At 60.3% G+C, this 67,257-nt stretch overlaps 1 protein-coding gene and 1 pseudogene across 1 annotated transcript; both read left to right on the forward strand.

Moving 5' to 3' along the window:
• The first annotated feature begins 5,582 nt into the window (after nucleotides 1–5,582).
• Nucleotides 5,583–38,731, forward strand: SLC7A5 (solute carrier family 7 member 5). The gene is made up of 10 exons (XM_045772775.2): nucleotides 5,583–6,201; nucleotides 19,936–20,061; nucleotides 29,886–29,991; nucleotides 30,896–30,940; nucleotides 31,360–31,483; nucleotides 32,306–32,409; nucleotides 32,841–32,937; nucleotides 33,363–33,512; nucleotides 35,161–35,338; nucleotides 36,453–38,731. The coding sequence occupies exons 1-10, from the start codon at nucleotides 5,649–5,651 to the stop codon at nucleotides 36,506–36,508; spliced, it is 1,539 nt and encodes a 512-aa protein (XP_045628731.1). The 5' UTR covers nucleotides 5,583–5,648; the 3' UTR covers nucleotides 36,509–38,731.
• Nucleotides 38,732–41,238: 2,507 nt separating this feature from the next.
• On the forward strand, nucleotides 41,239–47,000 carry LOC148108201 (uncharacterized; annotated as a pseudogene).
• Nucleotides 47,001–67,257: the final 20,257 nt, after the last annotated feature.

The following is a 67,257-nucleotide window of genomic DNA, read 5'->3' on the forward strand; positions in this document are numbered from 1 at the left end:
ACCTTCTGTCTCTATACGTCTGCATTCCCGGAAAGTCCGCGTGCGGGGAGCTGTGCAGCCCTGCACGCCTGGCTTCCTCCACGGAGCCTGACGCTCTCACAGTTCGCGTGTTGGCGGCCCGCTAAGTGCGCGGTAATGCCCCGCTTTTCTTCGCCATCTCTCCGAGGCTGCTGGGACGGAGCGGTCCCTCCCCATTCTGTGCGTTGCCTCCTGCTGATCCTCTACGGCGGGCCCTCCTTCTGAGCACAGCCACGGCCACGCTGGGGAACAAAGCTGAGCGGTGAGGCCCGAGCGCAGCGGCCGGCGGTCAGACCAGGGCCTGAAACACAGGCCCACCTTCTGTTTCTCACTTGGCTGAGCCCTCATGAACACCCCGCCCTACGATCTCTCTAACTTCTCTGCTGTTACTCAGAAATTCCCGGGGGCTTTGGATCCCACCTGAAGGACAAAGACTATGACCATCTCCACGCCTTTGAACTTGAGGAAGTTGGGCGACCTTGCTGAGAATGTGAATGAAGCCGAAAGGATTCTGTGAAGGGAAGTCAGGAGTGCTTTCCTCCCTGACAGTGGGCGATGGACCTGCAGGGAGCCTCCAGGAGGAGCGAGAATAACGCTCTCCACAGACTAGAAGGATCCGCGTACTGGTCCGCCTGGCGCTGGAGGGCGGGTGGCTTGGCTGCCCGTGTTAAGAGGCACAGTCAGTGTGGCCCACCCCACGGCTGAGGCTGGGCTCGGCCACCTCCTGAACACGCTGGGCCTTATTTCTCCAGCCACGAACAGGGCCTCACGAAGTTGCTGCAGGACGTAAATAACATGCAGCATCTCCAAGTCCTGGCCGGGCTAACCACGCGACGTGCCACTGCTGTGTGCACACGTCTGCTCAGAAACAGAGCCTCGTTTCAGGCATGACGGAGGGCGGTCCCACCTTTACAAGCATGCAGACAGGAAAAACTAACAGCTGAGCCCAACAAAAGCATGGCTTTTAAAAACAAGTTTCCAGAGAAGAAAGGACACTTCCTTTGTGAAAAGGACACAAATATTTCTCGTACTACTGAGAAGAGGCAGACGGGCAGCCGCACGACGGGGGCAAGCTTCCACATCAGTGAGGGATTTTCGGGTCTGCCGTTCCCGGGAAAAAGGAGGATTTCACATGAGAGCAAGGATCTGATGGAACTGTCAAGGCCCAGGCCCTCGCCGGCTGTGGGACTGAAAGCACAGCCCTGGACCAACGTCCTCCTTCCTCCTTCCCTCCCCTTCCAGCACTCTGCTTCCAGGCAGAACCGTGATGCAGGTTACCCCATGCGGGCGGGAGGCTGCCGCTGCGCTCTGGAGCTCTGTGACCTGTTGCGTGTGCCTTATCTCAGTTCTACCCCAAACAAACCTACTATTGCCCTCTTAACAGATGTGGAAGCTGAGGCCCAGGGTGACGCCCACACGGCGGTCACTTCCTTTCAAAGCCAGGCCACGGGCCGGGCTGCGTGCATTGAAGCAGGTGTCGTCTGGGGCAGCTCAAAGCAGGGGCACCCATGGGTACCCTGCAGTGTGGGAAGTAAGCCTTTTAAACCCTGGACACAAAGGGAGCCCCTTGTCTGTCGGAGCCAAGGGTCTGTCAGCGAGGCAGAAAATCACCCTACGTGTAAGGTCGGCAAGTTTTCTTCACCTTCAGGGACAGGAGGCTTGCTTTAAGTAAAGCACGCGGTCGGAAGACCATGCTTGGAATATCTGTGAAAGACATAGAGCCCACTTCTGGTGATCGAAGGTCTGTGAGGCCATTCGGCTCTCCCTGGGCGAGGGGCCACCCTCTTCTTCCCCAAGGCCAAAAACATCAGAGTGTGTCCGCAAACGGCCAGGGAGCGGGAGGGAGACTTCCTGTAGACTCCTAGCTACCCCAGGGAGGAGTCGCAAGCCAGGCTCAGAGCAGCTCGCCATGGGAAGGGAGCCAGAACTCAAAGGTTGCTCATGTGTATGCCCGGAGTTTTCTTTCAACCCTGGGCGCTGTGACGTCAGACCTTTAGAGAGATTGAGAACGTGGAAGAAGTATATGCTCTCCGTGGAAAGTTCAGAAACAGGGAGATAGAAAAGAAGAAAACGTCCTATGTAGTAAGAGCTCGCTCGCTCACTCGCTCGCACGCCAGGAGATGGCTGCTGTCACCATGTCGGGGGTTAATTCAGCAAATCTGCCATTTTGTAGACACCATCACCACTACTGCTGATCGCTGCTTACGGAGTTCTTCCCCGTGACGGCACTGTTCTCGGTGCTCATTGGTAGTGGGAGTGATGACCCCCACTTAGAGCCCGGGAAACCCAGGCCCAGAGAGGGGCCGGTGTGCCCAGTTCCTCGAGCTGGTGGCCCGTGGACACGGGGCCCAGGAGCGAGCTCAGGAGCCTGAGTCGAAACCCGAGGATTCCACTGCTGCCACGAAATCCTGCCGTGTCCGCCCCCAGGTTCATGGAGATAGGACTGATGGGTACACTGTACAAGTTTCAGGTGGGCCATGTAATGACTCGACGTTTGTGTAAGCTGCAGAGCGACCCCACGGCCAGTCTGCCTGCACCCATCACCCCACATAGTCACCCAACTTGCCAACCACACCATCGCCAACACTGACAACTCCCAGTTTGTGTCTTCTGACTCCCTTGGCCCCTACCCCTGCCCCTCCCCACTTCCCATTTGCTGCCCCCCCACCCCCGCATCTTGTTGCCAGGAACCTGACCCCCAGGGCCGCTCTGGAGATTACAGGACAGCGTTCAGGAAGACTGTGCAGAGAGGCTGCAACACTGGCCCAACGTCCAGCCCATCTTCCAGCAGCTGGGGGGCTTTCGATGGGTTCTCTTCTCCCGAGACTGACCCCAGCACCTCCTCCAAACAGGAGACAGAGGCCGCCTAAAAGGGGTCCCAGTTTGCAAGCCCCACCACGGAGGCAGCCCTGCCTTCCTGAAACACGGTGTACCTTTCCTCCAGGGCGGGCGGTTCCGCTTCTTCAAGGCCAGTCCTCCCTGTTCCGAGAGGCCCTGGGAAACGTTCCTCCCCGGAAGAGGCACTGGCCTTGAGGCCCGGTTACACCCTACACCTGAGAAACAGGAACTGCTCTTCCTCCAAAATGGCAGATCTCCCAGATCTCGGAAGAATAGAAGTGGGGACCCAGTTCTGCCAGAGCATGTCCGGAGTCCGCCAAATGGGGCTTTGGAGCGTTACATCCCATCCTCCTCTTCAATAAACCAAGGCTAGATGGTGTCTGGAGAAGATTCTTTCACATCCTGATTTTTAATGGTTCCACTGTATTCCACCGTGTGGACACAGCAACATTTACCAAAGCAAGTCTGTTGGCTGCGTGGTTTATTTCCCAGTATTGGCCATTATGTTTTCAAACTATAATAAACAACCATGTAGCCAAAATACAACTCACTCCTTACTTCCTTAGAGAAATTCCAGAAGTGGGATTACTAGGTAGAGGGTATGAGCTTTAAGGCTTTTGGCAGAAACTCCTGAGAGCTTTCCTCTGTAGAAATGCTCGAGATATTCTCCCCACCAGCCCTCGTGAGAAACAAGGACACAGCTTTTAATAAATTAGAAACTAGCGCTGGTTGGCGCTGAAAAGACCGCGGTTGGTGGAGCAGTGGCCTTGGATCTGTAGGACAAACGGCGCCGTCATGACGCTACCAGTAGATGGCACTCTTTGCTAAGATTTTAGAGTCGGATTTAGCGGTAAGAGCCACAGAGAACTCAGGTACAAATATGTCCAGAACAGATTTGCAGGAGGAAATTGAGGACATTATCATTTGAAAAGCAATCGAGTGTTGCCTAACGGTGGGACCCTGGGATCCCGGGGCATCTTGAAAGCCTTCCGGGGGTGTTGTAACACAGCTTATAAAGGTCTCCCGCATCTTCTGGGGAGCCCAGCACCCAGGTCACCTGCGCACGTGCGGGGCCCTCCTCCTCCCTCATTAATTCTGATCCTGGGGCAGCTGAACTAGACCGGTCTAGTTCCTCCCGACCGGCATTCCAGGTCCTGGCAGCACCCTTTGGCTTATCACTGCTGTCATTTCACGGTTCCATGTGTGATTATTGATCGGCTCTCTTTTGCTGTTGGAGGACGCCCTCCCAGTCAGGTGCCTGGAGTCCAGGGCAGCGCCCGGCCCGGGACACACACCCTTGCAGGTGAACTCAGGAGAGGTGCTTGGGACCTTGCCTTAGAGCACTGCCACATGATGGCCTTCCTTGAGAAACCGTAATCCACGCAGAGATGGTCAGGTTTTCGCTGCTATGGGTGATAGGAACACAAAGTTAACCACAGTCTCGAAGTCAATAAACCACAGAAAGAAGGGTGGCAGAAGACTAGAGGTCCACACAGGCTCAGGGGTCCTCAGAAGGATAGGTCCCAGCCCACTGACCAGTCAGACAAGTTACATAACCCTGCCCAGCCTGTTTCTCAGCTACAAGATGGCTCTAATCAGAATGTGCATATGGGAGACTCAGCACAGCGCCCGGGGCCTCCTGTGGGCTCGGGAAGTTTGCTGGGCCATCAGCAGTCGGTCCTCCCACACTGGAAGGACAGCGGAAGAGCTAGAGTGGAGAGATTGTTTTTTGTTTCCCCTAAGCAACCACGTTAGACATCTTGCCAGTTAACAGTCTGTGTTGTGTGACCCCTTGGCTGTCGGATTTCATTTGGTTCAAACACTGCCGACGTTCACTTGCCATGTTGGGGGGTAAGCTGGGGGGACCGGTGAGGAAGGTCCAGAGTGATGCTCCTTGGCTGAACTCCCTGTTTGGGACTCTACGTTCTTTCCCTGTGCCCGTGTCAGTGTAATCAGCAAGGATTTTGGATCCTTTCCCGCTTCCAGGCCCTGGGGTGACTGGTGACTGGGGGACCTTGCAGCCATTTTCATCTTCAGAAAACTTCACCCTACAGCCTGCTTTTGAACTCCTGCTGGATTCGGGGGCAGGGTTCTTGGGGGCTCCTTCCAGGAAACCCCCATTAAGTCAATATACATGAGCTTATGCAGATTTCTGGTCTCCCCAAGTCTAGGTCACTGCTTCTAAGAGCTGTGTCCCTGAACTCTGCTCTTTGGCAGGGAGTCCTTTTAGGATAAAATGGTAATTGGCCCAGAAAGGAACTCAGGATGTGGCCTCAGCCTGTGACTCAGTACCCCAGGCGCAACCTGGACCACCAGCTTCCCCCAGGAGGGGCGGTTCTGAACATCCTCACATATCCCAGGTCCACAGGAGGAGCAGACCGGGTCGGGGTTGGGGGGGCTGTCACCTCGGCCCAGCGCGCCCCCGCGGGCCTGAGCGCCCTTGCAGAGGGCAGGCAGGCCGGCCTTGTCTGAGCCGCGGGCACCCCAGCTCCTAGCCTGCGTCCGGGCGCCCGGCCGGCCATGGCCCTAGCAGGTGCGGGCGGGCGCCGCGCGGGAGCCAGGCAGAGCGGGAAGGAGCCAGCGCCCCAACCGGCGGGTAAACTGCCGCGCGGGCGCGGGGCGGGGCCGGGGGCGGGGCCGGCGCCGGGAGGGGGCGGGGCCGGGGCGGCGTATAAAGCGCCGGCGGCGGCGGCGCGGCCTGACGCAGCGGCCAGCAGCCGCGCCGGGAGTGGGTCCTCGCTGGGTGGTGGCGCGCGCGCCTCGTGGTCTGGTCCGGCCGGCGGCGCGGCGGCATGGCAGGCACCGGCCCGAAGCGGCGCGCGTCCGCGGCCCCCGCGGCGGCCGAGGAGGAGGAGCGGCAGGCGCGGGAGCGGATGCTGGCCACGCGGCGCGCGGACGGCGCGGAGGGCGCGGACGGCGGGGAGGGCGCGGAGGGCGTGACCCTGCAGCGGAGCATCACGCTTTTCAACGGCGTGGCGATCATCGTAGGCACGATCATCGGCTCGGGCATCTTCGTGACGCCCACCGGCGTGCTCAAGGAGGCGGGCTCGCCGGGACTGGCGCTGGTGGTGTGGGCCGTGTGCGGGGTCTTCTCCATCGTGGGCGCGCTCTGCTACGCGGAGCTGGGGACCACCATCACCAAGTCGGGGGGCGACTACGCCTACATGCTCGAGGTGTACGGCTCGCTGCCCGCCTTTCTCAAGCTGTGGATCGAGCTGCTCATCATCCGGCCCTCTTCGCAGTACATCGTGGCGCTCGTCTTCGCCACCTATCTGCTCAAGCCGATCTTCCCCACCTGCCCGGTGCCCGAGGAGGCCGCCAAGCTCGTGGCCTGCCTCTGCGTGCGTGAGTACCCGCCCGGGGTTGCGGGGGTGGGCACCCAGCCGCGGGCGGGAGCGGCCCGCGGAGCCCACGTGGGTCTCATTCATTCGTGTCCACCTCATCTTGGGGATTCGGCGGTGAGTCAGCGGGGTCCCTGCCCCAGTCTGGGGGGGGCGGTGTTCCACTTCCTCACCTCGTCTTTTCACAAGCAGACGGCTCAACACACATCCCCTGCCTGTTGTGGTCATCCACGCAATGTCTGCGTAGCGCATTTCCTGTTGAGGTTCCCAGGACTGAGTGCTCAGACAGAAACTGTAGTTAAAAAAACATTCATACATTTCTGCTCTTGAAATCGGCTTATCAGGAATCAGCAGAGGCTGGCTCATACAAAACCAATAGGAACAGAATTCTGTGTTGCTCATTTAGTCAGCAGTCTCAAAGTCCTAACGGAGGGGTAGTTGGCTGCAAATTAAATTTGTGTGTGTTGAGGGTGGAGGGTGGGTTGCGGGGGTCCCAAGTGTGCTGAAAAACAGCCCCTGGTCGTATCCCTAATGATGGTCATGGTCTGGGTATGTTGGCGGATACAGCCCTGGTGAACTATGAGTGCTTTGCAGAAACAGTTTTCTTGTGGGATTTCAGAAAAAAATCGTTTGTACCAAAGATAATGTGGTTTTCTTCTCTTTTTTGGCTGTTGGCACTTTTTACACCTACCCCTTGGCCAACATCTGAGGGGCCTTGCAGGATGGAAGTGTCCTGCTTTCAGAGCTGCCACCTGATGTGAGGATTTGCCTGAATGTTGCTAGTGCATAAAGGTCCAGAGCCAGCAGGGCTACGTTTGTGGTTGGGGTCCTGGCCACGAAACTCAAAACTCTTGGGGACTGTGCATTAACGAGGAGTGGCCCCTGATTGGCAGTGCCTGCTGGTGCTGCGGGGACTCCGGAGTATGTGGACCCTATTCCCTGCACGAGCCACACTGTAGTGTGGGGGCAGGCACCCTTCATAAACTGGTGAGTCCAGAAGGCTCTGCTTGGCTGCCTGACATCCCACGCTTTCCGGAGACCCTGAACAGAGCGGCCACGCTGAGTGAAGAGCATTATTTGCCCTTTTTGGGGCGGTCTCAGGATGTGAATCTCAGCTTTAAAAAAAGCCTTTGTCCAGATAGGAGGTCGATCTGCTTGAGGACAGCAAGACCTGTGGTTTCAGGTGGGGCTTTCAGATGAGGGTTTTATGGGACGACACGTTGATCTGAGAAGGGGAAAGCCCCTCTAAAGCAAGATGAGTTTTTATGATATGATTACGATAATTATGTTACAATATGATTTAATGTCTGGGCCCAGTATGTAGTAAAACAGATAATGTCTTTAAAGGCCTGTTCTCTCTCTAGTCCCTTTTTAAACTTTCAGGTTTAAGTAGATGGATTGCAGAGGGACTGTGGTGGGTCCAGCCCCCCCTCCCCCGCCCCACATCACTGTGGCACTGCTGGGCCTGGCCAGGAGTGCTGTTGTGGGCACCCCTGCCAGGGTAAGTTGTGAGTGGGGGTGACGTTTTCCATGTGCTGATCCGCTCTTGTGGCTCTTCTTCCCTGAACCAGCTTGGGGGTGTGTTACGTGGGCCTAGGTGTGGGTGGGTGGCTTTCTCTGATGGAAAGAGGATTTCCACTGAACAGAAAGGGGCTCCCTGTCAGCCAGGATGAGCGCTAATCCAGAGCCTGTCTGTGTGGAAAGGCACAAGGGCTGGTCCGAGGCTCACAGAACTTGGAGCTCCCCGGCACAGGGGGACAAGCACGGAGAAAGGTTATGGGTGTCCAGGGAGGCAGGCTTGCCCTTGTAGGGGCATTTGAGAAGGCAGTGAAAAGCCACAGAGAGTTTCTGAGTGTCCTCTAAGTATCCCACAACGGCTGGGTTCTAGAATTTCTCCCCAAGAAGACGAAGGGCGCTCTGCTCTGCTCTTGTCCGTGAGCCCACCCCAGGCCTTGTGGCGCCCCGTGGGAGGGCCTGGTGGCCCGCTCCTTCCATTGGTGTGTCGTGGGTACTCGAGCAAAGTTCTCAGGTTTGCTGGTTGGTCTTTTCAGTGCCCTGGACACGACCTGCTGCTCTGAAACAGGTCGGCTTTGGTACTTAGTACAGCTCTGCTGCTGATAGATGTGGGAATAAGGTCCGACCAAAACGACCACTATGGGGCCCTTGTCTGGTGTGGCTCTGGTGTTTCTCAGTGCACCGTAAAGGTGAGAGAAACTCGCTCTGTAGGTCTTGATGGCTGTGTGGGATCTGGCCTGGGACTAGGCTTGTGTTATCGCTAAACAAAAACTTGGTAGCGTTTGCTTGAAAGTACGATGACGCTGGTTTTTTACTTTGGGGCAGAAGCCACTCAGACTGGAGTTGAGATTCTCGTCAGCCTTAATTTGCTTCTGGCAGTGTATCCAACATTCCTGGGCCAGCTTTCTCTGTAAAATGGGTCCATCCGTGTCTGGAGAGCCCCGAGCTAGGAGCACACAGTGGGAGCTGGTCCAAGTCCAGAAACCTGCATGGGTCCTTTTGTCAAGGGAGGGGCCCTTAGGAGGGTCTGAAAGGGCCACGTCTCCCTCTGCTGCGTCGTCGTCACTCCTACCCCAGACACAGGTGTCAAGCAAGTGCCTACAGACTGCTGGGTGCCTACCTTCCTCTTCCCCCTCCCTGTTGCCCGGGGGTGGGGAGGGGGTTACTGGGCCCACTGGGACAGCTGCAGCTTGGGCTCACCAGGTGCTTGCAGAACTCGGGGTGGTCTGCTGGTGGCTCTGGGTCCCCTTCAGGGTGAGGTCTAGAAAGCACTTTGGTCTGCCTTCTTATGGGAGACAGGGTTGCCAAGGTTCCCCTAGAGTGGGTTAGTCCCCCTGCTGGAGGGCACCAAATCCTAGTGGGGTGGGGTGGGTGTCATCCGCGGTCCTGTAACCTGAGATGTTTTCCACCTGGTGTCCGGTCAAGCCTGCACTCTGCGTGTGAACAGACCTGGGTTCTGCTTCAAGAAATTTGCTTGAGACTCTAAGCATAGTTTCCACATCTGTGAAGTGGGAATTGGTCACAGCTCTGCCTGGGTAAACGTGCGGGCTCTCGGCCACGGTGTGTTTATCAAGCACGGCGCACAGGGTCCCTGCCACATGGTGGCTGTAATTTATTCTCAACACCCCCCTCCGTCTGCTGTTCACCTTTCACGTTTTGAGCTGCCCTAGAACTTGTTCTTCCCAGTTTAGCAAAGAGCAGGAGGGAGAGAGAATGGAAAGAAGGCAGCAAGAGCCAGAGGTGAATGCCAAAGGTCTCCCTCTCGTGTTGGGGTCTGAGCTGCGACATGCCTGTCCCACAGTAGTCCCTTCCTGCCTCGAGGGCAGGAGATTGACTGCCCATAGGTGAGGGGCACAGATCAGGACGGGTTTGGCTGGCTGTGGGTTGGGGCCAGCCAATGTGAGGGTAAGTCACTTGGGGTAATGACTAGAGGGGGACGGGAGGTCATGCTCTACCCCCCAGTCTTCTAGTTGACTGGCTCTTCTCCATCAGCTCCAGGCGTTGACCCACTCCTGGGGTTATGGGGCACCTACACCATGTGTCCACCACTGTATTGCCTGGTTCAGGGCGTCTGAACGCCTTCCAGCCGCCAGCTCTGGGGCCATCTCTATTCTGGGTGTCTCCAAGTTGCTGACGACCCCAGAGTCACAAGCCGAGAGTTAAGTGCAGACGACAGCCCAGTCATAGCCCTGAAATCTGACTTTCCCAGCCAGACACAAACGTGCTCCGGCCGCCAGAGCAAGTCACGCCGAGAGTCACGGGACTGGAGCTCGGCCCCGTGGGGTAATTCACAGCAGCGTGTGACCTCAAGGAAGCGGGAGACGCTGGGTGGGCATGTCTAACCCTTTTCTCCCTGGGTCACGGACCCCTTTGATAATCCGAAGGAATGTGCAGACTCTGCCCAGAAATGTGTTCCAGGCGTATGGACTCCAAAGTGTGCGTAGTCATGGGGTTCTCACACCCTGTCCCCCAAGGGGGGCAGACATGGATCTGGTGTCTCCTGGCGGCCATGTGCTCGGACTCACACCTCTCCTCACATGCTCCTGCCCCAGCCTTTCAAACTGGTGTTGTCATCCCTCTTGTTTGGCCAGGGAAACTGAGGCAGCAGTGGGCTAAGAGCCCACTGCACATGCCGAACCGCCTTTTGTCATCGCCTGTGTGGGGACACATGGCCGCATCTTTGGCGGGAATGGCAGATGTCAGGCTCCTGGGGTGGTGTCGGTCACCAGGTGCAGGCGTCCAGTCAGCCAGGGTGAGAAGACGTGGGGATCTGAGATTTGTCCCATCCCGGACTCTGTGGGGAGTGCTTGTCCCCTGACTGGGGTGCCTGACCCCCCTTAGCACAGCTGGCTAGGGAGCCTTTCACCTTTCCCTCTTCTTTCCATCCAGACCTTTACCTTGCAGAGGAACTTCGGGGACAGGGTAGGCCCACAGCTGCCCCCCGGCACGCGCCTCTTCCTGTGCTCTCGCAGATCTCCAGTCCCTTTCTGCTTTCTGTGACCCACAGCAGGTGCTGGGAACCAGGGGCTGCGTGATTCTGCACCACTCTGGTGGGTGTGACCTTCCTGGGCCCTCTCTGGATTGCTGGCCTAGAGTGCTGCCCGGAGCGCACTTGACCCCGCCAACCAGACCACCCCACCCTGCACCACTGCCCAGTCCAGCAGCTGCTTGGCTCCTGGCAGAATCCTGAATTCTTGTTTGGAGGATGGCCATCCCAGCAGGCCCTCCAGTACCCATGTGCCCTAGGGAGGCTCAGAGTGTGGGAGGCGTCTTTCCCCCACACGCTTGTCCAGGCAGACCTGCTTCCCTGCAGGGGCATTTTTTGGGGCCACACCCACCCCTCCCGCTATGTGAGGAATTGGCAGCACCTTCCCACTGGGCCCTTGGAGCACAGTGCTCGCAACCTGATCCTGCTCTGAGTTGCCCTGACCTTGGTTGCTGGCTGACATCTGTCGCTGCTGAGCCCCAGCTGATTGTCCGTGATTGTGAGTTACTGAAACTGTAGTCAGAACTGAGGCCACTACAGGGAAACGTCCTGAAGTCCACCGTGACCTTGTGGCCAGCCTCGCGCTTTGTCCATGTCCATGTGAGCTGCCCACGGCTGGCCGGGCCTCAGCCCTCAACACAGACACATTCAGATCCTGCCCAAGTTACTAGGGCTGCTGTGGGAGGCCGGGGGGGGGGCGGGGGGGCGGCTCTGTCCCAGACCCTGTCCCCCAGCTTCTGTGAGTGCTTGGGCTGTGTGACCTGGGGCTGGGTGCTTAGCTTCTCTGGGCCTGTGTCTCAGAGCAGGTCATGCATGCAGAGGGTGTATGAGTCAGATGTCTCCTCACTGCAGGGACAGGTGACAGAGGGACTGTCCGGAAATCGAACACGACAGAGCACTTGTACCTGGTGAAGGGAACAGTGGATGGGTTGGGGGCCAGGAGCTGTGGCCCTCCCAGGGACAGCAGTGGGTAGAGACGGGGCCTGGCTAGAGCCGCCTCTAATCTGGGCACCCTCGTGTTACAGGCCTGGGGTAGGGGGTGTTTCCTGCAATCATCTTGGACCCCGAAGAGCTAAGGGAAAGGATCAGGGACCCTGGACTGGTGTGGGCGAGGGCGGCCAGGTGGGGCCCGGGCGGAGCGGGTGTCCCCCCACCAGGGGGCTGTCTGCTGGCTCGCCCTGAGGGGGGCCAGGGTCGGGTCTGGGGAGGAACGGGGGCCAAAGCACAGCGTGGTTAAGGAGCATTTTGTCCCGGTGGACCGGTGGGGCCGTCACTGCCGAGGCACAAGGGAGTTTGAGGACCTGTGTCTGGCCTCGTCGCCGGCGAGTGTCCTCTGGTCGTCAGGGAAGGGGGTCCCTGGCAATGAGCTGTTTCCAGAACACGAAGGGAGAGGGCTCGTGAGCCCCGGCTGTCCTCCAGGGCGGGAGGCCTCGCCGAGGTTCAGCAGCGTGCAGCCCCCGTGAAGACCTCAGGGCTGGGGGCTGCAGACTGGGTCCTGTCCTGGGGCAGCCTTACCTGGAGAAGGGAGACGTGTGGACACGTTGTGTAGCTCCGGTCAGGCCCTCTTGCCTAACGAGCGGCGCGCCGTGGGGGCATCCATCCAGGATGCTCTTGACTGGCCCTGTCCTGGGCACAGTCCTGCACGAGAAACCCTCCGTCCAGGGAGTGCAGACGAGGGACAGCCTGCTTCAGTCTGAGGCCTAAACCCACACAGGACAGCGTCCCTTTGGAGGATGCTCAGTACACGGGCATCACATGTGTGCACGTGGGGGGTGGGTCCCTGGGGGATTTGCCCCCATTGGTAGGCGTCAGAATCACCTGGTTGGGAGGATTGATGCCCGGGCTCCCCCGAACTAGCAAGGTGGTTGCACAGGGCTGGGGCGGGGAAGCCAGGGTTGAAGGCCCAGCCGAGGCTCCAGAGCACGGAGTGGGACTGGGGAGGCCTGAGCGTCCTCTCCCCGTTCCCTGGGCTGTGTGACTTTCAGCCGGCCAGACAACCTCTCTGAGCTCCATTTACCCAAATATCAGACGAGTCTAGATGCTTCCCTGTCCTCTCGGGCTGCGACCCCAGCAGGTTTTCCCTCCGCTTTCTCCTTCGCTAGAACTGCTGGAGGTGCAGAGGGGTTGGGCTAGGGGTTTTCAGGCTCTGAGGGAGACCCTGAAGCATGGAGTCTCCTGAACAAAGCCTGGTGCGTGCTGAGCAGAGCTTCACAGTTGGCAGTGACCGACTGGTGGGGTGCTAGACAGCGAGTTCTCATGTTTCTTCACCACCACCCCCCAGCAGCTGTGCAGAGATCAGACACACTGAGTAACCAGCCCAGCGTCACACAGCATGTCAGCACTCGGGGGTCACTTCAGAGCCAAGGGAGGGCTTCCCTGTTGGTTGTCCTGGCTGTTCTTGGGGCCGGTGGCCCCTGGGGACCTGCCTGTGCTCCAGGACTTGTGCCTCAGAAAAGCCCCTCAGAGACGCTGCTGTTTGCTGGGGGTCTCCTGCTGGCCCCAGGACTCGAGGTTGACAGCTTTCCAAGCTGGCTAAATCTGCCCCTTGCTGGTGTGTCTGGACATGAATGTGCTGGCCCCATTCCTGACACCTGCTGACACCCCCACCCCCCAGGCCTGGTGAACTCCGTGGTCAGGTTAAAAATGGGAAGAAATGTGAAGACTCGTGTTCCAGGGCGGGTCATGGGGAGTTTGAAAATGGGACACTGGCCTATCAGTAATTTTCTTCCACAGAGAAGCAGTGAATCGACAAGATGGCGGGGGGGGGGTGGCTTGAAAGCCAGTGTCCTCACTTGCGTGGAGAGGTCACGTCGGCCTCTCCCACAGGCCTCTAGCGGCCTCTTGGCTGGGGAAGCCTTGGGCCGCGTGGAAACAACTCCCTGCCACTGGGTGGGTCTGGAGCAGAGCTCTTGACCTAAACCAGCTCGTGTTCTAGCACGTTCCAGAGGTGAGGTCAGCCTTATCAGGTGGTTTGGGGTCATGCCCATTCCTTTTCTTTAGAGCCCAGCAAAGGTGAAGTCGCCCTGAGGCGTCCCAGGGAGTGTGAGATCCTATCTGTCACTGGGAGGGCCAAGAAAGTTAAGGCACAACAGAAGTAGTGCTGGATGGGGGAGGTGCAGGTGATCACAGCCATCAGGCTGCCTGTCGGGAGCGCGACTCGCGGAGAGCCAAGAGGACATCTGCACCTGCAGGGGCCAGGGGCCAGGTGCTGATAAACGAGCCCCCATGAAGCTCTGGGCCCCTGCATGTGCTGGGTGAGCTTGGATAAGTAAGGCGAAGGCAGGACAGGAGACTGCGGAGGTCAAGTGGGGCCAGGCTGGTGGGGGAGCCTTTGAGTCCTGCTCAGATAATCTCCTTTCCAGAGGCAGAGGCCATGGGCCGAGCCCACCTGTGCTCGAGGCTCCTCGCAGTGCCTGGGCAAGCCCACGGTCCCTGGTGCTGCCCTAGGAGCCTGCGCACCTGCAGCCAAGGCTCGGGGCCCAGACCTAGAGTGAGCACGTGATGTTGACCCATGGGGGGCCAGGCTCCAGGCTGGCCGCGCGGGCACCCGGGGACCCGGCTGGCGGGGCTTCCTGGAATTGGCACAGCCCCACGGCCACTTCCTGTCCCTGCCAGCGAAGCTGAGGTCAGACAGTGCTCATTTGCGTGGCGTTGCTGTGTCTGCCCCGTCTGGCCGTCTTCTGCCAGCTGGACCCCGCAGGTGTCAGGCGGCGTTGCTCACAGGCCGCAGACCGACCTTGCCCAGGTGTTGGCCCTTGGTGTCCAGGGCCCAAACACCATCTGCAGAAAGCACCTTCTTCTTCAGAGAGACCCATGAGGAGCCCGCCACTGGCTCCTAAGCAGGGCTCAGGCAGTGAGGTTCTAGGCCTGGGGGCTCTGAGCCTTGGGCCCTTCCATCCTGGGGGGACAGTCCCTGCAGAGCCTTGGGCTGGGGACGAGTGGGCTCCATCCTTGCAGCCCCTGGGGGGACATTGGACTGAGTTCCTGATCAGTAAGTAGGTACCCAGATGGTGTGGTTTTGGATGGTTCTCTTGGGCTTATTCATGACCTTCCCCTGGCGTGTTTGACCTCAAGTCAGCAGGGGCAGGGGGTGGGGGGGCTTGGCCTGCCCCCCAGGGTGCACCGAGGGCACCGAATGATAGAGCCTGAGTACACACCAGGTGCTCCTACGTGGCTCTTGTGATCAAGATCGCGGCTGAGTTTGTACGAGCATCCACGCAGCCCTGGTTACTGGGCCTAGTACGCCCATCAGCATTTTACTCTCAGTTGGAGTGTTTTTTGTGTTTTGTTTTGGTGTGGGTTGTTGTTTTTTTTTTTTTTTTTTTGGTAACTTATTTTTATCTTAAAATTTTTTTGCTGTTGTTTTGGTGTTTTTAAATGAAAACAGGCACCCTTCACATATCAGCCCTCCCCCTGTGGGTGGAACAGCCGAATGAATACGTTTAACAGGAGGCTGCTGTCTAGGAGGGGTCGGGGCTGTGGTGGGTGATTGGGGTCACTGGCGTGGCTCGGGGAGGAGAGGTCAAGTGGGGCCAGGCTGGGGAGGGAGCCTTTGAGTCCTGCTCAGATAACCACCTTCTCAGGCAGAAGCCACGGCCAAGAGGAGGCTGGTGGCCTGTGTGCTAGTGGGGAGTACGTCCCCTCTGCTCAGGGCACCTTCTCTGTGTTCCCCCTGCGTGTGCCTTTGTGACGTCAGCAGCATGGGGGCCACACCTGGGACGGGGAAGCAGTGTGCGGGTGTCCCGGGTCTCATCAAGCACCACCGGTGGCACCACCCCCAGGACACCCCACACTCAGGGTCAGGGAGGGTCACAGGGTGCTTTCTGAGGGGAGCCTGAGAATCACAGGTTGGGGGTGAGCCAGCGCCCGGGGCCCGAGCGGCCCCCTGGGGATGTGCAGCCTTAGGTCTGCTGGCAGGAATCTCAACAGAGGTCACCTGGTCAGGCAGCCTGGAGCCGGGGCTGGAGCTTGCAGCCAGGCTCTCCTTGTGACCAGGTGTCCTGTGTGGCTGTGGGGTCGTCCTTCCCTCACTGCGCAGCGCCGCCCACCATCGAGGTGCAGGGGGAGCCCCTGAGACCCTGGCTCCTTCGCTGAGGTTGAGCTGGGTGCTCCTGCTGGCCAGGGAGGTGGCCCGTGTCGCAGCAGGATGAGGGTGGGATGGACACACCCCTCAAGGACAAGCTCCCAGCGTGGTCTGCGGACCGACCACCAGGCCCAGCCTGCTCCTGGCGGTCCTCGGGCAGCCAAGAGCTGGCTTATCTCCCTGGCCCCAGCTGTCAGCACGCATGAGCACAGCCCCACTTATCTGGGGGTGCCAGTGTGGGGAGCCTTTTTTTTTTTTTTAAAGATTTTATTTATTTATGTGACAGCCAGCGAGAGAGAGAACACAGCAGGGGAGTGGGAGAGGAAGAAGCAGGCTCCCAGCGGAGGAGCCCGATGTGGGACTCGATCCGGGAACGCCGGGATCACGCCCTGAGCGGAAGGCAGACGCTTAACAACTGCGCTACCCAGGCGCCCCATGGGGAGCCTTCCTGATGGCATCTCCGTCCGCAGGCCGGCCAGTGGGCCCGTGCCCTGCAGCTGCGATCCGCGGCCCCCTTGTGTGACACCGGCACTTCTCGTCCCCAGGCCATGGAGTGCCGCGAGTCGAGTCCGTAGGGACAGTGACCACACCACTAACCCTCAGTGCCTTCTCGCCTTAGGCCCAAATCCCAGTGTCGCCATCTCACACACCCAGCAGCAGCCCCCCTGCCAGGCGTCTGGTCAAGGTGCCGGAGCCAAAGGCAGGACGGGGAGGGGCGCTACCAGCTGCTTTGTGAGGGCCAGAGACAGTGGGTCCCTGATGAATGCTTTTGTTTACTTAAGATTTTATTTCATTTTGAAACTTTTTAAGAAAGGAACAGCATGGAGAATACTAAAGCATTTATGTACTCGTCAGCCAAAGTCAGTGAACATGAAAGTTTCATCAAGTATTTCACTTACAAAGCCCCCTTTGTTCTGTGAGCAGGTCCCTTCCCCTCCCGCCTGCAGCCCGCCTTGCCTGTCCATGACCTGGTTATCTTGAATGTGACCTCGAGCTGCCGTGGTGTGAAGAGAGGCTCTCTGCACCTGCTGGGCAGGGCTCAGGACGCGTTAGTGGGAGCAGCGGGTCGGGTCTGGGCACAGGCAGGTGTGCACCTCTCTTTCCTGATGGAGGGGCAGTGGCGTGGAAGAGGAAGGACCCTGGGCCTCTGTCCTGCCCCAGTGACCACTAAGCCCAGCACAGCATGGGTGGGCACTGCAGTAGGAACGACCGTGAGCCGGGGGCTCCGGGCAAGCCTGCTCCCCTTCCTGGAGCCTCGGTTGTCCTCTGTGAAATGGGGAGAGGGCTGGGAAGACCCCAGAGGAGCAGGCGGAGCAGAGGCGGCAATCAGGGCTGGCTGCGTGGTGCTGGCTGGGCTGTTGCAGTGTCCAGAGCCATGCCTGCGTGCCGCTGCCAGGAGAGCAGCCTGCAAGAAGCCGCGCTCGGCAGGGTGTCCAGCAGGCGGGGGAAGAGCCGCCTCCCCGGTGCGGCTGGGCGACACCCCCCCCACCCGCCCTGCCTCCCTGGGGCATGAATGGGGGAGTGATGCAATGGGCCAGCCTCCTGCCGGAAGTGCTTCTGCATACAGAGTGCTGGCCACCTGGGCCTGGTGAGGAGGGGCCAGAGGCATGTGTGCCTCCGTGACTGTCACAGTCACCCCGTAAGGAAATGTGACGCCGTCCCAGAAAACCCCGGCCCCACCCTCTGGCTGTGCAGAGGCCTCCTGGGATCCGGTGGCAGGAAGGCCCTTCCATCCCGGATCCCAGCCATGCGGCCAGTGGGATCAATGAGCACCAGACTGAAATCATTCCCCTGGGAGGCTAAGACAAGGGAACTCTGCTACTTCTCCTCTCCCTGTCGGCCACTGTGATCACCGTGGGGCTGCCAGATACATGCCAGAGTCCTGGGTCTGCCCCTACCATCTTGGGGCAGGGGGCCACTCTGAGCCTGTTTCCTCTTCTGTGCAGAGAATGGTAGTGCTGATATGGCTGATGCGGGACAGCCATCTCCCCATTGGTTCTGTGGGCCTGGACTAAGCATGTCCCCACTCCCCGCGGCCATGTGAAGGTCCCTGGTGCTGTTTGCCCTGTGTACCTTTGAGCCTTTCCCGGCCAGGCTCAGCTCCTCCTTCAGTCCTTTGGTGTGGACACTGTGTCTGGACGGCAGCCTCCCCGCAGCAGCTCATTTTACTACGTGGCCTGGCAGGTGCAGGTGCAGACCACAGCCTACGAACCCAAGGGGCTTGGCCGGGTTCCATGCCAGGCCCAAACGCCACTGCTCTTTGCTGCCCTACCCAGCGCGGGAACTGCTGAGTAATGGCAGCTACAAGTGACGACTTTGAGAGCAGTTTTCAGTCTGAACTTCAGTGCAGAGCACAATCTTGGTCGGCCGTTGCATCAGCCAGAGCTCAGAGCAGTGAGAAACATGGCGGGGCGGCGGGGGGAGGGGGGGTGCTATTAAGGTGTCAGTTAATTTCCTGGAGCGATAAGCTGGTGGCAGGGTGAAGTGAGCTGGGAGAGTTCTTGTTTTTCTTCTACCTGAGCTGTTGCGTCTTACCCAGTTCATTAGTAGGGATTTATTTCTTGGGGCCTTCCTGCTCGAATTGTAAAATTTCATTGATTGACTTTAGCTGGGGAAAAGCCCCCTGGGGTCTGCCAGTCCTGGGTTAGTTCTGTGTCGAAAAGAGAAAAGATGTGCAGACTTTCCAGCGTTTCTTACCTTCAGTGCAGCCCGTGGAGAAGCAGTGGGAGTAGGGGGCTCGTGGAGAGGCCCTTCCCAGGTCCAGGCCCTGCGGGTTAAAGGCAGAAGACTAGCCCCCAGGAAGGCAAGGCCCCGCTCTGTGCCCTTGCGGGTTCCCTGGTGTGAATGCTCCCAGGCAGCCGATGGCAGGCGCCTTCCGGAGGGCGCCGTGCGCGGAGCCAGGCAGCAGCCTAGTGAGCTCACCTTCGGAGCGTCTCCCAGCAGCTGAGAGCGCGCGCGAGTTAGGAGTAGTGAGTTGGAAGGTCTGAGTGTTGAGGGTTTGTTGCCTTTGTTTTAATATAGTTTTGCTTCGCTGTAAGTGGCTGGGATAATAGCCAGCTCGCGAGGTCCACACACACTTCACAGTGTCTCCTGCACGCCTGGTATCTCAACATATGGATGCCTCCACTTTGGGTCAGGGCCAGGGGTCTCCCGGGAAGCCAGGCAGGGCCTGCTTACGCGCATCTGGGCGCGTTTGTGGAGCCTGGCTTAGCGGCCCACCTGTGCCCCCCCAAATCTCACCCCCCTCCCTTCCGGGTCGGGGGACCAGCTGTGATTGGTGTGATTTCCAGTTTTCAGCATATGCTGTTAAAATCCCCCGCTGGGCCCACCTGAGTGTTGCCTCTTGCTGACTGCCCTCCCTGGGCCTGGCCTTGCCTTCAGTCCCCATTTCGTGTGTCAGAATTGCCCCCCATGGTCCCACCCTTGGCTTGTCATATGGATTCATGCTAACAGTGCCTCACTTACCTGTTTCCTCTGTGGGATTCCAGAAGGTTCCCTCTGCAAAAAGAGTTTCCCGCTTTCGGGAAGTTAGGTGGGCTATGTGGGCACCTAAGTTAGGCTCAAATGGTGAGAGGTGCACACGGGTGAGCACAGCCTCCTTCCAGCAGCAGAGGTGCCTTTGTGTTTATAACCTGCGCTCTGAAGATAGTGCCTCAGGTGTGCAGCAGGTGGGGTGGGGGCAGGGTGGGGTGGGCTTTGCTCAGAGTCCGGTAGAAGGTTGAAATTCATTCATTAAAAGTTCTTAATGTCAGGGTATCTGGGTGGCTCACTCCGTGAAGCTTCTGCCTTTGGCTCAGGTCATGGTCCTGGGGTCCTGGGATCGAGTCCCAGGTCAGGCTCCCTGCACAGCGGTGAGCCAGCTTCTCCTTCTCTCCCTCTGCCCCTCCCCCTGCTGGTGTTCTCACTCTCTTGGACGCACGTACTCTCTCGCTCTCTCTCAAATAAATAAAATCTTAAAAAAAAATCTTTACGATAGCCCAGGGTGTGTGGGATTATAGCTGTTTTGAGAGTCAAGAAATGTGGTTCTCAGCCTCTGACCTTGAGCCAGGAGAGCCCAGAGCAAGGCCAGCGGGGCTGGGCTGCCCTCTCTGGGGCCACCCCTGTCCCCTGTGGCCGCCCATCGCGCGGGACTCACCACCGCCCTCTCTCCGCAGTGCTGCTCACGGCCGTGAACTGTTACAGCGTGAAGGCCGCCACCCGCGTCCAGGACGCCTTCGCCGCCGCCAAGCTCCTGGCGTTGGCCTTGATCATCCTGCTCGGCTTCATCCAGATCGGGAGGGGTGAGTGCAAGCTCTGGGCGCCCCCACCACGTGTCCCACAAGGCCCTGCTGTGCTTGGGGGGGGGGCGGGCCCCATCCCCGAATGCCCCAGGCCCCGAAGGTCTGGCTTCCTTTGAGCCGGTCACGCTGTCGGCGAGAGGCACTGATGTCGTTACAAAGACCGAATAAGTTAAATCCCGAGCGATGGGGAGAAACGGACTCACCCTGTCCCTTCCAAACCCCCCTCTCCGACCCACACGTGAGGGCGGGGGTAGGACGGTGACATGGTGGTCTGCAGAGGGGCCTCAGGGCTGTGCCCAGCACACAGAGAGCAGGGTGGGATGGAACTGGTACCGGATCAGATCTCGCACACGGGGCCCCAAATCCCAAGGGCCTGTTGGGTGGAGGGTGGCCACCCCCAGGGAGCGTCTTGCCGTGCTGACCGCTCCCACTGTGGTCAGCCGCTTTGTCTTATCCGTCTGGATCGCTCACGCCGTGGCGCTTGGCGGCAGCGCGTCCTCGCAGTGCTGGGAATGGAAGTACGCGGTTTCTCCTGGTGGGTTGGGCATCTGCTCGGTTCTCACGGACCAGCGATCCCGCAGGAGCTGGTGCAAGTCAGCTTTGGGGGCCCCTTCAGGGAGGGTCACCATGAGGACGCACAGCCTCGTGTGCAGGGGACACGCAGAGCCATGGCGAGTGCCCCACAACCTCTGTGTTTGCCTCCTTCCACGTCCGAGTGTTTTTGGAGCCCTGGGGTGCGGGAAGGCAGCACCTGTGCTCCCGGCTCAGCAGGGGCGCTGATAGGCTGCTTCACCCATCTCAGGGGCAGCAGGAGAGCCAGGATTGGGGCTGGGTCTGTGTCATCCAAGATGGCGTGCCAGCGCAGGGCTGCATACCCCTCGTGCGCAGGCTTCTCCAGCAGGGCACCCCACGTGGTGTCTGTGGGCATCTTCATCCTAGCCTGCCCTCTTCACGTGCTGGCTAGCTATGAAGCAAGTGGGTGGAAAACCCGTAATGGCCCCATATCTGCCGTGTCCTCCGGGCATCTGCCTGTGATACCCAGAAATCCGTTCTTGCAGTTCCGGCCTCTCCTGCACCCTTCCCTGTAATGGCCACTCAGGCCACCACGCTTTATAGGAACCCAGCATCCATAGACCGTGGGCCCGTTCCCCGGGGACGTTCATGATTCAGGAGATTTGGGTGCACACGGCCCTCTCTAGGGCTAGAGAGAAGCCCACATGCTGGTCTACCCTGGCCTAGTAACGTGGAAGCGAGAGTTCAGATAACTCGGGCAGACCGTCTTTATTGAATACATTCACGTGTGTCAAGGTTTCTAGCGTGGCTGTGGCACCTGATGGGAACCCAGCACCCACGAGCCACGATCATCGTCAGCATCGAGGGGAAAATCCCCCCGGATTTCCAGACCACTTTCTGGGGCAGGTGGGTCACTGCTTTGGGAGCTGGACTTCATCCTGGGAGCATGTCTCAGACCACCCAGGAAATCCTTAACATCCTCCAGGCCTCGGGCGTGCCGACCAGGCAGGGCTGGGAGGGGCGGATCGGCCCCGAATGTGGGCCGCCGTAGCGCCGGGGGTACGCTCCGCACTCCGAGAGCCTTCCCGGGACTCCAGGGCCCAGCATCTTCTTGAAGACAGGACTGTATCTTCTTCCTTATTCCTCGCGTCTCGAGGACCCGGGTCGGGGCTGAATAACCGTGCAGCCTCGGGAAGAAGTCGGCCGGGCAGGACCGGCGGGCCAGCCTTTGTGCAGCTAGGAAACATGTCGGTTGATAGAAGATCTCCTCGTGGAGCTATTTGCTTGGCTGGTCTGATTAGCTTCAGACCGATGAAGAATGTGGAGGGGTGACCTGACTTCTGTAAAAACACTTTTCAGTTGGGGTAGCAAAGAGCTTTTGTTCGGCTAGAATACCTAATGTGTTTAGGATTCTGTTGCTGTCGAGAACGCCCCCCCCCGCCCGAAGCAGTTCCTTTCTGAACTCGGGATACAGTGCGGTGTCTGCAGAATTCTGCCTCCTGGTTTTCTTCAAGAGATTTGTGTTGTTCTAAGATGAATGCCTTCCCTTCTGGGGGACACATGGTTGCAAAACTGACCCCCTTCTCCTCCAGCGGAGTCTGTGGTCTGACTCGTCTTCCCTCGGGCAGCCTGCACGTTGCCCGGTCCCTGTGCAGATGGCTGGCGGGAGGCCCTGGATCCTTGGAGCAGGGTCTTGACTCGCTTGTGCTCAGACTGTCCCCTGCTCAGACTGCCCTGCTCACCTGGGCTCTGAGTGGTCGGTCTTCCTCCCCAGCCCACGGAGCACCCGGGGGGCCCAAGGGCTGCAGAGGGGGCTTGAGTCCAGCTGGCTGTTGTTCGGCCATCACGAGACCCGTGAGCAGTCTGCCCTCGTTCTTGCCACCATCCTTCACCGGAACCTTCTGAGGCCCTGAATGTGACTCGGGGCTGAGCCCTGACAAGGACTGGGCCCTGCTGGCCGGAGCTCGGCTGTGATTTGAGGACACCAGACAGCGCGTGAACAGGAGGATTACAGACAGGCAGACGGGGCGCCAGCCCACACCAGGACTCAGGACGGTGGGGGGGCGGCTGGATGAAGGCAGAGTCAGGGGGACAAAGGCACCGCTCTGCTCGGCCCCAGGCTGGGATCTTGGTGTGGGAGCTGCTTAGCTGCCCAGTAGCTGGGGGTGGGAGGGCGCCCGCAGTGTCAGGCATGCAGGCCTGGCGCCATGCGAGCTGTCTGGATTTGCTCCCAGCATTTCCAGAAGGGGAGACCGAGCTCAGGTCAGCATTTCAGATCCAGTGGCGTTGTACGAAGCATGGGAGGCCGCAGGGAAGCAGGCAGGCGGGGTGGGCGGAGGGCACCGTGACGCTCATACATGCGGGCTGCCTCCACCTGCTTTTGTCCTTTTGGTCTGTGGACTCCTTATGTGTGATGCCCCACAGGGGCCACAGCCCTAAGGTCAGGCCGCTCCCAAAGCCAAGTTGGCGTTTCTCAGACCAGAGGTGGGAGTGGGGTGCAGAAGGCGCGTCCCTCTGCCCAGGTCCCCCCAGAGGACACACAATGGGCCCCTGTGGTTTTGCTCTTGCTGCAGTGTCAGCGGGAGAGCAGTTACAGTGTGGACTGCCTTGTTGTACAGATAAAAACGGTCCACAGAGCACTTCCTCCCTCCCACTCTACGTCTGAACAGGATACCCTCTGCTGAGGGAGGTCGTGGGAGGTGAAGTCTCCGTGTGCCAAGCAGTCCTGCGCCCCAGCCCCTGCCCCCTGCGCCCCAGCTCCTGGCCCCCCCTTGCAGCAGCCCACACGAGCTCGCCCCGCTGCTGGGACATTGGCCCCAAGTGCTGGGAGACACGGGTGTGGTTTGCACTGTAAGCAGAGGCTCCTGAACGCGGCTCTGATTGTCTTCTACGTCCGGGCACCTGACGTGACGGGGGCATCTCGGAATGGGGGACGCATGGGAGACAGCCCGTGCAGGAGGGGGCGAGCCCCTGCAGCGAGCAGCCCTGTCAAGTGGGCTGTGGCTCCTCTCTGTCATGCCGGGACTGCAGGGCACTGCACCGGGGGGCCATGCAGGGCTGGGGTTTGGTTCTCCACTCTGGTCCCCCGGGTCCCAGGAGCAGGGAGGGGGGCAGGGCAGGGCCGTGGCCCCGTGGGCCCCTCTGTCCCTCAGAATGTCCGGGGCCACTGTGGGAGGACTTGTCCCTAAGGTACCGTCGAGGCGGGCGTGGGTGTTTTTCCCTGCGGATGTTCTTTGGTAATTTTTTTAGATTCATTTGAGAGAGAGGAATGCGAGCGAGGGAGGGGCAGAGGGAGAATGCCCAGCGCACTCCCCACTGAGTGCCGTGCCCGCCAAGGGGCTCCATCCCACGACCCTGAGATCGTGACCTGAACCAAAACCACGAGTCAGATGCCCAACTGACGGAGCCACCCAGGCGCCCCTGCTCTTTGATAATTCGTAGTTGAGGCCTCCACGCCTCCGCACTGCTCAGCCTCCAGAATCGGAACAGATCTGCAGTCACATGCTCTGCTTGTGCCGCCGTCTGGCATGAAGTCAAAGTCGGGGAAGTCGGGCACTCTCACTGCGGCCCTCAGCTCACCCGTGCCCTGGGCAGGGGCAGCCCCAGAGCCCCGTGCTGGGCACACGTGGTTCTCAGAGTCTCTCGCAGCCTGTGCAGGGGGGAGAGGGCCCTTTGCAACTGGGATTTGAGGTTTGAAGCAGATCTTGAGGCCAAGGAGCCCGTTCCTCCAGGGGGTTTAAAAGACAGAGGGTCCCAGAGACACTGGCCAGGTGTGGAAGCCCCGACCTCCTGTCAGCCTCCTCAAACCCAGATTCCTGCCCCCTCACTGTTCCCAGACATCCGGCAGAGACAGGACGGGCACTGTGCTCCAGGCACGTCCCTCCGCGGTGGGGAAATGGGAAGACAGCCTGATGAGCCTGCCGCAGGAGGCATCCCCTCCCAGCATGCTGGTCTCCGGGTGGAGCAGGAGACCCATCGCGGTGCTTCCTGCCCTAGCCCATGAAGGGCACCAGTCACACAGAGCTCACTGGCCAGGCAGGACTCAGATTGCCAGGACCTGGTGGCCCCACACGTGACAGCCTGTCTTACAGAGCAGGAGCCTGAGGCCAGACACTGTTCACTTGACCCGTGATCCGAAGCAGGACCCAACGCCACAACTTGTCCCGGCCACGTCCGTGAGCGCAGTGGAAGCCAGGGCGTCTGACCCAGATGGAGTGAGGCCCGTTGGTCTGTCTGCAGTGTCCTGTTGTCCAAACGCAGGGCTGCACTCCCTCTGAAATTCGTGGGGGGCTCCCTCCTTGTGTTTCCAGCTTCCGGTGCTCTCTGGGCTTGTGGCTGCAGCACTCGGCCCTCTCGGCCTCGTCCCTGTGTCCCCTTCCTGTGTCTCTGTGTCTTCCGAGGACACTCGTGGACTTCAGGGCCTCCCCTAATCCATGATCTCATCTTGAGATCTGTACCTCGATTCCGTCTTCAAACCGGGTCACATTCAGAGGTTCCAGGTTACCAGGAGTTCTCGGGGGGACCCTGTTCCCATCTCATGACATAGATGACCGTCCCACGGAAGCCCAGAGGGATAAAGCGGGATGAGAAGCAGAAGGTTCCAGCGTGGTGGATGTTCCCCAGTTTGGGGCTGACTTTCTCACAGTGTCCCTATCCCAGGAGGGGTGCCCCAGGGCTGCTCTGCCTGTGGGAAAGCACGGGGGTGGGTGGGGCCCCGCCAGCCCTAAGGTTCTGGGATTCTCTGCTGCTGCCTCCAACTGCCCTCTCTCCAGATCACGGCGTTGACAGGCTCCCCGGGCCCCAGAGAAGCCCTGGTGAGCATCTGAGCAGGCCTTCCCCCCACGCAGAGGCCAGGTCTCTGGGGACGCCGGAACTGTGGAGAGCCCTGGTCCTCCCAGTCCAGGAGCCAGAGGGCTGGCACATTCCCAGTGGGAGGAAGGACCACGCCTGTCAGCGTGTGCGCAGAGCTGCTGGTTCCCGTGGCTGTGTCTGTGTGATGCGGGGATTTGGGCTAGCTTTCCCTGAGAGCTGCTCCCTGGGGCCTTGGAGCTTTCCCACCCCAGTTACCCTGGGTCTGCAGGGGGTCCCAGTGGGCGGGAGGCGGGCCCAGCTTCTGGCTGTGCGTCGGCATTCACATTTCCAGCAGCCTTCCCGGGAGGGTATGGTCAGGGACTGTGTTTTCGGGCTAGGAGGGGCTCCGGGGGCTCAGGGCCAGGACCCACCCTCAGCTGGCATATGCTGCCTTCTTTTGGGGCAAAACTTAGAGGTACCTTTGAGGTGTGCAGAGAAGCCCCAGAGAAGGGGTGGTCCCAGGGTGCGCACGCCCCCACTCTTGGAGCCTGCAGAAGGGCCTGCCTGTATCACTCGTGATCCCTCTCTGGCCTGCTCTTGGGGGCTGGGGCCCTGTGGGGATAGAACCCTGTGTAGCTTGGAACACAGTGGCCACCAGAGGATTGTTGTCATTCATCTGTGTCTGTGGCACCCCGTTCTGGGGCCCAGCACAGTCTGCACGTCTGCCCTAGCAGTGGGAGCGGTACATGAGGGCCCAGCATCGGTCACTACTCTCCCGAGCAGAGTCCTGCCCCGTGGTGTTGCCACCTGGGGGAGCCGCCCTCTGCCTCCCAGCGTGTTGCGCGGGACCGTCTGCCTCCACGCACCAGACAGCCCGCACCCCGGCCCTGACAAGCCTACGTGTTCTCAGAAAGCACCGTGGGTCCCCCGGCTGCAGAGGGCAGGTGGGTGGTTGAGACCACACGTGGAGTCTAGAATCTGGCCTCCTCCCGGGAGGGCTCCCTTCTCTTCTGCGCCCCACCCCTGCTCACCACCGCCATGGCCACTGGGCACAGCCCAACTGCTAACGCGTATCGTGACACGGAGGTGTGGCCACCTCACCCGCTTCTGGCTGGAGCTGGCCTGGAGCCGGCCAGGCGGCCCTCCTGCCGCTCTCCAGACCTCCCTGAAGACCACCTGCTGTTACGGCTCCAGCCCCAGCAGGACCCCAGGACAGCGAGGGCAGGCACAGCCGCTGTCCCTGAGCGGTCTCCCAGGCCCAGTGCCTGCTCCTTGGTGCCCATCGAGAAGGAGGGGCAGCATGCTTGACCGGCATTTGGTCAGGAGCCTAGAGAAGTTACGGGGTTTCCCTTCTAGGCCGACGTCCAGCACAGTTTGAGTCTGAACAAAGCAGGAGCCCTGCCGGGGGCGCATGCACGCCGCCCACTCAGGACAGGTCACTGTGAGACCCCTCCCTCTGTCCCTGGTGTGCAGTGGGGCACTCTGTGTCTAGGGGAGCGGATGGGGTGGGCGATAGCCCAGAGGAACTCAGCAGAGGGTTGACTGGCAGCCAGAAGCAGCAGCCAAATCCTCAGCAGAGCTTTGCCTTCTCCCCCCCCCACCCTCCCCCCCACACACAGACCAGGAGAGAAGCAGGAGGGCTGCCAGCCACACTCGGCGCTGCGGGGTCTGGGGGCGCTGCGGGGTCTGGGGGCGCGGTCCTGTGGAGTCTGGACGTCTGCTCTCCTCCGAGGGACTCTGGGCACTTTGCAGGCAGGGAGTGAGGTCTCAGATGGCCAAGGGAGGTCCCAGCAGATGGCCCAGCCACACTTGTCCTAGGAATAGAAACCTTTGTGGGCTCCGGAGGGGCCTGGCCTGGCCGAGGCCTCAGGGAGATCCTTTCATCTGTGTTTGGTCAGAACAGCAGTGTTTTCCTGGAGTTTCAGACCCTGCAAAACCAGGCTGTAAGTCCCAGAAAATACTGTTGTACGTCAGGAATTCCAACCCCCGCGTGACCGTCTTAGGAGACGACTGCGTGTACGTGTCCCAGCTCGGGACTGGTGGCCACCTTGAGAGGTGCCTAAGGAAGACGGGAGGTTGCGCGGGGCTGAAAGCACCTGTTCTTCCCTGGAAACTGCAGGCTGCGTGTCGCACCCTGACTTTTCTCCCCGTCGCCGCACGTCATCCGTAGTAGCCGGGAGTCCTGAGCACCCACATCTCCCCTTTCCTGCACCAGGTTGGGTGCTGGCCCCTAAAGTGACCTCTGCATGGAATGTCTCCATCACACACGTGCACACAGGGTCACTAATTCAGGGGGGAGCCAGTTTGAACCACTGCACCCAAATCTGTACACAGCCGATGTGAAAAAATTTTAATTTGAATGATCAGCAAGATACATGGAAGTGGCTGTAGTCGGAAGATGGGGCAGACTCACGAGAACGTTACAGTTTCCTGACACGCCTGCATTCCGTGAGAGGAGCCTTTGTGTGGAAAGCCTTCCATGCTCCAGAAGTGGCCATGGGGACCTGCAGTCCTCGGGAGGTCTGGGGGAGTGAGAGCGGCCTCAGCGGGCTCCCCCAGACTCTTAGGAGCAGCTGGGGCTTCTGGGAAGGGTAGGGCGGTGTGGACTCGCGCACATGGTCCCCAGAGGTGAGTCCTCAGTCGTGATCCTGGATCCCACTGCGAGCTGGCAGTTCCCCACCCCCGGACAGGTGGCCCGAGCCTCCATGTCCCCAGCTGCTGGGCAGCAGAAGCACGTGGACAGGGCCGTGGGAGGTGGTGGAGCTCTGCAGACCATTTCTCTGGGGGACCCGCCAGGAGGGAGCGGGGGGGGGGGGCGGGTCTGGCAGCTCTCTGGGGTGCTGTTGGATGAAGGGGGTGCTGTCCTGAGCCCACTCTCTACATGGCCCCTGTCCACCCAGCCTGCTGACCACTCTGTGACCAGGCAGTCCTAGGACCTGGGCCTCCGAGACAGGTCACATGCGGGGGCAGTGGGCTGGGTGAGGTGCCGGCCACCCCGGGGCCTGTTTATCTATCACGAGACCGTGGCCACGTCCACGTCCCGGCTGGGGTTTGAGATCGCAGGCCTCAGCACCCCTGTGGGGTCAGGACAAACAAGCTCGTGAGCGGAGTCCAGAACACGGCACAGACCTGAGCTGCTTTGGAAGTGTAGGCTTCTGGTGGCGAGATGACAAGGTGTGCCGGGAGCTCCCTTCTGCGGTCCCCTTGGCGAACCCCTCACCTGCTGTCATAGTGTCCTGTTTCTGCCATGACTGAGGCCATCACCCCTGTACCTTGGGCTCCCAGGGGCGCCTGCAGACCCACCGGCTGTGGGTCGGGGTCCCATCCCTGCCTTGCCTCGCGGTGCCTGGACCAGTGGCTTCTCAGCTGGGTACCACCCAGGCCTTCCCATGGAGAGCACAAGGACTCCGTTAGAGATGGTCTCCAAACTAACGGGCGGTCCACACCCGACCAAGAGTGCTGCCCGTCCTCCAGCTGTGTGTGCCTGGCAGGCGGCCGCTGCAGGTGGGCTGAGTGCCCAGCCCTGTCCCATGTCCCCCTATAGCCGTCCCCAGAGCTGGGCAGCCCTAAACCTGTGTCCCCTGGGACCTGGACTGTGCCCTTATGTGGAGAGGGTCTTCACGGATGTATTTGAGGCAAGGATTGAGACAAGACCTTCCTGGATCACAGTGGGCCCTAAAACCCATGACACGTGTCCCAAGAGGATGGGGGATAAACACTGGGGTGGTGTGACCACACGCCAGGGCCCCCTGGGCCGCTCCCGGTGGAAACGGTCAGCAGAGAGGTGGACGGAGCTCTGCCTGTCCCTGCTGTTGTCTGTCCAGGCGGAGGACCCAGGCCGAGATGCCCCCAGGGACGGCTTTCTGGGAGGTGCTCGCGCTGCACGGCCCCGTCACTTCATGCCGCCGCGGTCTCTCGGGCGCTACTGGGTTCCAGGGACAGATCTGAGTTGTTTTTGAGAAGTTTCCTGCTGACACTTGCTGACAGGTCATGCTCTGAACTCTGTCCCACGAGCGAGGAGCCTGGGTTTAAGGTCAGCAGCTCGAGATTCTCCCAGCACGTAAGGGGGAGCCAAGACTCAAGCCTGGGTGCCCCGACCTGGGGCTCGTGTCACGGGTGCAGGGGGTGTCCTCTGAGGTGACCGGGCCTGACCAGCCCCTCCTCCTGACCCGAGTGAGCCGCAGGTGGATGCACATGTCCCTCAGCGCGTGCATAGCCGCCTGGCACTTAGAGTGACCGAGGGTCTGCAGAGCTCCTCCCCCTCGCGGGTGGGCTAGGGTGTCTTGGGGACCATGTCCCCCAGGTCAGCTGTGCCTGCTCGCTCCTGGCCCCAGGGTAACTGTGGGAACACGGGCGAGGTGGCTCAGCAGGTGCGTTTAATTTGTTGCAGTGGAAAGCCTTCAGCCCAGCGTTTTTGTTTGTGACTGTTTTGCTCCAGGAACATTCCAGAAGTTGTGGTGTGACCTCTTTGCAGTGCTCTCTAATCCGGCATTCCTTTCTGTCTGTTTGGCCTTTTCCAGGTGACGTGTCCAATCTGGATCCTAAGTTCTCGTTCGAGGGCACCAAGCTGGACGTGGGGAACATTGTGCTGGCGTTGTACAGCGGCCTCTTTGCCTATGGAGGATGGTAGGTTCTAGAATGTCAGGGCCTCTGGGCTTTGGGACACACAGGCTGTGTGGGCCCTCACATGTCGAGCGGTCCGGGTCTCTTGGCCGTCCGTGGGCAGCTCTGGGGCATGCAGGCAAGGCCGTCGAGCTGCTGCTAGCCCCACGCATCCCAGAAAAGCACAGGGGTGCGCCAGTGCAGCCCTGGGCACTGCTCACAGCGAGCCTGCTTCCTGTGGACAGACCTTTGCTGATGGACGTGAAGCATTTAGGCTCAAGGTGCTGGGCTTGGTGGTTCTCTCCCCACCAGGAGCGAGGTACCTGCCTGCGGCCCTGGCCGACACCTTCCGTCCCCTGGGTCCCCAGCAGCGGCCCCTGCTCTCGGGCCAGGCTGTCCCAAGCCCTAGGAGTAGCTGCTGGAGGCGGGCAGGCCGGCAGGCAGGGAAGATGCAGGAGAGGGTCGGGCAGCAGACGGGGTGCCTTGGAACACGCTTAGTGCATCAGCGCCTTCCACGTGCACACGGAAGCCGTGAGGGCTGCCCTTCGGCTCTCTTCCCCACGTGGCCTCTGAGTCTGCCCTCGAGTGCTCGGTGTGGACACGAAGAGCTGCACGTGGAGCGGGTCTGCGTGTGGGGGAGGTGCACAGGGTGCCCCCCTTGGGCCGGGCTGTGCCTCTGCCTCAGAGACCGTGCTGGCTGCCCGGGGGTCAGAATGCATCAGAGGACAGGCCACGTGGGGGTGGGCAGCACTGATTCCCCTCAGGACACGGGGCCCCCAGCTGCTCACCAAGGGGACCCCTGCAGGTGTGGGGGGAGCCCCAGTCTGCAGGCCCAGAACAGCCAGGAGGGGCTCCCGGGGGGTCTGAGTTGTTTTCCCTAATAATTGTGGGAGGAATGTATTATGAAATTCTGCTCTCTCAATTCTAGGAATTACTTGAATTTTGTCACAGAGGAGATGATCAACCCCTACAGGTATGAGTATGAACAGACTTGTGCTATTTTAACGTGAGAGGAGGAGGAAGCCTGGTCCTGTCTCAGAGGCAGCCACGGGCCCGGCCTCGGACGAGAGCAGGGCCTCACCGGAGGGGTGCTGGGGCGGGGTGCTGGCTTCTGGCCCCTCCTCACTATCTGCATGGTGTCCGTGTGGCCTGGAACAAGGCTCCCTGGAGGCCCGGGGCCCGAGGCTGGAGGGCCTGAGTCGCTGGCCCAGGTTCACGCAGCCGCCCACCTGCCAGCTTCCAGCCCCTTGCCCGTGCTGGTGGCCACTTTCCCCGCGCAGTGAGGCTCAGGACCCGGCCCCCCTGTGTTGGAGGGGACACCAGCTCCCCACCGTCCAGTCTGGCCCTGTGCTGGGCTGCCCTTGGGTGACGCCCCCCTCCCACTCCTTCCAGAAACCTGCCCCTGGCCATCATCATCTCCCTCCCCATCGTCACCCTGGTGTATGTGCTGACAAACCTGGCCTACTTCACCACACTGTCCACGGAGCAGATGCTGACGTCCGAGGCTGTGGCCGTGGTAAGACACCGCCTCAGAGCCTGCGAGGCCGGGCACACCAGGCCCCTCCTCCGTGAACCACATCCTCCGTGGAGCGGTGGAGCTGTGCTTCGCCACCCCCCCGAAAGAGTAGGGCCCTGGCTCTTAACCCGGGGTCTCGGGAGCCCCGTCGCCCAACCTCCCCCAGGCCGGTCTGTGTGACTTGTAAAGCCGAGTGTGGGGCTGGGGGTACGGTGAGTCCCAGGCAAGCCGAGCGCAGGGAGGTGGCCTTCCCCCACCCGCAGCCCGGATGCACGCTGCACTTGTGGGCCCTGGGTTCAGCGGAGCAACGCGGCCTCTCCGGACCCCGCAGAGGCGGCCGGCTGAGTGCCTTGTCAACCCCCAGACCAAGCCCCAGAGCCAGGGCCTCAGCTCTTGCGACACCCGCCCACTCCACCTTCTGAGTAAACACCCAGCTCCACGCGGGGGGCGGGGGGGGGCCACTGGGGGCCCAGCCAGAGACAGCCGTGCTCCCCTTCCCTTGAGCGGATGTGCTGATGGAGGGAGGCTGTGCACAGGGCCACCCTGGCGTCCTGCGGGGTACAAGTGCCTGCGGGTGTGGATGGGGAGTGAGGCGCAGGGCCCCGTGCTGAACCGGGTCCTGTCCCTGGGGCTGCCCCCCAAAGTGCAGACCCCACGGGGTCACTCCAACTGCAGACGTCTCACGATGGGCATGCGGGAAGCCGTGCAGGCAGAAGTGTGCTGGGGTCAGGCTGTGAGGACGGCCTGTTGTCCGGGTGGAGAAGTTGGAGTCCCGTGCTGGGTGCCTGGGGGCCGAGAGGCTCACGCTCACTGTCTCTGTAGGACTTCGGAACCTATCACCTGGGCGTCATGTCCTGGATCATCCCCGTCTTCGTGGGCCTGTCCTGCTTTGGCTCCGTCAATGGGTCCCTCTTCACGTCCTCTCGGTGAGCCCCCACCCAAACACCCTTGCGTCTGCTGGGCTCTGGGGAGAGGCAGGAGATGCCGCTGGCGTGGGGGAGGCCGTGGCACACCGCCTTCTAATGTGTGCTTGAGGTTATGTTTTGTCCTGTTTGAGTAAAACGGAAGTAGGGGAACCGTGAACTCTACTCTGTCCCCCGGTCCTCTGCTCGGAGGTGACACAACTGTGTCCTTCTGGACTCTCACGGGTTCATTTCGAAACCCTGCCCAGGGCACTGGAGGCCCAGGGGGACAGGAGGTGAGGAAGGTCGAGTCTTTCCCTTGCCAGCTGAGCCCCTGAGGGATGCCGAGAAGCCCAGGCAGGGAGCCCAGCCCCAGGGGCATGTGCCTTCTGCGCTCCCTGCCCTGCCTGGGGGCGCGTGGGGAGGAGGCTGAATGGCCACTGCTCTCCCCGCAGGCTGTTCTTCGTGGGGGCCAGGGAGGGCCACCTGCCCTCCATCCTCTCCATGATCCACCCACAGCTCCTGACACCCATGCCGTCCCTCGTCTTTACGGTAAGCGGCAGTGCCGTCCAGCGTCCTGCACTCCGTCCCCGGGGCGATGGCACGCGGGCTGAAGGGGGAGACTGGCGTGTCCCTCGGGGCCCGTCTTGGGAGCTTCCCAGCCGGAGGCCAGGGGAGGGAGGCTGCGCGTTCTGTCCGCACGAAGCCTGTCCCGGCTCTGCCTGCTGTCCGCTGGCTGCAGACTCGAGGCGACACTGAGACATGAGTCATTGGCATGAGTGGGTCTTCACGTTGCGCTTCAGAGATATTTTTTTTTAAGTTTTTAATTCCAAAAGCTGCGTGTAGCGGTTGTGAAACAGAAGACCTGGGAAGCGTGGAAGGGTGCGAAGCGAGCGCTGTCCAGGGGCGGCTGGGCGCGGGCCGCTCCGGGAGCTCTGCGGGCGTTTCGTCACGAGATCGCGTTTCTCTGCTCACAGTGCGTCATGACCCTGCTGTACGCCTTCTCTACAGACATCTTCTCCGTCATCAACTTCTTCAGCTTCTTCAACTGGCTCTGCGTGGCCCTGGCCATCGCCGGCATGCTGTGGCTCCGGTACCGGAAGCCCGAGCTGGAGCGGCCCATCAAGGTAAGCGGCCGGCCGGTCGGCCCGGCACAGCCACTCAGTCCTGTGCCCTTTAGCGTGTGGCTGGGCGAGCCGCTGTCCCTCCGTCTTCCCTGCACCGGCCGGCGGTTAGGGCACCTTCTCCAGAACATTCTGGCGAGGCTGGAGCAGGTCTGTGTGGACGTGCTTCCGAGAGACGCAAAGAGGTAGCTGTTTCACAGGATGACTGTTATCGGGAACCTCTTAAGTGCCGACCACGTGACTCCAGGTGCTGGGGTTCATCAGAGGACAAATTAGACCCCTAAGTCCCCTAGAGCCTCTCTTCTAAGGAGGGCAGAAGCAGTAACTACGGAACCCGCGTGCCAGGTGGGGGGTGATGAGCACTGCGGGGCAGGGGCAGGTGCCAGGGCAGGAGGGGAGACCAGCTGGGGTGCAGGTGGAGGTGCCCACAGCGCCCGCCCTAGCCTCGGCCTGCCCAGGAGAAACCAGGGTGCTGGCCCTTGTCAGCTCAGTCCTGGGGTACAGCTTCCCGGAGTGACACCGTCTCTCCAAGAAGGGGTGCAGCAAAGGCCCCGTGAGCACGTCAGCCACGGCCCTGTCCCTTGTCCAGCACCTGCTGGCATGTGGTCCTCACGATGGGCACCTGTCCACCAGCCTCCTCCCTGCTCCCCACCCAGCAGTCTTGCAGAGGCCAGCGGGGTCCAGGAGAGGCTCTGGGGGGACCAAGGCAACCTCAGTGCCCGGGATCATCTCAGCTCTCGCTTGTGGGGGGCGCCGTCCCCACATCAGCCAGGGCTGTGACTGGCACTGTCACAGTGGGGCAGGCGGGGCGTGCCATGTGGACTGAGCTGGTGGGACCCTGACTCGTCCGTTACCCCCCGGGGTCTGCCGGTGTGCAGACAGACGGCCGAGCCCCAGTGTGGATGAGGCTGCCCGGCGGAAGGCACAGAGAAGCAGAAGCGGGACGAGCGTCCCGGGAGCCGCCAGCCGGTCTGTGGGCGTGTCTGCAGCTCTGCCTTGAACTCTGTGGGTGGGCCGCGTGCCGGGGGGCGGGAGGGGGGGGGCTGCAGACCGCAGCCCCGCCTGTCCACAAAGGGCTCTCTGAGAAGGCGGGTGCTGCTGTGTGTTTAGTGGGTGGCCACGGTCTTCCCAGAAGCGCGGGGCCCCTCCTTTGGGTGACTGTGTCGGGTGCTGGGCCCAGGTCTCCACCCTGTGATGGAACCAGGAGGCTGACCTTCCCTGACCTTGGGAAGGGTCAAGGGACCAACCTGCTTGTTTCCATCTGCCCATCAGCACTCTCTGTGCTTGGAGTGGTTACTGCCCGGCCCCCCATGCTGAGGGCGGGTAGAGGTCTCCGTGGTCAGGAGCCTGGCTGCCTCGTGTGAGGCCGACTCAGAAAACCACGCAGGCTGGAGCTGGCAAAGGCTAGAACAGGCCCCGGAGGTCAGAGCCGTCCATAGCTCGGCCGGGACACAGGAGTGGCTTGGAGTGGGGGTGCAGGGGGTGCCCGAGACGGGGGTCCCAAGGGAAAAGATGCCCCCAGCAAGGACACGGGATGGGGTGCATTCAGCAGGGTGGATGGGACTCAGGACAGCAGGTGGTGGGAGGTGTGGGACGGGAGTGATGGAGGACAGGCTGCGGGCCTCAGCTACTTCCCCATCCCCATCCCCAGGTGAACCTGGCCCTCCCCGTGTTCTTCATCCTGGCCTGCCTCTTCCTGATTGCCGTGTCCTTCTGGAAGACCCCCGTGGAGTGTGGCATTGGCTTCACCATCATCCTTAGTGGCCTGCCTGTCTACTTCCTTGGGGTCTGGTGGAAAAACAAGCCCAAGTGGCTCCTTCACAGCATCTGTGAGTACCTTTGTCCTCAGCCCGGGGCCGCGGCCGTCTGCAGTTCTGGTCTAACCCCTCATCCGGGAACAGCTGAGCGCCCCCTGTCCCAGGTCCCAGGGTCAGCCAGGGGCAGTGACAGTGTGCGAGGCCCCGGTGAAGGGGCCGGCAGTGAGGCATTTACAGTGCTGACCAAGGTTCGGGGCGCTGTGGCGTGTTGGGCAGTAACATGTGGACACTTATTTCAGGGATAAGACGCTCAGCTTGGCACCAGCTAATCTCAGAACAAGGGATTCCAGAGAAGCAGGCTGCTTTTGCCAAGTAATGAAATCCCACCGTCTGTCACCAGCTTAAACACAGCCGGCTGACCTAGAAAGGCAGAGAAGGACAAGGCAGGATCCCAGGATTGCCGTCCTGGGCTCCATTCACAAGCCAAGCTTAGGTCCCATGACTGAAATCACGCCGAATGTGGCAGGATTCTAGAAAAGTCAGGGCATCCGTGGGCCTGCACCCCAAGCACCGCGTGCCAGGTGGCCGTCCTGCGTTCTCACTGGCGCCTCTCGGTCATTTGGGGGAAGCTTTCCTTCCAGCCCAGCCCACAGGCTCCCTGTCAGTCATTTTTCAGAAGACGCCGCCCAGGGGCCTGAAGCAGGACCCCCTCTATCCTGAGATTAGCACCCACGATGAGTGCTTGCAGGGTCCATGGGTGCCAGGTGTTGGTTGGGCCCCTGGTGCATGCCCACCTGCTCCAGCGTCTCTGCAGGACTGCAGGCGAGCCGTGGTCATCCTGAGGACGGCGTGCCAGCTGCCGGTCCTGGCGTCTGCCTGGACCCTCCGTCCCATCGGGGCTCTTGAGAACCCCGGGCTCTGACACAGGCCGAGGGCTGGAGCCCATGCCTGCCTACCGCCACGTTCCTCGGCCACACCAGCTGGGTGACATGCGGGTTGGCTCCCAGCAGCAGGGAGGCCCGTGGGCCCCGGGCGCGTGTACACGCATCGGGAGGTTTCCGAAAGAGCCCTGGGTTTGTAGCCGCCCCTGCCGCTCTGGGAGGTGTGGCCACAGGGGACAGGGTGAGCTGCAGCCCACACCGCCCGGCGCTGCCCTCAGCTGACTAAGCTGTCCCCCCGCCCACAGTTTCCACCACGGTCCTCTGCCAGAAGCTCATGCAGGTGGTGCCCCAGGAGACGTAAGCAAGAAGCACCGAGAAGCTGCCGGAAAGAAAATGAACAAAGATGGTGTTGAAACATCTCACCCCTTGAAAAGCGACTCCGGTCCTGTCATCCAGGCAGCTCAGCTGAGCGCCCCGCTCCGTCCCTCCACTGGGTCAGGGGGCTGGGGTCACAGTGAAAACTGGTACGACTTTAGTCCCAGAAAGCGAACGTCTGTCTTAACCTCCACGAGTGTAGCACCGCGAAGAGGCCGGGCCCCTGACCCACCGCAGGCTGGTCGCCGCGTTGGGACTTTCACCTTTCAGCCTTTGTTTATTTGTGGTTTTTTTTTTTATTTAAATTTTGGGTCAAGTTGACGCCACCAAGATGATGATTTTCTAAAGAAATGAGGGGAGTGGGGCGGGTTTTCGCCCTCTGCCCCCCACAGCATGGTGTGCTTCCGAGGGACCAGGTCGTGTTGTGGGGCCCAGCCCGGCACAGGCTCCCAGGAAGGGAGGGATGCCAAGCGCCGAACACTCCAGTCCCACGAGCGAGCTACCAAGACTCGGACCTCGCCGTGTGGACCTCAGAGTTGCACTGACAGACGGACGGCGGCCAGACCACGTGCTTGGCTTTCTTTTGTTGTTGTTACAGATGCAGTGACTTTAGTGAAACTAATCTCGGGACTTAGGTCTCTTTGCCTTAAAGACCCAAGTGTAGTTCCCTCCCCGACCCCCAGAAGAGAGAAGAGAAGGTCTCCAGAACAGCTGCCTGGAGAGAGTGACTGACACTGGCCCCCCCAGCTCGGCGGAAGGCGGGTTCCCGCGGCTGGTGTCCACCGCAGGCAGGGTCCCCGAGCAGAGATCTCGAGCGGCTGACGACCCCAAGCTCCCGACCATGTGCGCCACCCAGGACATCAGCGCAGGGTCCGGGCTTCTGGCTTCACGCACCCTGCCCTGGACACCCGCATGAGCGGAGGCCCGACGGCAGGAGGACTCGGGTGTGGGCTATGGTCGCGTGGCTTCTGAGCTGTTCCATATCCGGTACTGGGACTGACCGAGAGTTTTTCCAGGCAAAGACTCACATTTGAAATCTATAGCGAACCAGGTCAGAATGGCAGACACCATGGTGGGGAGTCCTGAAGGGCTTCCCCCCGGTAGTCCCTCAAGACCACCCTCTCCGGGGCCGGAAGAACTGACCCCAGCAAGCCGCCTAGAGCTGGTTCGGGCTCCTGGGGGGAGCCGCCATCCCCCCAGGGGCATGGCCCTCCCAGGCCCGACTCCACTGCTGGGACGCTGGGGCCGCTGCTCTCACTGCGGCTGTCCGGACTCCTCGGGCTTTCGTCTTGGTGCCCGTGGAGCTTTCCCAGGGGTGGCAGCTGAGGCCAGTGCGGAGGTCCAGCTGAGCCCTCAGGCATCGGGCTGGAGCCCCGCAGGGCCGCGTGAGCTTGGCGTGGCCAGCCTGCTACCATCCGTCCGGGCTCCAGGACCCAGAGCAACCTGGAAGCAGCTCGGGAGGCCGAGAAGTCTGCCCGTTGTCCATCCGTCCTGCTTTGTGTCTGAGCACAGCGCTGGCTCTGGGAGGGATGCGGGGAGCCGAGGGGTCCTGGCAGCCTGCAGGCGGATCTGGGGAATCGAAGCACCGTCACCCCTGCGGGGATGGGGGGCCGGGAGGGCCAGGGTTTCCTTCTCACGCAGGCGGGTCACAGGCTGTTCTCAAGCCTGCTGTGAAGGCGGGTTAGCGGTCCCAGCTGCCGTTCCTGGAGCCGCGCCCCCAACCCGGCTCGGTTGGGGGGCCCTCAGACGGCGGTGCCGAGTCGGCCCTCCTGCCCGCAGACACGGGGTGGCGCTTCACAGTGGCGTTCTGGGCAAGGCAGAGACTCTGCTCTTTGTGACCGCTCTCCTGACGCGTGTCCCGAGCACGCGCGTTTGTCCGGCTTCGTGTTTTTTGTTTTAAAGCAAACCCTGTCGTTACCAGCAAGCCTTTGTGCGTGGGTCTGCTGTTTTACCCAGTCCTGACGTGTCACTAATTTAAAGGATGCTGTTGGCTCCATGTGTATTTATTTGCGGGGTTGACGACCACCCTTGCTGCTGCGCGGTGTTCCGCTGTCCTGGCGTCCCCGTGTGTCCTGGCCACGTCAGCCGGCCGCGACACCTACTGCGGAGTGGCGTGTGTGGCCTAACGTCTCTCTCTCTTCCCGTCAGTGGCTAACCTGTTGCACGTGGCTGGTTCAGGGTGGGGAGTTTGGGGTTTGTGTGTGGGGGGGGTTTTCGTTGGTTTTGAAGAAACACGATCAAAATCTTAAGTACTGCTGGTGGTTGTCCGTGTCTTTTGTTCAGCGCCGGATTCTGGGTGTAGGAATGATCCCGGGCGTTGTCTGCATAAGGGGGGTTGATCGTGTGTGTCTTGGCCCACCTCATTCGTTCGCTGCGTGGCCTCCTTGAGGCCGGCAGCGTGGGAGGCCCGCCACGGTGGCCACAGCCCCCATCTCAGGATGGGTGGTGCCGGCCAGGAAGGAGGCAAGGGGCCTGAGTGGGAGTTGGGATGTGCCTCTCGGAGGGGGCGTTGCAGTTGAGATGGAAGAGAGCGGGGCCGCGGGCCGGGGCGGCTGCCGGGGCCAGCAGCAGGAGGGCAGGGGGAGGCTCATGCCAGCTTGCGGTCAGGAGGGAGGGCCAAGCCCCGTCCCTCATTTCCACAGCATCCTTGAGTATCTCGTCCGAGCCCCAGAGTGGGACAGGGCTGACGGCCACACCACTCCTCCACGGACCCACAGACGACACTCAACGGAACTCCGGCATGCTGTGTCCTGAGCGTTCGTGTGTGAACAGGGCCTAGAGGACGGGTGGGTGGGACAAGGATCTGCCAGGGTGGGAAGGGCTTTGTGGGGCAGCCACGGCCTGAGCCTTGGGACCGCAGGTTTGGGTGCTCGGTGGAGGGGTTTCCATTCCTGAGACGGGCTTGGTGAGGGAGGGCTGCCTGCCATCCGAGCACACCAGGGCACCCCGACTCCGTGTGTGCACCCCTGCATACTGAGCCCCAAAGCCAAGGGGGGAAGGGGCTGCGTGGGCAGGGCTGTCCCAACCTGCTGCCCTCACTGCATGCCCTCGCACCCTGCCCCTGGGGGCCAGGTGCCCACAGCGGTCCACACTCCCACCCAAGCACCGTGCTGCTCCCTGTCTGCTCCAGGGAGCCCCACTAAACGCACACACAGCTCATGATGCGTCCAGGAGCACACACAAATCCCACATCCATTCCCAGGGGAGCAGGTGGGAACCCTGCGGCCCCGGCCCCGGCCCAGGGACGGGCTGTCCTTTCACTGTTGCCAATGAAATTGTCTCGACACCTCAAAGGACCTCAAAGGACGGTTCTCAAACCAGTTTCTTAGACCAACCAGAGCTGGGACCCTGGTCCTGCTCTTCCTGTGAGGGGTGGGGAGAGGGACATGGAGGCAGGGAGAAGGGAGATGGAGGGAGGGAGCGGGGAAAGAGGTCCACAGAGGCGGGGGTGCTAGGCACGTCCACGCCACAACCTGCAAGCACTCAGCCGAGTTCACATTCCGAGGAGCCCCAGGGAGGTGAGGAGCGAGGCTGGCAGCTACAGGAGACTTCTCACCGTCCCCCAATTCCTAGGAAATCCTCCAGGCTCACCAAACTCACCGGGTGCTTGTATGGACTGCTGGTGAGGGGGTTGGGGGTGTTGGGCCAGCAGCAGCAAGACGGGGACCCTTGCCCGTGGAAATAGCTACAACCACTATGAGTGTGGGGTGCAGTGCAGGCTGTGGGGGTGGGGTCAGGCAAGGGGAGGGGAATTCTGAGCCCAGTGGGAGGGGGTGCAGTGATCTCCGGGCCAGGTGAGAGCTCCAGAACCTCGGGGTGTCACGAGGACCCCAGGGAGGGAGCGTGTGCCTGCCTCCAGACCTTTTTTTTTTTTTTCTTAAAGGTTCTATTTATTTATTAGAGAGCAGGGGGAGGGGCAGAGGGAGAGGGAGAAGCAGACTCCCTGCTGAGCAGGGAGCCTGATGCGGGACTCGATTCCAGGATCCTGGGATCATAACCTGAGCCAAAGGCAGACGCTTCACCAACTGAGCCCCCCAGGTGCCCCCAGACAAGACCCTTTCTGAGAATCCCAAATACACGACCTTTCTGTGGCCTCCAGAGTACGTGAATGCTTGGCCCCCCTCCCCCACCGAACAGCCTCCAGAGATGGGGGGCCCCAAGCCCTGAGCCCACTTCCCTCTCCCCCGCACACGCACACAGGCTGCCCACACCAGAGGTAGGGTTGGGGCCCAGGCGCCCTCCACCCCGCAGCCAGAAAGTTTTAAATTCCTGCGCACCAGGCAGGCTGAGTGCTGCCCTCTGCACTTCTTGGGGTCCAGTCCAGGCAAGACCCAGATCCTTCTGTCTCTGCCCGAGGGTGACTTCGTGCTGCCAGGAGGAGCTCCACCGTGGGATTAAAGTCAGAGGCTTACAGCTCACACGCCCGCAACGCCCCGGGCAGCGGATCGCTCACAGGACAAGTCTCTACCAGTTCCCCTGGAGAGCGAATCCTGTCCAGGGCAGAGAGGACGTGGAAAGCTTCAGAAGTTCCCTCTCCCTTAGCAGCCTCCGTGCAGGCTGTCTGGAGAGCGGCATGTGGCCCCGGGGAGCCTCTTCCCCTCCTCCCCTCAAAGGTGGGCTCGGGGCCCAGAGTCAAGGCGTGGGTCTGTCCCTGCCCACCGGTGTCCCCACGCTTCCAAGCCGGTCCCGCCTGTCCCTCCTGGGGGAGGCCGCCTTATGAAGCCCTTAGACAACCCCTGGCTTGAGGTTGGGAAAGCAGTGTGGACGACCTTGACCCTTGACCCCGAGGTCAGCGGGGCCACTCCTCGTCCTGAGAGCGGCTCCGACTGTTACACAGCCAGGCCACTGACTTCTCGTCCTGTCCGTGAGCGCTTGCCCAACCTTCCCGGAGGGCGCAGCTTCACGCTCAAGGAGTCGAGTTGGGGGGTGGGGGCTGCGTCCTGACTTCTTCCATTGAAGCCGCTACTGTTTGATTTCTGGGCTCGGCTCCTCCCTTGCGGACAGCGGCGGATCCCACAGGGAGGGATTTGTCAAATAAAACCCATGTCTGGACTAAGGAGAGACTTTATTTGGAAGGGCTGGCCTGTCGCGGTTGGGACCGTGAGCGCCTGGGGGACAGGCCAGGGTCTCTCTTCTGGAGGGCAACCGGGTGGGGCCCGGGCGGAGCGGGTGTCCCCCCACCAGGGGGCTGTCTGCTGGCTCGCCCTGAGGGGGGCCAGGGTCTGGTCTGGGGAGGAACGGGGGCCAAAGCACAGCGTGGTTAAGGAGCATTTTGTCCCGGTGGACCGGTGGGGCCGTCACTGCCGAGGCACAAGGGAGTTTGAGGACCTGTGTCCGGCCTCGTCGCCGGCGAGTGTCCTCTGGTCGTCAGGGAAGGGGGTCCCTGGCAATGAGCTGTTTCCAGAACACGAAGGGAGAGGGCTCGTGAGCCCCGGCTGTCCTCCAGGGCGGGAGGCCTCGCCGAGGTTCTGCAGTGTCCGAAGGAGGACGGGGCTGTGGTGGTCTGTACCTGCACGCGTGGCCCCCACCCCGGCCACCTGTAGCCCCTACCACTGGGCCCTACTGCCAGCCCCCTTCACGGGGCCCCACACATGCAGATCCTGGCCTTGCTTTCCTCCCCGCTCAGGGCTCCTGGTGGCTCAGTTGGCGAAGCATCTGCCTTCAGCTCTCGTGATCCCAGGGGCCCTGGGATGGAGTCCGCCATTGGGCTCCCTCCTCGGCAGAAGTCTGCTTCTCCCTCTGCCCCTCCCCCACCCCACTCGTGTTCTCTCTCTCTCTTAAATAAATAAAATATTTTTTAAAAAGAAGGGAAAGGTGGAAAGAGTACACAAGGACATTTCCCTGAGGGCGGAAGATCTCTGGGAGAGTCTGTGGGAATCAGCCACCTCGGGAGCCTCCAGGTAGGGAACTGGAGGTCCTGGGGATGTGGCAGGAAAAGGGATTTTTGCCCTGTGCCCTTTTGCTCCTTGTAGGTCTTGAATCACGTGGGTGATTCACCCATCCATGAAAACAGTACTTTTTAAATGAGCTTTGACAAAGCAGCAGGCTCTCTGGGACGCTGGCACTGTTCTGTGTGGTGCACAGGGTGGTGCAAATTCATTGTGCTGTGAAGGGTTGTGCGCTTTCTGCAGGGTCTTAAGTGCACACCGGACGTGTTGCTGCCTGGCCTCTGCCTCGACCTTGCTGTGTGTGCTGGATGTGTCCCGCAGCCTGCAGGATACGCCCCCAGCATGTGAGGACGGGGCGTTGGCATCCCTCCGTCTCCAGCCCCCGCCGTGAGCCCCTCGCTCATCAGGAGCTAGACATGAGGCTCAGGGCCCTCAGTGCAATGGGCAGGGAGGGCGGGGTGGGGACAAAGGATTCGCTTGTGTTGGCAGACCCCCAGGCTGGCAGGAAACAGGGTCCGCATTCAGGCCTTCCCAGGTCCTGGGGGTCACTGGCCGCCTTGAGCCCTTTTCCTGCCTTCTGAGGCTGGGCTCCTCCAGGGGAGGCTCTGGGAGCCCTTCAGGGACCAGATGCATCTGAGACATCGGCGAGCCCGCTCTCATTGTTTCTGCACCTCTGCTTCCAGCGTGGCAAGGCCTCCTTGGGAGGGACACTCAGGATCTCTCGGGACCGTACTGGTGCCCCAGGACAGGGCTGTGGAGCTGCGCCTGGGATGACCTTCAGGGCTCCACACCCAGAGACCCCACCTCGCTGTCCCGGGCAGTCACCCTGGACAGACGCCTCCACCTTTTCCCCGCGCGGCTCTCGGCCCCGACCGGGCTTGCTTCCGCAGGGCCGACTCACTGCCATTTGACATGCTTGGCCGTACGACACAGATGGCTCAGGGAACTGGCCGCATCCCCAGGCTACCAAGAGTTAGAATCACAAACTCAGAACGTCCAAGGGCCGCCCCAAGACCATTTACAGATGGAGAAATGGGGGCAGAGAGTGAGAGAGAGAGCATGAGCGTGGGAGGCCCTCAGTCTGGTAAGAGTGTGAACGCCTGCCGGGATTTCGGCCTCTCCACCCAACACGACGATCTCACTGCTTTCGCTAATTGCGTATTTTTGAGCAGCTGCTAAGAATGTCTTCAGGTGTGTATTGACAGCAGAATTCCAGCCCCCTCCGCGGCTCTCTTCCCAGGCTTCCGGGGTCCTGGCAGCCAATTCAGAAGGATACAGAGCACACAGGGGCCACTAATGACGTGACCGGAATGCGCTTAAGCAGGGGCTAGGACCGGTACGTCCTAGGGCACAGAGAGAAAGAACTAGAAAGTGCGCTCACCTATGGAAGACCGGACGGAGAAGAGCTACCCCCCACCCCAGCTGCTCTTGTGAAGGGAAGGGGGAGGTTGCACAAACCACCCCATGGGGTCTTTCAGGCCCGAGAAACATCCAGAGCTGCGCCATGAGCTCTTACAAAAGGAGGAGCTCTGACCTCTAGGGCCAGACCTGGATTTTGGGGGATGGGATTTGCTAGATTGGCAGGTCCGGAGCCATGATGTAGGACGGAGGCATTCAGGCTGCAGGTTTCATGGATCCTCGTTCCCCAAAGACAGGAAGACCAGCAGCTGGACTTCTCAGGCTAGGCGCCGTCCCCAGAGGAGCTGGTGAGTTACTCTCGGTCCATGTGGGGTGTGGGAGGCCCGCAGGGAGGCCACAGTTTCTGTCCTGAGCCCTGTTTGTTCCCTGCTTTTCTCCTTGCCTCAGGGAGCACGTGGAAGGGGCTAGGAGCAAACCCGTAAAGTGCATAATGCCGTGCCCACTGCCTTTGACACAAAGATCCGACTCCTGAAATGCTCCCAGGGCCTCGCACATCGGCCACCTGCCTACTTTTCTAAAAGTTGTTGAACCACCTCCCCTCCCTCTGGCATTCCAGGCCATGACGGCCTTCTTCCATTGTTAGAACGTCCTGTGCCTGGGACACACCTCAGGGCCTTTGCACGTGCTGTTTCCACACTGAGCCGCTCTTCCCCGCCTCCTCGCCTACACTGCAGCCACTCCCTGGGCTCAGAGCCTTCTCTCCACCTCCGGGTTTATTACTATGTTGTGAATTGCCCTTTGGCTTCTTTTCAGTGCCCACGTGTAAGAACATTTTGGATACTGGAGATTCCTGGAAATGCTTCGATGGAAGCTATAGAATAGAGAAGAGTGGTCCCCCCGGGACCTGAGAGGGTCCTGGCCCATGGCTCTCCAGATAGGCAACTTCGAGCACATGGCTCCCCTCTCCGAGGCTCGGTTTCCCCACCGTGATCTCCTAGGCGGTAAAGGTTAAGACAAGTGGCCTATGCCTCATCCTTCCTCCCCTTCCCTTCCAGGACCCTGAGGCCGGTGACAGATTGGCCACCCCGCAGCCCCTGCTTCAGGAGCGGAGGGCGCGTGGTTTGGTGAGAACTCTGAGGGAGAAGTGCAGCAGCCTCCGGGGAAGGCTGCCTTCCTCAGGACACGACTGACTGCAGCATGAGCAGGAGGCCGACCGGCACGCAGGGCAGGTTCCAGAGGGGCGGGAGGGGTGCGGGGTGAGGTCAGCAGAGGCACCCCTCCCTCTGGACTCCGGTTACAGTGGAGACCAGCTGAGCTCCCGCAGCTTCCCTGGGAGTCGCTGTAGGGTCCTGAAGCCGGGGCTCCTGGTGTGGCTCCGAGCAGGACAAGAGCCATGCCCAGGATGCGGAGGTAGGAGCTTCACCATGGCTGTGAAAGCCCCACCACCCCTGGGAGCGCCCGGCTTTGTTCGGGCTACCGGAGTGGGCGCCGCCTGGCGCAGCCCAGATGTCCCGTCAGGACTGGGCCTCACCGTCCCCGGGTGGTGGCTGACCGCGCTCAGCAGAGCCCTCCCAGACTCGCCCTTGGCTGGAGGGTCCGCTGGCCTCTCTGCAGGCAGCCGGTGTCTGCTGGTGGCTGGACATGTTCCGAGGCCCCTCTGCCCCAATTCGGGACGATTCCTGCCGCTGTCCCAGCCCCGAGCTCCTGTGGGGTCGGCTGAGGCCTCTGCCATGACCGTCTGCAGTTCAGTGTCTCCCTCTGCCCGGCAGGGCCACCCCAGCAAGCCCTGACCTCACATCCCTGTGTCAGAGCCTGCCTCCTGCGAACCACACAAGAGGGCCCACGCGGACCAGGGCCACGACCGCGGGAGAAGGGGGAGTTGGTCTGACCCACCCCATAGCCCGCTCTCTGTCTTCGCGAGAGCACTGGTGCCCCGTGCACATGAGAAGCCTGAGGAAGCCAGGGAATCGGGGGGCTGATGAAACGGGGTGCCCTATGCCACCCCAGGGCACAGCACGGGTGCCAAGAACCCTGGCCTCTCAGACACCGGAGCTGGAGTCCGGCTTCCTCTCCTTGGCTCCAAAGGAAAGTCTGCATCTCTCCCCAAACACGGGGAGCTCAGGACCATCCCTGGGAACCTGAGGACAGAGCCTGCTTCTGCGGCCGTCCCGACATTCCTTCTGCACGGCGTGTGGGCCAGGGCACAGCAGGCATCATTAACTCCTCTAAGCAAACCTAAACTCTCCGATCCCAACATCCGCACTGCAGGCAGCAGAAACCCCACTCGGATAAATCTCCCCTGGGTCCCCGTGTTTCCTGACCCCTGCCGTCCCCCACTCTGCTTTCTGTCCTTGCTTTTGGCCAAGAGGAAGAGCGGTGTCCAGTATTAGCAGCGTCCCTCATTTTCATACTTTGCTTTGCGAAGGCGTGTAAATGAGTTCAAGCCTCCTGGACAGGTTTGGGCAGTGTTTGCTTGCACCTGTGACTCAGCACTCCCATTTCTGGGTACACATGCACCCCAGGGCGTGTGCGAGACTGTTTGCAGCCATTCCGGTCCCAGTGACCCAAACTGGAAACTGCCCACAAGACCGTGAATCCCAGAAAGGAGACATTGTGGTCATGCGTTGTTGGGACAATGAGCATTGGTGAGGGTTGCGTGGCCACGTCGTGTGCCACAAACCCAAGACCCCGTGAGAGAAGCCTTTATGGAGAACTGCCTGCTGCACGATCCTACTCCCAGAAAGTCTGAAACTTGGGGCAGGATCAGTGAGTCTGCACAGCAGGTGGTAGTGGGGTCAGGTGTCAGGGTCCTGGGGCCACTGGAATGCATCAGCACAGAGAGGGGCTTCAACAACACACATTTATCCCTTCGCTGTCCTAGAGGCAGGGGCTTCTGCAGGGCCAGGCTCCCCCCGAGGCCCCAGGGAAGGGACCTTCCTGCCTCTTCCAGCTCCTGGGTGCTCCAGGTGTCCCTCGGCTGGTGGCCATGTCCCTCCATCTCTGCTTGTGTCTTCCCGAGGCCTCTCCTCTGTGTCTTTGTTCAAATGTCCCCGTTCTTAGGAGGACACCAGTCGTTGGCTCTACGGCCCACCCGACTCCAGCATGACCTCAGTGTATCTTAGTTACATCTGCAAAGACCTGTTTCCAAATAAGGCCACGTTCTGCGGATACAGGTGGACGTGGTGGGGGGGCTGCTCTTCACCCCGGTACCGGCATGGAGGAGGGCTATGAGCTCCCGAGGCGGCTCCCGTTAGCAGGGGGCGTTCTGACTCTGGCTCCCCGGCCGTGACCTTGTGAACCCCACCCAGCTGGGCGTGCGGCGGGATTCGGGGGACAGAGCGTGCACTGCACTTCCACAACACACAGTAGAGAAGAGGGTGGCAGGAGATGCAGATCTGCTCATTCCACAGAATCGTATTCATATGGCCACTTTTCCAGGGCCACCGAAACAAACGACCACAAAACGGGCGGCTTGGACAGAGATGTACCTTCTTGCAGACCTGGAGACCAGACGTCTGACACGGGGCTGGCAGGACTAACGGCCAGGTATCCGCAGAGCTGGCTCCTTCTGGAAGCCCTGGGTAGGATTCATTTCTTTGCCTCCCCCAGCTTCTAGAAACCACCTGCTTCCCTTGGCATATAGCCCCTCTTCCAAATGCAAACCCAGCGGCTCCTCTGTGACTTCCTGCCTGTCTCTTACAAGGACCTGTGCTGACACTGGGCCCACGTGGATGGCCCAGGACCGTCTCCCCATCCCAGGGTCCTGCATGTAATCACACCCATAACGTCTCCTTCGCTCTGTAACTTATCCACAGGTTCCGGGGATTAGGACACAGACATCTTGGGGGCTGTTATTCTGCCAACTGTTTACCTACCTTGCGGCCTCTGAGAGAGAAGGGGAGTGTGGACAGGTGAGCTGGACCTGAACCACCCCTGGGGGGCCCGGGGGTGAGGATATGTCACCCCATGGGAGACTGTAAGGGCAGAGCTACAGGGGCTTTAAGAGCGGGAGGAGCACAGCACCTGGCGACCTGCTACGGAGCAGATTCAAGTGCTGGACGCAGCTGGGAGTTTTGGGAGATGTGTGCACCGGGTAGGCCAGGTAGGGTAGGGTGCTGTTCAGATGGCAAGTTCCGGAACACTCTCCGGTCCCAGTGCCTCCACAGCAACATGGCTCAAGCCTGGGACTGCATCGGGGACTCGACGTTTCCCGCCCGGACGGGCGTGCGGCGGCCGCCCCCTGGTACGAAAGGAGGCACTGCAGCAGGAGAGGGGCCGGGACCCTCGGCAGAGACGCTCGTGCGGGCACCGTGGGCCCCACAGGCTGACCGGAAATGACGTCCGCTTGGATTCACCGGCTCTTTCCCCCTCGTTTTCCCGACGGTCAGACGCTGCGTCTCCATGGCTCCTTTTCTGCAGGCTCCAGTGAAACGTGGCTGCTGAGCCGTCAGCGTCCCGCCCTGCGGCCTCCCGTGGACAGCTCTCCATGGACAGCCTTCCGTGGATGCATGAGTCAGCGCTCGGCCGGCTGCCCGGCGGGCCTCCCCAGACGGGGCCGAGGGACCCTCAGGAGATGGGGCACGGCTGGCGCTGTGAGTTTGGACTTAAGCCACGACGAGGTGTTTGTAGACTCCCTCGGAGAAGATGTGAAGATACGCAATGTTTGATGTGACAGAACATTCAGGATCTCGTGCTTGTAAATAACTCTCTGCACTGGGACTTGGACTCATCTTGATTCCGGATGTCCAGCCTCTCCCTCCCCACAGCTGTGGGTGAGGGTAACCTGCTAGAAAACGCCACCCAGTGAACCCATTATAAACAGACCCTTTGCGTGGAAAGGGAGGCCAAGGGGGTGGCGTGTTCCCTCAAACGCTGCCGGCCCTCCGGGGGCCCTGGAGCTTGACAAAGCCTTGACCACAGGCGAGCCTGTTCCTGTCAGGAGCCGCGTCCAGGGTTGTCCTATGTGGTCAGGCCCATCAAGAGGACCAGGTCAGATGCCGCGTTTGCTCTCGTTGGGGAAAGCGTAGAGGCCCCATCGGTCTCTGTATCCGTGTCCTGTTGTAACAAAGGGCCACATACGTAGCGCTCAGCCACAGACATGTCCTCACTCAGGCTCTGGAGGCAGAGGTCTGAGATCGAGGTGTCCGCAGGGCCACCATATGCCCTCGGGGGGCTCCGGGGTGGTCCTTCCTGCCACCGGCAGCTGGGGTGACTCTGCACCCCCTGGCTCATGGCTGTGTCCCTCTGGCTGTGGCCCCATGCTCACGTGGCCTGTCCCGTGTTTCTGTGTCTGTGTGGTTCCTGTCTCTCTTAGGCCACCGTCCTTGGACTCAGGGTCCATCTGAATCCAGGATGATCTCATCGTGAGATTCTTACCTTCATTACATCTGCAATGTCCTTCTTTCTAAACAGAGGTCACATTCTGAGGGTCTGGCTGGGTATGGTTTTTTCTGGGGACATGTGGGTTTCAGACTCCGGTCTCCAGACTGGGGGAAAGTAAGTCTCTGTTGTTCTGAGCTGCCCCTTCCATGGTCCTTTGCTCCAGGACACTCGCGCGACGGCTCTTGCTAGGTTCCGGAAAGCAGGGTGCCCCCTTGTCCTGGCAGCTCTGCCGATCAGAGGGTGCCTCCCCTGAGTCTTGTCCGCGGTCCAACTGCACCAAGCAGGGTGTCCTGTGAGGCGTGTCGGCTGTTTCCAAACACCGAGAGTCCCTGTCACAGGCGCCGTCACAACTCGTGGCCTTGGGCAAGCTCCAGCGGCCTCCTCGATAGGAGAGCTTGAGGACATGTTTCCTGCCGTTGCTGGACTCCGCGAGCCCCTGCTCAGTGCAGACCGGGGGTGCCAGGCTGCGGTCGCGGTGGGGTGCGGGCAGCGCCTGGAGCTCCCACGGGGATGTGAGAGCCGGGCTGGAGGAAGCCATGGGTGAGCCTGGAGCCGGCCTCGCATCGGCAGAGAGGTCTGGGAAGGACGCCATTCCCTGAGACCAGCTGCCCGTGAGGCCTGGGGGGAGTGGCGTCAGGGTCCTGGGCCGCCACAGCTGACCACAGGCTGGGGGAGAACAACGGAAGTCCGTCCTCTCCCAGCTCTGGAGGCCAGAGCCCACAGTTGAGGTGTCACAGGGCTGCGCTCCCTCCAGGGCCTCCAGGAGAGGGTCCTTCCTGATGCTCCCCGCGCCTGGGGGCCCCAGGCATCCCTCAGCTGTGACCAAGTCCCTCCAGTCTCTGTGTCTGTGTCTCAAACGTCATGCACCCAGTCACTGGATTTAGGGCCGCCTAATCCAGAATGACCTCATCTAAGCTTAACTACTTACACCTGCCAAGACCCTATTTCCCAATGAGGTTGCATCTGAGCTTACTGGTGGACATACATTTGGGGGCGTCACTGTGTCGCTCACAACGGGGGCTGCAAGTCACGTTTGTAACTAGCTCCTGGCATGTCTGCCGTAGGTGGCCTCGGCTGTTCGCTGGGGAGCGCGCAGTCTGCCTGGGTGCAGCGTGTGTGGGGCTCCCCTGACCCTGTGGGCCCCGGCCCTCTCCTCATTTCCGTGTGGCTGACTTTGTCCAACGGGGATAATGCTTGTGTCCGGCGGGAGGATTAAGTGAGCCCCTGTGACTCACATGGGGCAGCAGATGTCCAGTCCTTTCGTGGGTATCAGTGATTTTTGTGGCGTCCGTGAGTCTGCAGAGAGAGGATGATTTCAGACACGTCTCTTCCGGCTGGAGATGTGCTGATCTCTGCCCGAGGCTCTTCCCTACCATCTGCCGCTCGGAGGAAGATTGCCTGGTCCCGGGGCTCTCCCCCACGTCCCTAGCACCCGAGCAAGAGTGAGCAGGAGCCCTGGGCGTTGGGGAGCCCCTCTCTCCTGGTGGTGGGCACCGCCCATGTCCTCCATGCTTCACCCAGCACAGACTGCTCTTGTCCAAGGAAGGGACGGGGCCCCTGCTTCACGCGGCTCCATGATCCCGGCTCAGCCTCACGCACGAAGCCATTCCAGCCCCTTCGTCCCCAGTTTCTTTTCTTTTTTTTTTTTTAATTATTTTTAAAGGATCTTTTTAATTGAAGTATAATTCGCACAACATAAAGTCGAGCCCTTTAAAGGTCTGGTTCAGTGGTATTTACTACATTCACAACCGTGTGCACCCACCACTCTGCCGTGTTCCAGAGCGTTCCCCAAAGCCGGGCGCAGTCGCGCCCCTCCCCTGCCCCAGTCTCAGCAACCACCAATCGAGTTTCTGTCTCCGTGGCTTCGCCCGTTCTAGGCACGTCCTAGGCATGGAATCATGTCCTATGCGCCCTTTGACAGGCTTCTGTCACCGAGCATCACGTGATCCAAGTGGGTCCCTGCGGCGGCTCCTACCGGAGCGCCGTTCCCCGCCCCGTGGCTGCGTCGCGCCCCACTGCGAGGGGACGCCAGGTGCTGCTCATGCGTTCCGCGCGGCGTGGACGTGTGCACTGTTCCGCTCCCGACCCCTGAGAACAGTGCCGGCTAGAGCACCAAGGTTCCTCTCTTTGGGGTTCGTGCCGGGGAGTGGAATCGCGGGTCACCTGTCTTCCCTTGGATCGGACCGAAGGCTTGATCTCTCCGGGCCGGCTCACCCGGCCGCTTCCCCGAGACCGGCGCACTGCCTCCTTGGAGACGACAGCACGTCTCACACGCAGGGCCAGGCAGCGGAGTGCAGGGTGTCCTTCCCCGAAGCGCGCTCGGGGCCTTTGGAGGCGACCCCCAGAGGTGACTCAGGGTCTAAAGACCCCGTGTGGATCGGCGCTGAATCGTGTCTCCAGAACCCTCTGCCCCCATCAGTCCCACGTGGCCGCTGGCCGACTTCCAACACCTCTCGACACTCGTCCTTCTCTGTTTCCGCAGACCTGGCGTTCCCGGCTCAGCCAACGGTCAAACCCGCGAGACCCTAATGTGGCATTTTGTTCCTTGTGTTTGTTTTTACGCTTATCTTGTAGTTCTAGCTGGTTTTCCTGTTAAGTGAGTCCGTTTAAAGAAAAACGGTAAGAGGAGAGTGATGGGGAGACCGTGGGATGACTGAGGTTTGAGACACCCCCAGGACCCCAGAGAGTGGAGACGTGGGCCCTACTTCTATCCAGATATCGGCTTAGTTCTCTCTTCCTTTCTGTCTTCCTTGCTTCCCTTCTTTCTGTAAAATCACGCAGTGAAGCGTGTCGCTTGATGACTTTGGGAACCTAACCCCCCTTAAGATGAAAACATCACTAAAAAGGTTGTTTTGGTGGGGGGGCGCCTGGCTGGCTCAGTGAGTTGAGAGTCTGACCCTTGATTTCAGCTCAGGTCATGACCTCAGGGTCATGAGATCAAACCCCACCTCCGGCTACTACGCACTCAGCAGGAGGTCCGCTAATCCCTCGGCACCCCACCCCCACTGTCTCTCTCTCTCTCTCTCTCTCTCTCTAGGATAAATAACTACAGCTTTAAAAAGTTTTTTGAAAGCAGATTCCTGGTCAAACCTGCAGGATTCTGGTCTGGAAGGGTGCCGTGGGGAAGCCAGTTGGGAGGTGCTGGGTCAGGGTCGGGGTCTGAGAGCCCGAGCAGGGACTTGTTCCTGGGTCTCGTCCCTGCCCCCTCCCATGCCACCTTGCCTTCTGCCCGAGCCCCTCGAGTGTGCGTCCTTGGACAGGTGGGGACTATGACGTCACAGTCTGTGGGACCGGAGCACGCCAGGTGCTGTCATTTGAGCAGGTGCACATCACCGTGACTCAGGGAGCCGGGCCCTGCCTGACGAGCCACAGAGGCTGCGCAGGGGACAGCGGGGGGCTGATGAGGACCCCCGACTCTGTTCCCCTCCCCCCACACACAGTATTTCAATTTGCATTTGTATTTAAAAATGGGAAAATTTCACATATTTCTGACTTCTCTCCTTAAAAAAAATTTCAGCGATCTAGCAGTCTCAGGCTCCCGGTCCGTGGGCAGTGGAGGCGGCTACAGCGGCCCAGCGACTGCCCCGTTCCTCAGTGGGCGCCGAACCACGGCCTCCCCCTGCCCCTGCCACTCATTCTTTTCCAGGTCTGGCCCCGGAGGCCTTTGAGATTTCAACTCCTGCCCGTAGAGAACCATCCCCAAGGCAACAGCAATCCGCAGAAGGCCAGCAGGTTGCCGGCACCCGGGGTGTGTCACACGTGGCTGTGGCCGTTGGGAGCATCTGTCTGCGCCCTGGGGCCCTCCTGAGGCCAGTGGCACAGAGGCGGTCCCGGTCCGAGCGAAAGGCCCAGAGAGAAACGGGGAGGAGGGGAAACGGATTAGCCGCTCGGTTCGGAGAGTTTGCGGGGCGGGTCTTTGCGGGGCGGCACCGATGGCAGACGGAAGGCACCTCCTTTTCTCTCCGAGCCACGTTCTCCGCGGGGACGTGGAACGTTTGGGGCCGATCATGCTTCGTGGATGTGTTTTGGGGGGGCCGTCTGTGCGTTGAGGGACACTGAGCAACATCTCTGGCCTGGACCCACTAGACGCCCAAGGCACCCCTCCCCAAGCTGTCCCCAGACACTGCGGAACTAAGGCCACGTGCCGCTCAGGGCCCCAGCCAGCCCGGGTAGGCCGGGGGCAGGGGGAGCCTCTCTGCCCTTCCTGCCAGGTGCAGAGCGTCCTGGTGCGTGAATTCTCGCTCTAGCTCCGCGACCCCTTCCGGAACTTGGCTGCCTTATGTCGGTGTGCACTTCACCCCCAGCACTCCTGCCCTCTGCCCCCCCTGCCCTCCCTCGCGGGGTCCGTGACTCACAGACCCAGGTGAGGGCAGGCGTGTGTCAGAGCAACGGCGAGGAGCGGCTGGCCCGACCACAACTGCCATCTCCAGTGACGCAAGTACCAGCCTGTTCAGAGAAGGCCGAGTGTGTTCTGTTGGGAAAGAAACCCCTGGGGGCACGTTCGCTTCCGCGCACCAGTGAGTCCAGGAGCCAGGTGGAGGCTCCAACAGCCTCTCTGTCCTCACCCCACCCCTCATGCAAAAGGGTGGCTGATGCAAGAGGCCCCGGGATTGCTCTGTTCCCCGGAACTGCGGTTGGGGGGGAAGCATGCACTCAAACTGCAAGTCTCGGGCTCAGAAGGCGGGAGGGAGCTGTCTGCAGCCATGGCAGAGGCAGACGGGCCGTGCTGGGGCTGTGCGGAGGGGGAACTTGAAACCGGACAGATGCTTCAGGCACAGATGGCAGAAAGGAAAATGAGCGCCACGCCCACATCTCCCCAGACAGAGCCCGTGTGAGCCCGAAGGGGGGAGGAATAGGGGCAACGGCCCCGAGAAGGACAGAAACAGCGTCTCCCGTCTCCAGCAGCACCCAGCGAGGGGAATCCTGCCCGGGAACTCTGGGGAGGCTCTGAGGCCCTGGAACAGACGGGAGAGATGGGGGCAGCACCCTGGCTGCTGACCGTGGGGCCGTGGCAGGGAGGGTGGTCTGAAAGCTGTGTTTGCACGGCACCCACGCCTCCCCGCTCTCTGTTGAGTAGGCGCCCTGGGGGCCTAAGGCACAGGAAATACCCTCACTGTCATCACCCCCAGGAGGATGAGGGGACGGGGACAGACAGGAATCAGGCAGCTCTTCCCTTCATCACGGGGTCCACGCCCACCCCACAAACGACATTTGCGGCTGGAAGTCCTCCGTGGTGGAAAAGTCCTCTGCATCACAGGAAGTTGAGCAGCTTCCCTGGGGGGCCTACCCAGCAGGTGCCATGAGACCGTCCCCCTCCTCCCAGTATCCACAGATGTCACCAAACATCCCCAAGTGTCCCCTGGGAGGCACCATCGACCCTGAGTGAGTGCCAGACCCAGGGCCCTGAGCTGAGAAAATCCTCAGGAGCAGTCCTTCCCTCCTCTGCTCAGCTGACCGTCCTGTCCCTCCAGCCCCAGCTCCGAACCCACCCACCACACACACGTCTCCCTGTCCCTTGGCCTTCTTGGCCCTGGCCTCTTTAGAGGCTGGCCAACCCCTGCCTCCACTTCTGTCACCCTCTGGCGGGTTGGGCTCCAGGGAAGGACTCCTGCCAACAGGTCCGCAGGAGCAGGGAAGCCCCACCCGCCTCGTCGGAGGTGAAGAGAGAGTCTCCAAGCTGCAGGTGCATCTTGGTCCCTTCAGAGGTCAGCTGAGAGGCCCTACGACCAGGGGAGCAGCACCTGCTCGGGCACTCAGAGCATGGTCTCCCTCTTGAAGGTGGAGAGGCTCATCCACCCAGGAAAGGGGTAGCATCCCGCGCAGGCGCCATGCGGGGCCCCGTGCATGTGCGCGGCTTGGCGTCGAAGCCACAGGTCACACTTGTCACGGGGCGGGGGAGGGGGAAGCAGCTTGGTCCAGGGTGTGGGGACCAGAGCAGCAGGGACCGGCCGGCGGTGGGAGAGAAGCGTGTTCCCAGCACGGAGTGGGCAGGGGGATTTACAACCAAGGCGCCCGGGGTCAGTAGCTGTGAGTCACCGGGAGGAACATCGGGCGGGGGAGCCTCTGGCTGAAGGCGACCAGACACTGCACGTGGTGGGCCTGGCTGAGCCAGCAGAGCGGCGTTCCTGCTAAGCCTGGGCTCTTGAGGACGTGCCCCAGGGTGGGGCCTGGTGCAGTAAGTGCCCAGAGGAGCCTGACTAGACCCGGGTCAAGGAGCCGCCGTCACAGCCCGGGGACGCGATGTTGCTAGTCTCTCACTGCTACGCGGGAGGAACCGGGGGCGCACAGAGGCCCGGTCACTTGCCCAAGGCCCCCAACGTGGCCGGGTGGGCGTCAGAGGCCAGCACAGCCACACGGGGCCCAGACGTGTGACCCTGAAATGTGGGAGTCTGGTGAGGGAGAGGGAGGGGGGTTTCCCTTTCTGTGGAACGTGCTGCCGCCCCTGCCCCCGTCGGAACCCAAAGACATGGGGTCAAGTGGACAACTGTCTCTGGGGCAGTGCCTTCCTGGGTCCCCCTCTTTAGGGGCGTTTCTGAGTCAGAGGACAGATGCAGACCTCACCAGTTTTTCAAGATGGCTTCTTTTCCCTTTAATTCCACACCGGCAGAGTCCCAGTGGGACAGGCGGCCCCCCAGTGGGGGTGCCAAGGAACTAGTCACCAAGATGAGGGCCAGGGGGCTGGCAAGACTAAGAGCCGGGACCTCCCAGGTCAGGAGCACCCAGAGCTTCTCGCGGCTGCGGGAGGCCCCGCCTGATAGGTGCTCCTGGGGGCATGTAGCCCCACCCTGCAGGAAGGGCCTGGAACGAGCCTTTCCCTGGCTCCCTGTCCCTCCAGCATCGGTCTCTGGGCTTCTGCACTAGCGTCCCCATGGGCCGAATCCAGCTGGCAGCCGGTGGGCCACAGAGCGGGGCGCTGCTATCCAGAGCAGCCTCGGGGCACAAGACGGGAGGGCGGCAGAGGGAGGGCCTAGAGGGGCCCCGGGCGGCCGTGGCTCTGGTCCTTTCAGGCCTGGGCAGAGCAGGCTGGATTATGATGCCAGGTGGCTCCAGGCAGGCTGGGGTCACAGGGGAAGAGGTGGGAGAAGCACATCCGCTTCCAGCAGAGACAGCCAAGGATTAGACAGGCGGGGGTGGGTGCTCGGTTCCGGATTAGGGCCCCTGTGATCATCCCCAGCAACAGACTTCAAAAGAGCTCTTGTCGGGCTGTGCTGCTCGACAAGCAGCGACTGGAGACCGTGCCTGAGAGGTGGGGTCAAGACCCGATCCTAGAGCTGCAGAGCCTTGCTGGCACCTCCACTGGCACCTCCTCTGTGCTCCCCTGGCACCTAGACCTACTTCTGTCAGAGCATTCCTCCAGGTCCCTCCTTGGCTGAGCTCCGCAGCAGCCAAAATAGGCTGGCACAAGGAAGGGACCCGTCGTGACTGAGCGACAAACAGCAAGGGAGCTGTGATGGGAATAGGGATGGAGCACCCATCTGAAACAGACACTGCCTACCTCCTTCTGTTGGTACTGAGGCCTCTGCGCAGGTCTGCCACGTACAGTTGCACAGTTTGTACACTGCACAAAGGCACATGGCACTGGTCCATGCTCCACATGCACCCTGTGTACCCTTGCCTGGGCCTCCTCTATCTTGAACACAGGGCATCTGCTTCTTTGCACTGAATTCCATCCAATAGCCAAGCCATCCACTGCGCCCACCCAGAGGGAATACCTTTGAACAGTGTGTCCCCCCAAGAGGGGAAGTCTTTTATTCCATTCTCGCCAAACCACCGGCTCCAGCAATCGCCATGTAACAAATCAGCCCAAAAGTTAGTGTCTTAAGACGATTCATTATGAGGCTCATGGGTCTGGGCCCTTGGGCCCAACTGGATGGCTCCCGCAACGTCTGACATACGGCTGGGGTCAGAGGACCGCTAGGTCTAGAGTCCAGTCACGGCCTCTCGGTCCCCACGTCTGGCACCTGGGCTGGGATGGCTGGAGCTGTGAGAGCTGGTCAGGCATGTGTCTCTCTCCACTCAGGCTTTCCGTGGGACTGGCACAGGGAGCCCCACAGTCTGCCAGTCTCTCCGTGGTTCTTCAGTGGGGATTCTGGGCTCCAGGAACGACTGTTCCAGGAGACCAGAGGTGGAAGCCGCCTGCCCCCTAAGGCCCGGCCCGGAACTGGCAGAGTGTCGGAGCTGTGGACCCCACCCCTGGGTGCAAGAGGGCCAAAGCCTCTGTCCAGCCGCTTTCAGCCCACGACCGCACTGTATGGACCAGGGGCAGCCCAAGGCAGGACCTCATACTTGGAGCTGGAGGGCCCCTCACCTCTGCTTTCTGGGAGCCCCCAGCCTTGTTGGGCAGCTGAGTGCTCATGGGGTGACAAGGTCGCACCTGAGGGGTAGCTGAGGCACACCGTGGGCAGGGCCTGGAGGCCCACGGAGGGGACCCCAGGGACAATGAAGGGTCTGTCCTATGTCTAGGGTTCCCACATCTGCGTGGTCAGGAGGGACTGAACCTCACACCTCCCCATGTGTCAAGGACGCTGCTCAGGAGCTGTCCCCCACCCCGCGTGCAGAGCAGAGTGAGGCTTTGCAGCAGATGCGGCCGGGGCCATGGGGAGCCACTCGGCACATGACAGTGGCGGGTGCAGCGGAGAACGAAGGATCAATGCCAACCTGAGTAGGGGAGGCAGGAGACCCAAGGTCCAGGGAGCAAGCAATTCATCACGGGGATGGTCCCCCGTTGCTGCTTGTGACCCCAAACAGGCATAAAAACAGACTGAGAGGAAACAGCCGGGAGGATGCTAGATGTTCGGGTGTCCCGGAGGGGACCCCAGGCCGCCCGGGCTGTGGGGACACTGGCTCCTTAGCAGGGGCAGCTCTCGTCCCCTGATGCCCTGGGGACTTACCCACAGAGCTATGCAGGCCCCAGGAGAGGGAGATCCACACCCTGACAATCCGCCAAGGTGTGAACACCTGAGTCACGCCTGTGGAGCCTGCCGGAGTCCTCCAGGTTCTCCTTGTTTCTCCAGTTTCCTGGCTGGGCAGCCCTCCACGGGGCCCACTGCAGCCCCTGGCCTGAGGGAGCTCCTTGCTCAACACTCTAATTTGAAAGACAAGGACGCAGGCCCAGAGCCTTCCCTCCCTTTGGGCCTGGAGGTAACTTGAGGCTTTAGACCAGCAAACAGTATAGAGGCGGAAGAGACAGTTCCCGAGGCAAACCCACTGCGTCCCTCCCGCCCGGCATCCCCTGCAGCTCAGGGACAGGTAAGCCCAGAGAAGCTGGCCTTCCGCGGGGGGGGGGGGGGGGGGGGAGGGCTGGCCCTGGGGTGAGGCACCTCCACGCTGAGGGTCACCGGTGCCCGTGGGGAAGTCTGCGATTCGAAGGAAGAGTGAGGTTCTAGAAAAGAGGTCTCTAGATATCTGGGCGTGGCCTCTCCTTCACATTTTGTTGGGTTTTTTGAAAGTGTCCTGGGGCCTTTGAGCACAGGAATGCGGAGGCCAGAGGAGGCAGGCAGGTGTGGGCAGGGCCGCGCCCCCTCCCAGCGCTGCTGGCTAGATGCTTCTGCACTGGTCAGGCTTCTCTGGAGACAAGAAGCTGGGGGACACATGCACACACGGGAAGAGGGCTATTGTCCAGAACCGGCTGACGTGGTTTGGAGGCCGCCCAGGGCCAGGAGCGCAGGGGAGCAGGCTGTTGGAGATCCGGGAAGAACCGCGGGTCATTTTGAGTTCAAAGGCAGGACAAAGTGCCGTCCCAGTTCAGAGGCCACCAAGCAGGAAGAATTCTCTCCTATTCAGAGGAGGGTTGGCCTATGGCTTTCAACTGATTAGACGAGGCCCACCGTCATCCCAGAGGACGACTTGCTTTACTCAATCTACTGATTTTAACATTAATCTCACCCAAAACTCCCTTCACAGAGACACTCACAGTAACTAACCAAGTATCAGGGCACCCTGTGACCCAGTCAAGTTGTCGCATAAAACCCATCACACACTTCTTGCGTCTTCTAGGGTCCGGTGGCTCTGGGGGTCCCTGGGCTTGTGGCCACCTCCCTCCACTCTGCCTCTGTTCTCATGTGGCCTCTCCCTGTGTCCCTATGTCCCAGATCTCCCTCTCCTGTCTCTTTCAAGGAGACTCACCACTGATTTTGTAAACTAATCACATCTGCAAAGACCCTATTTCCAAATAAGGTCACGTCCACAGGGTGTAGGGGTTAGGACTTGGATATCTTTTGGGGGGACGCTTTTCAACTCACTGCTTTGCACCGGATGAAGGTGGCCCTAAATCCAAGCACTGGTGTCTTCCTGTGAAGACACGTGAAAACACAGAGAGAAGCCCATGTGAAGGACAGCAGAGCCTGGCACGAAGCCGCCACAGGCCAAGGAATACTAGGGCTCACTGGCCGCCACTGGATTGAGAGAGGGTCCTCCCCAGAGCCTTCAGAGGGAGCACAGCCCCACCAGCACCCTGATTTGGGACGTTTTGCCTCCAGAACTGTGAGACAATAGATTTCTATGTTTCAACCCCCCCCAACTTTGTGGCAGTTTGTTAAGGTGGCCCCAGGACACTTGCACACCCTGTCGGTGCCTATTTCTAATACACTGAAGCCAGGCACCCACCTTGTCTGTTCTACATTTTTCTTACCATTGTCTTCTGTCTTGGTTTATCATGAAATCAGGCTACTAGGAAAGTATCTGACTCTTTGACCAAAAGAACCAGAATCATCTTTTCTGTGTATTTGCATATGTGGGCAGAAGCACCTCCGGGCCAGTGGAGAGTGCAAGGGGTGAGGGCAGAAGGAGGGCGCCGAGGAGAGCACGTCACAGGCCTTCTGGGACTTAGCCGTCCACCTGGGCCTCCCTCCTCCCCCACCCGTCACAGACTCCAGCCCAAAACGTCCCAGCACAGGAGGCCAAGGGCCACCGATGCAGAGACCTGACCCCCTCCCATCCCAGTCGGCCACATGACCCACCTGCCCTGGCGGCCATCGGCGACCTCCCTTCTCTTGTGCGCTGTGAAGCGCATATGTCAGTGCACCTGGGCGCTCAGCTTTCTCACCTGGGCCCCTCCAGTGGCGTCTTGCCATCACCACCAATTTATTGTCTCAAATATACCCGTTTATTCTCTTACTGTTCTGGGTGTCCGACGTGAAAGCTGGGTCTGTCAGGGCTAACGAGAGTCAAGGTGTCCACGTCCAGAGCCAGCAGCGGGGGCCTTCCCGCCTCCCTCTGACGGACCCCAGCGATGACACTGGGCCCAGTCTGACAGCCTAGGATGGTCTCCCCCATCATGATCCCGCGGGCCGCCATCTGCAAAGTCCCCTCTGCCCCCCCCAGGGTCACATATCCACAGAGTCCTCCTGGGGATCAGAACGCGCTGACCCTGCTGCCCTCACTGTCCTTCCCTCAGCCCACAGGGGCCACAGTGCTCTTTCTCTAAAGCGTGGGTCCCTTCCTGTCACCGCCCTGCTTCCTACCTGCCAGCAGCTCCCATGGTGCTTAGAACAAAATCCAGACCCCTCCCTGTGCTGCCGGCCCCCGAGGAGGGGGCCCTGCCGCTCCACCCACCCTCACCCACACCGTAGCAGCCCCCCACACCCGCATCAGTCTGTCCTGCAGCGTCTTCCCGCCCTCCCCCGAAGGAAGCCCGTCCTCCACACGGTGCTGTCCTGTTTCATGTATTCACACACTATCCTTATCTAAACCCGTCTGGGATTCCGTTCACTAGTTTCCCTGTTGGTGTCGCCTCCCGGCCGAGGGTCCAGGGAGCCCAGAGCAGGCCTAGCGCAGGGCAGGCACTCGACAAATATTTGTAAAGCGCACGAGGCATTCCAGCAGAGGCTAATGAGTTAAAGCCAGCCCGCCCTCTGTTTCTTGGCACGGGCCTGTCGTCCAGCTCCCGGCCAGTGATTCAGACGCACAAAGCGCTCTTGGCCTGGGCTGGGGGAAACAGAGGGCACACTGTGCCGCGGGGACACCCGAGTCTCCGGGCTCTGGGCGCTCACTGTGCTCGTCAAGCAGATGAACTTCCCTCCGACTGTAAGGAAGTGACCAGTGAATCAGGGAGCTGTGCTCCTCTGCGGAGCCTTTGCCCGTGATCTGGGACTCTAGCTCCTGCGACCCACCACTTCCAAATCCGCGTTTGGCCTTGGCTATCGGCAGTGCGGAATAGCGTTCGTTGGCAGGGTGCCTCCGCTTGGCTGAGCTCTGTCACCACAAGATAAATGGTGCCCTGTATGTTGGCAGCGGGGAATGCTTCTTCCTTCTGGGCAGGAGAGCCTCGGGGAAGCAGGGAGGTGCTGATGCCGGAGATGCACGCAGCCAAGCCCAGGAGGCAAGAAGCCGGCCGAGTCTCAGCACATTCGCCGTCCCTGCCCCACACGGCAGGGTCCCCCACTCCGTTCTGCTGTGGTTGTTAATTACAGAGATCCGCAATTATCTCTGGAGAATTAGAGCATTGCATGATTTTGCCCAGGGCTGGAAAGAGGTGTCCACTAGCCAAGTAGAAAGAAAGGCCAATGAAGCAAGACTCTTCTCTGGATTAATGGCAAGCCGCATGGCAGTTTATTTCCATTTGCTCCCCCAGGGAGGAGCCCTCTGAAGACCCTGGAGACCCCCCAAAGAGCAAAGCCAAGAGACCAAAAGCAAACACCCAAGGAGGGGGCATCAGCCAGCGTCCTATGGGAAAGGGTGCTGGGTGTCCACAGGGTCACAGAGCTTCTGCAACTACAGCCGTGGGAGGGGGCTGCTGTGGGGACCTTACCGTCAGAAGCCTCCCCACCCACAACGCCCTTCACAGCAGCCATGCCGAGTCCCCTCATTGAGGCAGCGGTTGTATCCGGCAACGTACAGTCAGACCAACTGCTGACCATCCGCGGGTGGAGGGACCCGGCACGGCTGCCGGAGCCTCGTGTGTGCAGACCAGCACTCCCTTGCCCCATCCCCGGGCCCGTGGCCCCAGATGCTCGGGGCACATCCCGTCTCCCTCTTCTGGATTGGTTTGTTGAAACCTGCAGGATCCTGTGTGTTAATTCCCAAGGAATGAAGCCGCTGGAGGGACCCAAGAATTGCTGGGCTCTTACTCCAACAGATTACTGGCTTCCCTAACACGATCCAACAAGTCTGGGGAGCTGCTTCCCGCCAACCCGACTTTCATCCTGGCCTTCCGTTCATCCTGTCATTTTTCGATGGTTTGCCAAAGATTTCAGGTAGAGCATGAGTCCTGGTTCAGAAAGATGGGAAACTGCCAAATGCAGACGTGTGGGCCATTTCAATAGTACCACCCTGAGCAGAGAACACCAACAGCTCCCAATATCACTCTGTGGTCCAAAGATTCATTAGTCATTTGTTTTTTCAAGTGAAAACGACAAACAAGAGCTTGTTCGGTTTTGCATTTTGCCTTGTTGCTCCCAGTCCTGGGCGTTTCTGTTTAAATTTTAGAATCGGCTTGTCAGTCTGTGAACGCACACACCCACGGGTACGCTGAAAGCCCCCGGGGATTTTGGTGAAGTGGTGTTGAATCTGTAGGTCATTTTGGGGGGATTGAAACCTTTCTAGTAGTGAGTCTCCCCTCGCCTCTCAGACGTCTCTCCATACATAGGTCTGTCTGGGTTTCCCTCCACGGTGCACTGTAGTCTTCCGTGTAGAGGTCTTGCCCATCTCCTGCTCACTCAATTCCTAGGTACTGGATGGTTTTTGATGCTCTTATAAATGGTAACTTCTAAAGATTTTTTATTTCCTATTTATTTGTTGCCAGTATATAAAAGAAGAACCAGTTTTTGTATGTCGATCTTGTATCCAGCAACCTAGCCAAGTGTACCTCTTAATTTGAATAGATTATTGGTAGATGCCTTTGGATTTTTTTACACTGTGTTCTGTGTGAATAATGACAGTTTAGATTCCCCTTTCTCAAACCTTATGCCTTTTGTTATTTTCCTGCCTTTTCACGGGCTAGCCTGCCTTTGCCATGTTCAATCTACGTGCTGAGAGAGGATGCGATAGCTTCCCCAATTTCTTAACCTCCTTCCCCCATTGAAAAGCCTACAGAGGATTCTGGAGAGATGGCCGTGGCAGCCCAGCTTTTGGATATTCCGAAGCCCCACATCAAAACAGTACAACCAAAAAGAAAAGGTGAGACACTCAAACAAGGAATTAAAAATAAAAGAACGCCTATTTCATAAATGTAGAGCGTAAAGGAAAGCAGCACAACGAGCAATGCCTTCGGAGGACGAGGAGATGAAGAGGAGAAACAGTTTACAGTCCAAAAGAAAACAAAAACCATGACTCAGAGGATTTGAAAGAAACTTTGAAATTGTGAAAATTGGCAAAAAAGATCCAACACACAGATAACAGGGCTCTCTGAGGAAGACGCCAGGGCAAGATGCAGAACAAATCCCGAGAACCGTATTCAAGGGAAGTTGCCTGAAATGCAGCCCAGAATGACCAATGCCAAACATATTTTAGCAAAATGACTGGTATTTGAAGCAAAAGAAAAAAAAAAAAAAACCCTTTGCACCTCTAGGTAAAAAGAGAGCCCTGCCTCAGAAGAGACAGAAATCAAGCTTATCATCCGACTTTCCCACGGCGACACTTGATGCCGGAAGATGGAGGAGTCACGCCTCGACGTGACTCAGAACCCGAGCCAGAGGTTTTCTATCCAGCAAAATGGATCTTCCCAGGCAAAGTGGACGAAGAGCTGGCACCGGGCCAGAACGCCCTGCTCTCCTGAGCCTTCTAGGAAGCCTGCTAGATGGGGCTTCACAGCGCCCCGCGGCAGGAGGCCGCCGGCAGGATGCTGGCCAGCGTGAGCTGTCCAGGGACTCGAAGTCCGAGGGCTAAGGGAGGGACATTAAAATATGCGGTGGCCGTGTGATCCCACAGTGTCTGTGGTGCAAATAAACACGGACGACAGGGGTTCGTGTGCACAAGATGGTAGTGCCTCCCTGTCACGCTTGCCTTGGTAGCGTGGACGTTGCTGTCTGAGACCACGGCATGCTCGGTGTGGACAGAGCTAATGGGTAACCAGGGATAGTCTAACTCAGTCATCCCAGGCGTCCTCAAGACCCACGATTCTCAGAGATGAAGACGTAATATGGAGGAAGTCAAGGAAAACGGTCCCAAGGGCCCTGGGTGCCCCTGCAGCCTAGATGGTGGTCTTAAGATACCATTTTTGATCCCAGCCCACTCCTCCTCTCACTCCGCCGCCAAAAACGCAGGGCCTGGGGCAAGCGTGGATTCCAGGTCTGGGCCCAGGTGAGTCTGAGGCATGTTCACACACCAGCTACTGGGGCCTGAGAGGCTGCAGGACTGGGGGGCCAGGCCTGGGGGGCTCCTGCTGGCTGAAGATGGGGTGATCTGACTGTCCTTAAGGTTGAGAATCGCGCTGACAGAGACGCCCCTCGGATGCGCCTGGATCCACGCACTCATAATGGCATAAAAGGAAACAGGCAACCTAATTAATCCCGCTTTGAGGAGGACAGAGAACCCGTTCTCTTGCACACCAGGTAAATTAAGGAGAGAACCGAGAATATATTCCGTCTTTGCTCAAAAACAGATACCACTGAAAACAAACAGTTGCTGAGGCCTTAGAGGGACGGTCCGGCTCGCAGCGCTCTTCCAGCCTCCTGATGAAAACAAACTGGTACCATCAGCGAAGCGTGCAGGAAGGCACGGAGCGTCGCTGGCCCCAGCATCACAGAGACAGAGACCACCAGGGTCACGTGTCCCGGAGGGCAGGAATTGCGTTTCCGCAGAATTCGCGTATGGAAGCCCCAAGCCCCGGATCCCCAGCAAGAACAGGGATTCGGAGAGAGGGCCTCTCAAGAGGGGATTGGTTAAAATGTCATCAAGCTGAGCCCCTAATCTGAAATCTCACGGTGTCACAGAGGGATGACCCCATGAGGCCATGGGGAGAGAGGGTAGGCCAAGGAGAGACCCGTGGGAGGAACCCAACCTGGGCCTCAGCGCGGCCTCAGCCTTCCCACCTCCAGGCCTGGGAGAGAGCGAGCGACCGTGGGTCCGGGCCCTGTGCCGTGGTGCTTGGCCATGGCAGCCTGAGCAGACGAATATGGGGTGGGGGTGGGGGACACTCAAGGCCCAGACTGCTGCACGTAGGGGCTACAGGACCCCCGTCTGCCCTGTAAATAAACCAGGTTGCTGGCCCAGGGAAGCCCTGCGGTGGACGCGGGGAGGGCAGATGAAGGGACATTTGGCCCAGGGGCACAGGGACCAGAGCCCACGGCGGGAATAGCACCCACCAAGCCACAGAGGCTTTTTTTTTTTTTTTAATAAACTTATTTTTTCTGGAGCAGCTTTAGTTTCCCAGCGAAATGGGCCAGCAGGCACAGAGATTTCCCGTGCAGCCCCGCCCCCCCGCCCGGCCTCTGCACACGGATCCTGCACCCCCGCGGTACCCGCCACAGGACTTGTCACTGTCGCCCAGCCCCCTGTCCGCTTGCAACAGTGGGTTTATTCTCTCTGGGCTGAGTGTGGAACTTCTTGCGCCACTGCTGTGGCAGGAAAGAGTCTGTGGCGGTCTCTCTGTCCCGGGCAGACGGAGCTGTGACCGATAGAAGGTTAGCGGTGGGGAGAGCCCGAGGGGTCCGTGGGTGCAGGGTCCAGGTACGGGATCTTCCCGGCGGGTGGGACCCAGCAGCCTAAGCACGTGGGGCCAGTCCGGCCTGGGGCTGGCAGGGGGCGGCAGACCCCTGGTTCCGACTGCCCAGCGGCATCCACCAGCCAGAGCTTCCTTTCTTTGTGCTCAATCCCCTGATTTGCAAAATAAAGCAGGGGTATTCTGCAAGCCCAGCGTGTGGGGGCGTGGGGGTGGGGGGAGGGAGACCAAAGGCGCACAGTCTGGAATTAACTGTGTCTCCACAGGATGGGCGGGGGGGGGGGGAGCGGGGAGCCGGACTAGCCTGTGTCCGGGACTGGGACGGGGAGGCTGGCCCCCATCGCCCTGGTGCCCCGTCAGGGCCGCGAGAGCTCACACCGGCCTCGGGTACCCTGTGCAGGGCCTCACCCTTATCGCTCTCCCGAAGCGCTGCTCTCAAATCTGCGCTCAAATCCTCGGCGACCCTGTGACCCTGGCGCTCCGGGCGCGGGAATCCCATGCTTCCCCATCCCAGTGCCGCTCTGAGGACGCGGCCTAAAGGAGCGGACTCGGGTCGGGAGAACGTCCTGTTTCTCCACTTTGGGCCGCCAGGACGCGGTGACGCTGGGTGCACGGATGGCCCCACGGGTCTTCGGTTTTACTGTGGTCCCTGATCCAGAGAAGCAGTGTCCTCGGGTCAGACCCCCAAACCCTCTGGCCCCATCGCACCGTCAGGGTGAAATACAGTGATCTAGTGCATGAAATCACGGACGATCTGGCTCCCGCGTGCCCAGGGGCCCCTGGGCAGGAGAAACTAATGCTTAGGGTCCTGGGTGCACGTCTGGGAGACATTGTGGATTCTGCATCTTACCCATGGGATTGTTTTGATGTTTTGAGCTGAACCCGATGATTTAGGGGTAGTTGGACAAAGGCATTGGGGTTGCTAGGAGACAGGCCTTAAGGAGGGTCCCGCCTCAGTAAGATCTTCTTATACAGAGACTCTCCTCCGTTTTCTGGAGTGAAGAGCTCGTCCTGCCAGCCTCTGCCTGGGGCAGGGAAGGGAGTCCCCAGTGATGTCCTGCGTCAGTGCGTTGACTGTGAGGGTGGGGAAGCATCTGGCGGGGGTGAGGGGGTGGGAGGGCATCAGCCAGCACAAAGGTTCTGTAGGGAGATGCTTTGAAATGCTACTCCAGGCATCCTGGGGGGCCAAAAGGGACACAGACAGGAGTCAAGGGGACTAAGTAAGGAGACTCTCAAAGAGGCTTGAATCCCTACTTGTACCCCAGGTTCTAGATGATTCCCATCCCAGAGGACTCTGCACTGCACATCTCAGCAATGTATGGCAATGCGGCCTGTGGTTATACTAAGTAGTGAATGACTGACACTTAGACTCTTGAGCAAGGCAACTGGAGTGATAAGGGCGCCAGTGGTTCCCTAAAAAGATAGAGGAAGGTTTGTGTGGAGGGGCAGGGGTAGGGAGCACGTCAAATGACTGCCCCCCGCCTCCTTCACCTGTAGAACGGCACCTAA

Source organism: Ursus americanus, chromosome 21, assembly GCF_024610735.1.
Source record: "Ursus americanus isolate L20-20 chromosome 21, mUrsAme1.1.p, whole genome shotgun sequence".
In the NCBI taxonomy this organism is placed as follows: Eukaryota; Metazoa; Chordata; class Mammalia; order Carnivora; family Ursidae; genus Ursus; species Ursus americanus.

Bases quoted from the DNA above. Each gene is read 5' to 3' on its own strand.
- SLC7A5 (XM_045772775.2), top strand. From the start codon at position 5,649: ATGGCAGGCACCGGCCCGAAGCGGCGCGCGTCCGCGGCCCCCGCGGCG. The intron at 6,202-19,935 runs GTGAGTACCCGC...CTCTCTCCGCAG, and splicing joins CGTGGCCTGCCTCTGCGTGC to TGCTGCTCACGGCCGTGAAC. The intron at 32,410-32,840 runs GTGAGCCCCCAC...CTCTCCCCGCAG, and splicing joins TCCCTCTTCACGTCCTCTCG to GCTGTTCTTCGTGGGGGCCA.